General features: G+C 35.3%; 2 protein-coding genes and 1 non-coding gene across 3 annotated transcripts; all 3 read right to left on the reverse strand.

Moving 5' to 3' along the window:
- Window positions 1–26,041: 26,041 nt before the first annotated feature.
- LOC139897736 (serine/arginine-rich SC35-like splicing factor SCL30A) lies at window positions 26,042–28,984 on the reverse strand. The gene is made up of 6 exons (XM_071880428.1): window positions 28,881–28,984; window positions 28,227–28,416; window positions 28,041–28,118; window positions 26,927–27,088; window positions 26,643–26,777; window positions 26,042–26,534 (listed from the first exon to the last, which is right to left on the reverse strand). The coding sequence occupies exons 2-6, from the start codon at window positions 28,406–28,408 to the stop codon at window positions 26,243–26,245; spliced, it is 849 nt and encodes a 282-aa protein (XP_071736529.1). The 5' UTR covers window positions 28,409–28,416; window positions 28,881–28,984; the 3' UTR covers window positions 26,042–26,242.
- Window positions 28,985–31,476: 2,492 nt separating this feature from the next.
- Window positions 31,477–35,228, reverse strand: LOC139897737 (probable U3 small nucleolar RNA-associated protein 11). The gene is made up of 9 exons (XM_071880429.1): window positions 35,101–35,228; window positions 34,313–34,395; window positions 34,105–34,195; window positions 33,890–33,981; window positions 33,604–33,697; window positions 33,446–33,525; window positions 32,629–32,712; window positions 31,933–32,032; window positions 31,477–31,825 (listed from the first exon to the last, which is right to left on the reverse strand). The coding sequence occupies exons 2-9, from the start codon at window positions 34,366–34,368 to the stop codon at window positions 31,733–31,735; spliced, it is 690 nt and encodes a 229-aa protein (XP_071736530.1). The 5' UTR covers window positions 34,369–34,395; window positions 35,101–35,228; the 3' UTR covers window positions 31,477–31,732.
- Window positions 35,229–49,453: 14,225 nt separating this feature from the next.
- LOC139903072 (small nucleolar RNA R71) lies at window positions 49,454–49,560 on the reverse strand. The gene has a single exon (XR_011777919.1). It is a non-coding gene; the product is annotated as a small nucleolar RNA R71 (small nucleolar RNA).
- Between the last annotated feature and the right edge of the window lie 22,529 nt (window positions 49,561–72,089).

Here is a 72,089-nt window from a genome sequence, read left to right on the forward strand (position 1 = left end):
ATGTGTTAATATATATATAAATGATATAGGTTCGTGAATCCGAGGCCAACCCTACACTTGTTGAATGCCGTCATATGTATTTTTACTACGAAATACAGTATTGTGAGTTTCATTTGCTCCCTTTTTAAATGCTTTTGCAATATATATTTTTGGGACTGAGAATACATGCGCTGCTTTTATAAATGTTTTACGAAATAGACACAAGTAATCGAAACTACATTCTATGGTTGGATTATCGAATCAAATATGCCCTTTTTTAGCTTGGTAGCCTAAGAATTCGGGAAATGGCCCCTAATTGACGCAAATCCTAAAGATAGATCTATGGACCTTGACACGTCCCATTCGAGTTATGAATGCTTTAGTACTTCGATTATCATATCTGATGAGAGTCCCGGAATGATGGGGATATTCAATATGCATCTTGTTAGTTCGATTATCAAGCGTTCACCATATGAATGATTTTTAATTCGCGGGTTACGCGTATTATTTTGTACTCGGGTTACGTGTACAATTAAATATCTGAAAATCTTGTGGTCTATTAAAATGATGAAAATGAATGATTATGATAAACTAATGAACTCACCAACCTTTTGGTTGACACTTGAAAGCATGTTTATTCTCAGGTATTAAAGAAATCTTTCACTGTGCATTTGCTAATTTTAAAGATATTACTTGGAGTCATTCATGGTATCTTTCAAAAGACGTTGCATTCAAGTCGTTGAGTTCAATAAAGATTATTATTAAGTAAATGACCGATTAGGTCATTTATAGTTTGGATATTATGAAATGGTATGCATGCCTGTCAACTTTTGATGAAATGAAAGATTTTCTTTTAAAAATGAATGCAATGTCTTTAAAATGTATCATATAGAGGTCAAATGCCTCACAATGAGACCAAATGTAATGTATTCGTCCAGGTGGATTAGGACGGGTCGTTATAGGTGTATGGCTAAATTTAGTGGTGTACGAATCAGCCCCCCTTTGCAATACATGGTGGCTATTTATAGCCATCTTAATTCGGTTAATGATCAAGCTAGAATCTTCTAGCTAATCTAGTGATTTATACATATTATCACTTATTAAATATCTATACTTAAATATCTACTATCAATAATTAATCTAGATAATTCTATAAAAACATTACATTTTAACATAAAGGTATACAATTATTATTATTATTGAGCCATATGAATAGAACTATGTATGATTTTATGAACCAACAATATGAGTAATTTCATAAAGTTACTCAACCCACAAAAGATAAACGAAGACAATAATGAAAAATTAAGAACACGATAATTTAAATGTGGTTATATGTAAGCAAAGGTTGATTACTTTAATTCACGGACCACACTAGAGAGATTTTATTGATAAAATTCGTGCATACATGTATGGATTACAATAGGGTCCTTTTATAGAATAAACTAAACAAAGAAACGACTTAACAAACAAGTTTCATGAATCCGGAAACTTCTGGCCGCCCAGCGCCTTTCTCGCAATCATGAGTTGCCTCCCAGCATACATCTCGCGTTCACGAGTTATTGTTCGAGGCCAAAATCCAGTCGCGACTTTTATTCGCCCATACACGAACCTGATCAATACCACCTCGTGATCGCGAGTTTGTCCTTCGCGGTTGTGAGTTGCAGCTATTTCTTTGTTGTTGTTTAAACTCCTTCACTCCAACACTATGTTCCAAAACACAGGAGTGGTGAAACGTCAAACTTGATGTTTAGTTTAGTGTTCTTTGAAAGCTTTGAAGGTAAAAAGTGTAATGGTTCAATGTTTGTTCAATGTTTGTTCAATGTTCGTAATATATGTAGACGAATAGAAAAAAAAAGGAAACAAATTGAAAAAAAAAACATAGTTTAAATCTTTGAAAACCCAAAGTTCATTTTGAGACTTTGAGAGGGAACACCATACTGGAGTAGTGGCACGCCAGATTCCTGCGTACCTGAAATGGAACATCGGAGAAACTTTGTTGGAACTTCCTGCTCCTAAAGATCTAATGACTAATGCTTAAAGTCCTTAAAGATCTAATGACTAATGCTTAAAGTCCTTCAAGATCTTATGACTAAGCCTTAAAATCCTTCTGGAAGTAATCTCCAGTACTCATACCTTGCATCGAAGGATTGCATCGGAGGATTGCGTAATGTTGTTATTGTTGCTTAAAAAACTCTAAATTAGTAATATTAATCCAATAACCCAACTCAAATACCAACCAGAGGCGGAGGTACCTATTAGGTACTGTGGGCAAGTGACCCCACTCAACTTGTCATTTAATTCACAACCTAGTAGCCTTTCTAGTGTAAAAAATTATATTTTGTGTACGTGACACCATCCAAAATCTTATGTGCACCTATCCCCAGCTCAATTTTTGTTAGCAGCTCATATATTCTTTTCAGTCCACAACCCAATTTTTAATTTAGCACCCTATATATCCAAAATCTTATGTGCACGTACCGATGGCTTTTACGAATCTCCTTTAACATTTTTCACTAGTAGTAGTAGTAGCCATCTAGTATGTTAGAGTTAATTAACTTTTAGATTTTATGCCTAATCTAGTTCAACAAATTTAATTTATATCATGAGTAGTTCATTCTATTTAGACATGTCTTCTATTTGTTTGTATATTTTAAAAAATGAAGCTTGTAAAACTATATCTGCGTAGCTTAATAATGAATTTTTATAGGATTGCCATGTTGGTTCCATAGAAAGACACTTTCTGGTATTCGAATGAAGCACTCATGGGTCGTTTTCAACGAATGAAAAATTAAAATGTAACTTGATTATTTTGTTTGTAGTTAATAATAGTTTGATAATCAAATATTTAAAAGTCGATATATTTCGTTATAATTTTGTGACCTCAACCTTTCAAAATCCTGCCTCCGCCCCTGATACCAACCACAGTTCTAACGGTTATCTAATTTATTAAATTTCCAAACTACCGCTTGGAGATTAAGTCACATGTGGTAACAATTTCAACCTTGACTTGAACTCCTATGATTATACTTAATGATATATAACTTTTATAACCAACCACTGAAAGCCCCATATTGCAGTTGTCTTCAATGACAGTTGCTACCGAACCTTTGGGCTTTAGTTTAGGACAATTGCTCTTCCAGTTACCCCTTTTTGCAATAGTTACATATCTCTCAGGGACTATGACCTCAAAGACATCCCATCGGTTTACCTTTTCTCAAACGTTATTGACCCCTATCACGGCTTGTATCACAATTTATAGCCAATAAGCCAACGAGTTGTGATCATGGGCGGACTTAAGTGGGGGCAGGGTGGGGCACCTGCCCCCAGTCTGTTTTGAAATTTTAGTAGAAAATTTTGGATTTTTCGACTTTGCCCCGGGTGAATTGTTTGTTTGCCCCAAAACCTATATATTTTGCCCCGAAACCTTCAAATTTTTCCCAAAAATCTCTAAATTTTGCCAAAACCTTCAAATTTAGCCCACAAAACTTCAAATTTTGCTCAAAAACCTCTATCTTTTTCTCAAAAACCTCCATCTTTCGTCTAAAAACCTCGATTTTTTGCCCCAAAACATCCATATTTTGCCCAAAAAAGTTGTTACGGTTTTCAAAAAATTTTCGCCCCCGGTAAAAACGAATCCTGGTTCCGCCACTAGTTGTGATAGTACACCAAGATTGAATTAATCGATGACAAATGGTGTACTATCAAGCTCTCGGGGATTCAAACTAATTTCCATTGACAAACTACAACTAAATAGGTGGGATAACACGTGCGTGTCTCTGAAACTTTGGTTGCAAATCAAAGTCACACATCCAATATCAAAAAAAACAAACGTATGCTAATAAGGGGACCTCCTCTACTACCAATTTGTTTTACACCATTAAGGAACTCATTGATTCATATGTAGAACATGTTGTTTGCCGTCAGTCGGCGTCACCATCAGACACCTCACCGCCACCCGAGCTGGTGACGCTACGCTAAACATGGTCTTACGGTATTCTGGGTACTGCAACCCACTTTTATTCACACCAAAAGCCAAAGTATATTTGCTGGTGAACTGACAGTAATCTTAGATCCTACCAAGTTTCAGTAACTTAATCTAACCAGTTTCTGGTCTCAAAATAGATAGAGATATAAAAAACATAACAATCATTTGTGTTTTTTATTGTTAATCTCAAGCCTAGAAACTGAGTAGTTGTCTCTATATTATCCAAGGTTGTAAAAGTCGCGAGTCGGGGACGCATCGGTCGAGACCTAAAAAGGACGCATCGGCTGAGTCGGTGACGCGTCGGGGATGCATCGGTCGTTGACCAACGTTGACTTTATTAATAATTTCTTAAATATATATTTATATATGTATAAAATAGTTGATTATGTACCATAAATTTCTTAAATAAGAACTTGAATTTAAATACAAACAAACTTCAAACTCAATTAATGTTACCGAGTACATAATCAGTAAGGACACAGAAAAAAGAGCGGCGCAAAAAATAAAAACAAACCGTAATTTTAAAACATATCACATCTTGACGAAAATTTGACTGATTTTGACCGTTTTTAACCAACTTTGACAGTCTTTGACAGACTTTGACCAAACTTTTAGCTTTGACCGTCTTTTGAGTCGTTTTCAGAAAAAACGGGACGGAGAACCCAAAAAACGACGCATCGGCCGGCGCGTCGGCCAAATCGGCCGACTTTTACAACACTGATATTATCTATATACTAATATCGTATACCCAAACACGTTCCGAATCAATTATATTGATTATCAGAAACCCGTGCAGCCGATCACAATTCTACATGATGAGGCTAATCAACATAAACACAGCTTATTTTGCAACTTGTTATCTTAGTTGAACAAGGGTCTCCATAAAACTAAATTTCAAAATTCTAAACTTCATGACCTAAACAAGTGATCACTAGTAGACAATTTTATATCTTATTAGAAGTAAAGTTTTTTTTTTTTTTTTTTTTTTTTTTTCTTTTCACAAGAAACATAGATAGATAGATCATAGATGGACCCTCGGTAGAAGTTAAAACCCATAATTAAATAACAGTAATAATATTCATTAATGAACTAACAGAAATATTAAAGATACATACTCCATACTACTTCCTCTGTCCCGCAATAAGTGTCCTATATTTTTTTTGACATCAGTTTGAGATCATCTAGGGGACTTAACCACACACGCGTTCATCTCCCGTAGTTACATAACTCGCCACCAACTATTGCCCTGGAGGAACCCCCCCCCCCCCCCCCTCCTGATCCCGCAATAAGGGAAAGGCGACCTAGGTGGATACTTCAGGTCAGGGATAACATTTAGTGCAATGTTGTAGCCCGACGGAGTCGAACTCCTGACCTCTCGCTAAGAGAGGCAGGCCACTACAAGCTGAACTACAACTCAATGTTGACTTTTCAAAGTTTTTTTTCGCAACTTTGATCTCAAATAATTTTACTTGTGTTATATAATAGTTGATAAAACTCATACCAATAAAAAGTGCATTTAAAACTCAATTAACTCATATAATTTTTATCAAATATTATATAACAAAAATAATATATTTAAACTTAAAAAGTCAAAACTGAAAGAAACTTCAAATATATATACACATATTCACGTATTAATGTAGCATGTATGGAAGCTAATCAAGTTAAACCCTAATTATGAATTGTAGAAAAATTTACCTTTTTAATTACTAGTTGAGTTGAGAAGCGACCATACCTGGGGATCGATAATGAGAAACGTAAAGCAGTAATTGTTGTGTATATTGAAATTACTATTACGTGTATCGTATTGTTTTTTAAAAAGTTAGGTGTTAGGTATTTTGGATAGCCCAATGTCACAATCCAACAATTTTATGGCTCAACCCACTAAGTTTATGGCCCAATATGTGAAAATCAAAGAAGGCTCAAGAACCTCATGGAAGTTCACTAGAACTTTCCTATGAGTTCTTCCATGGAATGGTATAGAATGTCCATGGAAATATCTAGATACATGAAGCTTCTAGTTCTTAGATCTTAGTCATCCATTGTATTTAATCCTAGCCATCCATTTTGTGATATGAGTAGTATAAATAGGGGTGGCCTCATTTGGCACACCACACCTCAAAACTCAAGTATTCTCTCTTGTAAAGCTTTCATAATCAATATAAGCATTTTCTTTAAATTCTCACTTGTTCTCTATTTTGTTCTCTTTTAGTAACTTGAATCATTGGAAGGTCCGAGCTAGGCTGACTTAGTAGAGACTAAGTGCCGCATGGTGAGCTTATCGAGATAAGTCCGTGACATTTGGTATCAAGAGCCATGTCGATTCAAGGAGATGGCAACCGAGACCGAGAAGAATATGAGCGCAACAAGTGGTGTGATGGGTGATGAGACTCGTGGCAGAGTAGAGACTCGGCAAGGAGCCATGAAGAACCGAGGTACGTCCAAAGACTTTGTCGCAAACTTGGACAAAAGGATCATGGATGTAGAGACATCCATGGACGACGTGAAAGCAAAGGTCGAAGACGTCCACCAACGTTTGGATGGTTTGGACGGGGGCTTTGACGAATTGAAAAATGATTGCAAGAGTGCAATCAACGTGCTAGACGTTGACATGAGACGTGAGATCCATGACTTAAGGGGTATGCTCATGGGTGAGATTACGAAGTTGCGAGGCGAAATGGAGGGGGAGGTCTCCACTATTCATCAACGCCTCGTGAATTTGCAAACCAACTTGAACTCATGTTTGAGATTCATGGCTAGTGGGGGTGGAAACACTGGATGCAATGCTTTGAAGTTGGACGTTCCCAAGCCATCATCATTCGTGGGGAAGCGGGAAGCCCGAGCGGTTGATGATTTTATATGGGAGGTGGAACAATACTTGGAGGGAGTCAACATAGTGAATGATGCAATGAAGATCAAGACGGCAACCCGTTACCTGAAGGATACCGCAGCATTATGGTGGCGTCGTCGATATGGAGATATCGAGAAAGGTACGGTTACTATTGATACTTGGGATGATTTCCTTACTGAACTTAAGAATCAATTCTACCCCAAGAATGCTTAAAAGGATGCGATGAGTCGTCTACGTAAATTACATCATTCTGGGACAATTCGGGAGTATATTAAAGAATTCACGAACCTTAGCCTGGAGGTCCCAGATATTCCCGATGATATTCTTCTCTTCTATTTTCTCGCTGGTTTGCAACCTTGGGCTAAAATGGAGCTGGAGAGACGAGGAGTCCAAGACCTTGCCACCGCAATTGCTCAAGCGGAGGCACTAATCGACCATGCTAATAGGAAAGATTCGTTTAAGTCAAAAGATAAAAAGGTGAGCCATGAGAAAGGTGGGGGAGATAAGCCCGCCCAATCAAGGAATGATAATACACTTAAGCCACCAACCGAGAATAACAAGATCATAAAAACTTCTTACAAGAATGATGGATGTTTCATATGTGATGGACCGCATAGAGCCTGAGATTGTCCGAAGAAAGCTAGCCTTCATGCTATGGAAGCTCAAAAGGCGGGTTGTCAGGATGAGGATGTGTGCATGGGATCGATGCAAATACTCAACGCTATCAAGGCCAAGGTGGAGGTACCCAAGGTAATGGCTAAAGGACTCCAATTCGTGGAAGTTTATGTTCGAGGAAACAGGGTACGAGCTTTGGTAGATACGGGAGCTACTCATAACTTTGTCTTCACCTAGGAAGCAAAGAGATTGGGGATTAAAGAGATAAAGGAGGGCGGAATGATGAAGACGGTGAACGCGAATGCTAAACCGATTAGTGGGGTGGCTAAAGATATGCAAGTGAAGATTGGAGAATGGGAAGGAACGATTGATCTATCGGTCGTTCCTATAGACGACTTCAAGTTAGTACTTGGGATGGAGTTCCTAGATAAGGTACGCGGTTTCCCTATGCCGTTCGCTAACTTACTGTGTGTGATGACCCAGAAATTTCTGACCAAATTTAAACTTTATCTTTAAATGATTTAATGTTTTCGACACGATAAGCAAAGTCTGTTAGATTGAGTCTCAAAATTTTAGAACTGTTTCATATATACAATTACCTTTGACTACTCTTGACGATTCATGAACAATTATATGTATGTATATATATATATATATATGTACAAGTAAAAACGATTTTCCCACAGTAAAACATTATTTGCTACAGTAAAAATGACTTTGCTACAGTAAAACACTATTTGCTACAGTGACACACTATTTGATGTCGACGAACTAGCAAACAAAAACGGATAAGGCGGCCATGCGATCGCATGTCAAAAACACTGAAAACTCATGCGATCGCATGGGGTCTGAAATCTGGCCACATCTATAAATTCGAACGTTTTTTGATTTCTGATTCACTTTTCATTCTTCATTCCTCCGTATTATTATTTATATTTATATTATTAATATTAATATTATTATTATTATTATTATTATTATTATTATTATTATTATTATTATTATTATTATTATTATTAAGATTAATATTATTATTAATCTTATTATTATTAATATTATTAATTAGTATTATACATAAAAAACAACGACGAGGTTATGAGCGTGTCACTTTCAAAATGGTTTTCAAGCGGGATAGAGCTAAGGAAATTATGGGTTATTGCCAAGGAGTTTATGGGTAATGTTCGGGGGTATATTTGTGAATCAAATCTAGTGTTTATCATCTCCGTTACGTCTACGTACTTTCCTACAATATTGAATCTCAATATTGATACGTAAGCACTCATATTTTATCTTTTATATATTAATTGTGTATCCATGTCTAGTGCTCGAGTATATATATTTATACATGCTTGTATGCTAAATTTCGTCATTAAACAGTTTATGATGAATCCCGAATTAAATACGTATGTTACTGGTAAAAGGTATATGATATGCATGTTTTTGGAAAGCTGGCAAAAAATCATTGACTTTTCATTTAGATATCGAATAGTTTCGATGAACGGATTAAGAGATATGATCAACTGAATTATGATTGACGTTAATTGAAATTGCTTTTGAATCTGCAATTAAGATTTAAACAACTTGTTTACGAGATTGATAAAATGGATTTTTGAATATTACCAACCGAGTAAATGACTCCTTATATAAGGTATGTCTCGTTTTATTGAACTAATGTCAACATTGACTTTTTGAAACGACTTTGGATAACTTTTGTATGTCGATCTCGAGCATTAGGATTGTGATACACTATGACCTGACCTAGCTTGATAGACATTTATTGACCAACATATGTTCTCTAGGTTGAGATCTACGATTATTTGGTAATCCGAGTTTCGATCACATTTTGGTGAACGACTTTATATGCTGCTAAGGTGAGTTTCATTTGCTCCCTTTTTAATTGCTTTTGCAATCTATATTTTTGGGCTGAGAATACATGCACTTTATTTTAAACGCAATGGATACAAGTACATACTAAATTCTACACCGAGTTTGAACCGAAAATCCCTTAGCTTTGGTAACTAGTAGCTGCCGGTTATAAGAACTGGTGGGCGCGAATAGTTGTATATGGATCCATAGGGATTGATATCCCCGTCCGAGCTAGAGCACTAGCCTTTTAACGGATGTATGCTATTTGAGAAGCGTACACGTTGGTTTGCGTGTATTACTAAGATGATTATACAAAGGGTACAAATTATATATACGTTAAATTTTAGTTACCAGGGTGCTCAATTTCATAGAATATTTTGATAAACGTTTCTGGATGAAACAACTGAAATCTTGTGATCCACCTTTATATACAGATTATACGAAACATTAAAACTATGAACTCACCAACCTTTGTGTTGACACTTGTTAGCATGTTTATTCTCAGGTTCCCTAGAAGTCTTCCGCTGTTTGATTATATGTTAGACAAGCTATGTGCATGGAGTCTTACATGACATATTTTTTCAAGGAAACGTTGTATTCACCAAATCATCACCATGTATCTTATTTTGACTGCATTGTCAACGGAAGTACTATTGTAAACTATTATTTATGGTGATTGTCTATATGTAGAAATCATCAGATGTCGAAAACCTTTGATTTAAATATTCATTTATGGTGTGCCTTTTCAAAAGAATGCAATGTTTACAAAACGTATCATATAGAGGTCAAATACCTCGCAATGAAATCGATGAATGACGTCTTCATCCATATGGATTTGGAACGATCGTCACAGTTGGTATCAGAGCAGGTTGTTGTAGAGAACCAGGATTGCATTTTATGTGTGCCTTATACAATTAGGTACCTTAGCAATGTAGGACTACAACTTCCTTTGACTATAGTGCCTTTAATTGTTGCCTTTAACTGTTAAATGCTACATTATACTTTAGAAACTTTACTTATCTTAGAATGCCGAGCCAATCTAAGAACTCTGCTCATTTTCCTAAGTACTATTCAATTCCGCCACCACATTTAAATGCGACACCGTTCTCGACATTCCTATGTCATCTATCATAGTTTTGTGTATTACATATGTATTACATGAAATGTTATCCATGATTTTTGAAACTCCTATATTTGTTACTATTCATACTCAAACGTATATAACCTCCTTGTGATATCACGTACCTATATGCTTTATGCCTTTATGCATCGGTTTGCGAACCGAAAAATGTCATTGAGTTATCGAGAATCTCAAAGACATTATAATGTCATCACTACTCATATTCATTACTTTTAATTCTTTGATTTCTCGTTATTTTTTTATCATTGAATTTTCTTGACGGATGGCGTCTACGAAACTCTAGAATGGAAGGGTTTGGATTATCGATTTAAAGGATCCTATAGGTCAAGCCCCTAGACCTGAATAGGCCATTACGAATTGAAAGTCTTTAATCGAAAGATTATCAGATTACATACTTATCATTTTATGATCTCGACACGTCATACTGCTATTATTGGAGTATAGACACATCATATCTTATTATATCTTATCATATCTATATTAATAGACTTTGTCTAACACTTTTCCTAAATTTTCTCCGTAAATTACAGAAATATTTTTGCTATATATACGTATATCAAGAAGACAAATATATCATTCAATATTCAACACTCATCTTATAACAAAAACCCTTATTCCGATCAGATAATATGGATTTCTCACTTGATTCCTCGAACTCCTCAAGCTCTAATGGCAGCGTAACCGGAATGAACCAACCAATTAGTCTCACCTTTTCTAGATGAATTGGGGGTGGGTTCGTAGTCTACTTAATCAATGGAGAAGTGAAGAAGGTGATCCTTTTCACCCACCACATTGCCCTATTGGCGAAGAACCTGAAGCACTTACTGGCGAACCCGTTCGGAACACTATTTTCACCCTCATTTCCAGGATATCCCGTCACGAATATATAATATCTAGAATTTCAGATCTTATTCATCCCCTTGTCCGAACCGCCAATCTTCCCGGAATAATAGAAGAAGTCAACGAGCTTCGAGATCGAGTAGTGGCTTTGGAAAATATGGTGCAAAACCTACGAGCACCAGCAGCATAACCAGCACCACCAGTACCATCAGCATCACCACCAACAACATCAGCTTCACCAACAACAACATCTGCATTCCACGCTTCAACATCACACTCAGTACCTTAAACATTAACATCATACGCCCCATAGATACCAAGGAATATTAGTAATAATGAGTTAAGATGTATTGACTCATTCTTCCTGAAGAATTATATATGTATACTTTATATATATGGTTTGGAACAATAATAAATCTTTTCGTACTAAGCTATTACGTGTGAATCTTAACTAGTAAATACTACTCGGTTAATTCATATCACTAATATGCAATGATGTACATCCTTTCTTAACAACTTAACCATTGTTAACTACAATCTCTGTTTTAACTTAATGAATTCCATTTCATAATAAACCAAGTGTATTATTCAATTACATAATTGATTTTACATTTTCATTTTTGATGTACTCGAAACTTTTCAGAAAACATCATCTGTGCCTTGTAAGGTTCACAAAAATTCCACGAACACCAACATCCTTCACTGAGGAATATCAATAAGAATAAATAATGAAGTGTTGATTTAATTAGTGAAATACTCCGCAAAGACTATGTAATCTTTAATGTTTTAGAGATTAATCATTTTTAAGTCAAAAATCAAATGAGCTTAATATGATATTAACTCATTAAATCCGTATTACATCTGAAGAAATATACATACATATATTTTCATAAAGAATGTAATGAAAATTCTTTTGTTCAAAATATTACTTGTGAAATCTTTAACGGGTAGGTAATTCCCGGGAAATATATAAGTTCACAATTAATATGTTATATTGTACATTCTTCAACTTTAATTCAAAAATTATTAACTATGCTCACAGCGATATATAATCGTTTCCATACAAATTCAAATACATATTCTGATATTGACGGATCATAATCCAAGTCATAACTCTGAACCGGTGATATCATTCTTAGATCTCTACATCTTTCAAATCTATACTTTGACTTCAAAACTGTGCAAGATCCTTTAGCGTTGTTTTTACCGAAAATAACCTTGCAATTTCTTTTTCAAAGTATCCAGTTTTACCCCACTTTCAACCAGTCAATTTCGACTTTTCAGATTAGTCTTATTATAACCTTGACATATACATTTTTGTTACTGGAGAACCTTTTATGTTCCACCACATTAGCAGTAAATTTACCAACAACTTCATTGATCCTTGACCTTCCGAAAAGTCATTATACTCATTGAAACCCTATCATGTACTCATCCACATCTTGTAACGGTAATTGCCATACCAACTACCGGGAATTAGCAATCAGTATTTTGAATCTCGCAGCATTTTCTACGACAACAGTTATATATAGATAACATCTATCTTCTAGACTTACATACTTCGAATGTGAAGTTTCTGAAAAACATCCCAAACTATGAAATAGTTCTCTGAAATTGGAACAATGCTGATGAAGCAGCAAAAATTGTAAACGACCTTAACAGTCAAAAGTTTGATGATAAAGAATAGTATGGTGGTAAAGCTGAGAAAAAGAGAAGGTTTGGAACTAAAAACGGATTGAGCAGACCATGAAGGAGGCTGTGGACAAATCACAAAGACTAAATCTACCTTCAAAGAATCCAAATGATTCAGTGTCTGCTGAAATCATTAACGAATACCTTGCTCCTTACTCTAAAACCTTTACGTATAATATTCTTTATCATCATCTTATCTTAAATATTATAAGATATCATCGTATCTTCCGTTATAAATATCCTCCATATTTCTGAAGATATTTTCATAACTATTCTTATCTGAAATCATTCATCTCTTCGCGCTATCTGTGTTATATCATAAAAGAAACTATTTCAGTTTCTAAATTCTGAAAATTTCGAAAAATGGATATCTTTGAAGTAGTGTTGGGAACTGAAGCATGAGTTAGTATAATATAATGACATTTGATCAACGTGATTATATTACAGTAAGTCATGCTGAGTTTCTAATAGAACGTGATAAAGGTTCACAGATCATACCCTCATCATGAACCATGTTACATAACTCTTTCATTCTATATAATCTCTAAAAATATCAAGAAAATATTTTCTTAATGATTCGGTCTTTTTCGAGGTATTCTGGTAATTTGACAAGTCAGATTGTACTATTACCATTTCTTTCTTAGAACATTAGTTATGTTCATCTGAAACTTCATACCTACGAATTCTGGACCATTATTCGCTTGACTTAAGGTCGGGAAGAGAAAACGAAAACATGAAGCTCCGAAATATAATGGAGAATATAAAGCCCGATAACAACCCCGAAATTACAAACCGTGTATATCAATGCGTATAGCAATATAAAGACACGGGAGAATGAAAAACACTATAACCCCAAGGTAATAGTAGAAGAAAATAACTTCCTCTGGTGGCAGATGAAAAAGAAGAATGAAGGATACGATAGCCAGGAAAATATCAAGAATCAGAACTGGATTAAGCATTTTCACAATCTATTGGGATGTATGAAATAAGAAAGAAGATTATAGGAGTGGTGAAAATAAATGAAACGGAAGAGGTCAATTTATAGCAAAATATCAGACATAGCAATCGAGGCAGATTACGCATTTAATCAAAGAAAATCCTAATTTTCGCAAATTCTAAAGAATCAAATCTTATTTAGATTATGAAGATTTTCTATTCCTTAAATTCCGGAAATCAATCGTAACTACGTCAAAAGTTAAGACGAATCTCTATTCTTTCATTTCACTCTTTTACGATAACTTCTCTCATACGCTTCGAGAAATCGGATTGTTTTATCCATATAATTCAACGGTGATAAAATTCTATTTATCAACTCATATCCATCATGAAAATATTTTTATTGTTAGCCATGACGACCTCACTTAAATTTCGGGACGAAATTTATTTAACGGGTAGGTACTGTGATGACCCGGAAATTTCTGACCAAATTTAAACTTTATCTTTAAATGATTTAATGTTTTCGACACGATAAGCAAAGTCTGTTAGATTGAGTCTCAAAATTTTAGAATTGTTTCATATATACAATTACCTTTGACTACTATCGACGATTCATGAACAATTATATGTATGTATATATATATATATATATATATATATATATATATATATATATATATATATATATATATATATATATATATGTACAAGTAAAAACGACTTTCCTACAATAAAACATTATTTGCTACAGTAAAAATGACTTTGCTACAGTAAAACACTATTTGCAACAGTAAAACACTATTTGCTATAGTGAAACCGTACTTTGCTACAGTGCTACAGTGAAAACGACTTTTCGACAATAAAACACTATTTGCTACAGTAAAACACTATTTACTACAGTACGCTATTTGCTACAGTAAACACACTATTTGCTACAGTACACACTATTTGATGTCGAAGAACTAGCAAACAAAAACGGATAAGGCGGCCATGCGATCGCATGGCAAAAACACTGAAAACTCATGCAATCGCATGGGGTCTGAAATCTGGCCACATCTATAAATTCGAACGTTTTCTGATTTCTGATTCACTTTTCATTCTTCATTCCTCCGTATTATTATTTATATTTATATTATTAATATTATTATTATTATTATTATTATTATTATTATTATTATTATTATTATTATTATTATTATTATTATTAAGATTAATATTATTATTAATCTTATTATTATTAATATTATTAATTAGTATTATACATAAAAAACTACGACGAGGTTATGAGCGTGTCACTTTCAAAATGGTTTTCAAGCGGGATAGAGCTAAGGAAATTATGGGTTATTGCCAAGGAGTTTATGGGTAATGTTCGGGGGTATATTTGTGAATCAAATCTAGTGTTTATCATCTCCGTTACGTCTACGTACTTTCCTACAATATTGAATCTCAATATTGATACGTAAGCACTCATATTTTATCTTTTATATATTAATTGTGTATCCATGTCTAGTGCTCGAGTATATATATTTATACATGCTTGTATGCTAAATTTCGTCGTTAAACAGTTTATGATGAATCCCGAATTAAATACGTATGTTACTGGTAAAAGGTATATGATATGCATGTTTTTGGAAAGCTGGCGAAAAATCAATGACTTTTCATTTAGATATCGAATAGTTTCGATGAACGGATTAAGAGATATGATCAACTGAATTATGATTGACGTTAATTGAAATTGGTTTTGAATCTGCAATTAAGATTTAAACAACTTGTTTACGAGATTGACAAAATGGATTTTTGAATATTACCAACCGAGTAAATGACTCCTTATATAAGGTATGTCTCGTTTTATTGAACTAATGTCAACATTGACTTTTTGAAACGACTTTGGATAACTTTTGTATGTCGATCTCGAGCATTAGGATTGTGATACACTATGACCTGACCTAGCTTGATAGACATTTATTGACCAACATATGTTCTCTAGGTTGAGATCTACGATTATTTGGTAATCCGAGTTTCGATCACATTTTGGTGAACGACTTTATATGCTGCTAAGGTGAGTTTCATTTGCTCCCTTTTTAATTGCTTTTGCAATCTATATTTTTGGGCTGAGAATACATGCACTTTATTTTAAACGCAATGGATACAAGTACATACTAAATTCTACACCGAGTTTGAACCGAAAATCCCTTAGCTTTGGTAACTAGTAACTGCCGGTCTTAAGAACTGGTGGGCGCGAATAGTTGTATATGGATCCATAGGGATTGATATCCCCGTCCGAGCTAGAGCACTAGCCTTTTAACGGATGTATGCTATTTGAGAAGCGTACACGTTGGTTTGCGTGTATTATTAAGATGATTATACAAAGGGTACAAATTATATATACGTTAAAGTTTAGTTACCAGGGTGCTCAATTTCGTAGAATATTTTGATAAACGTTTCTGGATGAAACAACTGAAATCTTGTGATCCACCTTTATATACAGATTATACGAAACATTAAAACTATGAACTCACCAACCTTTGTGTTGACACTTGTTAGCATGTTTATTCTCAGGTTCCCTAGAAGTCTTCCGCTGTTTGATTATATGTTAGACAAGCTATGTGCATGGAGTCTTACATGGCATATTTTTTCAAGGAAACGTTGTATTCACCAAATCATCACCATGTATCTTATTTTGACTGCATTGTCAACGGAAGTACTATTGTAAACTATTATTTATGGTGATTGTCTATATGTAGAAATCATCAGATGTCGAAAACCTTTGATTTAAATATTCATTTATGGTGTGCCTTTTCAAAAGAATGCAATGTTTACAAAACGTATCATATAGAGGTCAAATACCTGGCAATGAAATCGATGAATGACGTGTTCGTCCATATGGATTTGGAGCGATCGTCACACTGTGTATCTTGGATGGTGGGAAAACTTGTATGGTGTCAACCGAACGTGGAAGCAAGAGTGCATCCAATTCACTTTCGGCCATGCAATTCAAGAAGGGATACAATAAGAACGAGACTTGCTATTTAGCGGTAGCAAGGCAAGAGACGGCCGAAGAAAAGAGAAAACTAGAGGTACCCAAGGAGATTGAGAAAGTCCTTGATGAGTTCAAGGATGTCATGCCCAAGGAGTTACCAAGGAAGCTACCACCTAGGAGGGAGATAGACCATGCGATCGAGTTAGAGCCGGGATCAAAACCACCTTCCAAAGCCCCTTACCGAATGCCCCCACCCGAGTTGGAGGAGTTACGGAGACAACTCAAGGAGTTATTGGATGCGGGATATATTTGTCCCTCAAAAGCCCCTTATGGTGCACCGGTGCTATTTCAAAGAAAGAAGGATGGGTCATTGCGGATGTGTATAGATTACCGGGCACTCAACAAGGTAACTATCAAGAACAAATACCCAATCCCACTTATTGCTGATTTGTTCGATCAACTTGGAAAGGCGAGATACTTCTCGAAGTTAGACTTGAGATCGGGATATTATCAAGTCCGAATTGCCGAAGGAGATGAGGCTAAGACCACATGCGTGATGAGGTATGGCGCTTATGAATTCCTAGTCATGCCCTTTGGTTTAACCAATGCCCCTGCCACATTTTGTACTTTGATGAACAAATTATTCCACCCGTTCCTCGACAAGTTTGTCGTGGTCTACTTGGATGACATAGTCGTGTATAGCGACACCATGGAAGATCATGTGAGGCACTTGAAGCAAGTATTCCAAGTACTAAGGGACAACGAGTTGTATGTGAAGCTAGAGAAATGTTCATTCGGATTAGAGGAGGTGGATTTTCTTAGACATAGAATTAAAAATGGGAAGTTACGCATGGACGGGGCTAAGGTCAAGGCAATTCAAGAGTGGGAGGCACCAACGAAGGTGACTGATTTACGATCTTTCCATGGTTTAGTAAACTACTATCGTCGTTTTATTAAGGGATACTCGGCGAAAGCAGCTCCATTGACAGAGTTGTTAAAGAAGAACAAAGCTTGGTTGTGGGATGAGAAATGTCAAACAGCATTCGAGGAGTTGAAAGGAGCTGTCATGGAAGAACCGGTGTTGAGACTTCCGGATGTGACCATTCCGTTCGAGTTACACACAGACGCATCGGACTTTGCTATTGGAGGAGTTCTAATGCAAGAAGGTCACCCAATCGCGTTCGAAAGTCGAAAACTTAACGAGGCGGAAAGGAAGTACATTGTGCAAGAGAAAGAGATGACAGCGATTATTCATTGTTTGAGGACATGGAGGCATTATCTTTTGGGATCAAGGTTCGTGATCAAGACGGATAATGTGGCAACGAGTTATTTTCAAACCCAAAAGAAGTTGAGTCCCAAACAAGCTCGTTGGCAAGACTTCTTAGCCGAATTTGACTATATGTTGGAGTATAAGCCTGGAAAAGCCAATGTGGTAGCTGATGCCCTAAGTCGTAAGGTGGAGTTTGCAGCGATCACAAAACCACAATTCTTCCTTCAAGATCGTATAAAGGAGGGATTAGAGCATGATCCTATAGCCAAAAACCTTGTTGGATTGGCTCGAGATGGGAAAACGCGAAGGTTTTGGCTCAAGGGTGATCTATTATTCACCAAAGGAGACCGGTTATATGTGCCTAAGTGGGGTGATCTTAGACGGACAATCTTGAAGGAGTGTCATGATTCAAAGTGGGCTGGTCATCCAGGTATCAAGAGGACGCTGGCATTAGTAGAAGGCACTTATTATTGGCCAAGGAAGGAAGACGACGTAGAGACGTAAGTGCGGACATGCCTAATATGCCAACAAGATAAGATAGAGCAACGCCAACCAGGAGGACTATTACAGCCGCTACCTACACCGAAAGGACCATGGGAGAGTGTTTCCATAGACTTCATTACTTGCTTACCCAAGTCGGAAGGGTGTGGGAGTATTATAGTCGTGGTAGACCGGTTTTCTAAGTATGGTACCTTCATAGCCGCATCATCCGAAGTTACCGCGGATGAAACCGCAAAACTATTTTTCAAGAATGTGGTGAAGTATTGGGGGATACCGCATGTGATAGTAAGTGACCGAGATCCAAGGTTCACAGGGCGTTTTTGGATGGAGTTGTTCAAGATCATGGGGACAGACTTGAATTTTTCCACGAGTTTTCATCCCCAAACGGACGGACAGACGGAAAGGGTGAATGCACTATTGGAGCTCTATCTTCGACACTATGTAAGTGCAAATCAACATGATTGGGCTAAGCTTCTTGATATTGCTCAGTTCTCTTATAACATGCAGAGGAGTGAGCCCACGGAGAAAAGTCCTTTTGAGTTGGTAACAGGGCGTCAACCATTGACCCCGAATGCCTTGGCCGCTTCATATGATGGAAGCAGCCCAGCCGCTTATAGGACGATGAAGGAGTGGCACGAACAGGCCGACTTGGCACGAGCATCACTAGATAAGGCGGCTAAGAAAATGAAGAAATGGGCGGATGAGAAAAGACGACATGTTGAGTTCAAAGTTGGGGACCAAGTAATGGTGAAACTTCTACCTCAACAATTCAAAACATTTAGGAAGGTGCATAAAGGATTGATTCGGAGATATGAAGGCCCATTCCCGGTGATTGGACGTGTTGGGAATGTATCTTATCGAGTTTAACTACCGCCCAAATTAAAGATTCATCCAGTCTTCCACGTAAGTTTTCTAAAACCTTATCATGGAGACGACGAAAACCCAGAACGAGGAGTTTCCAAACGTGCACCAATGGCAGTTGCGACTTCGTTTGATCGTGAGGTAGAAGATATCTTGTTGCATCGAACGATACGAAGACGAGGTGTGCCGAGCTATAGAGAATACCTAGTTAAGTGGCGTAACTTACCCGATAGTGAAGCAAGCTGGGAGGCCGAAGACTTATTGTGGCAGTTCACAGACAAAATCAAGAAGTATCACGAGGATCACACGACGAGGACGTCGTGAGCTTAGGTGGGGGAGAATGTCACAATCCAACAATTTTATGGCTCAAACCACTAAGTTTATGGCCCAATATGTGAAAATCAAAGAAGGCCCAAGAACCTCATGGAAGTTCACTAGAACTTTCCCATGAGTTCTTCCATGGAGTGGTATAGAATGTCCATAGAAATATCTAGATACATGAAGCTTCTAGTTCTTAGATCTTAGCCATCCATTGTATTTAATCCTAGCCATCCATTTTGTGATATGAGTAGTATAAATAGGGGTGGCCTCATTTGGCACACCACACCTCAAAACTCAAGTATTCTCTCATGTAAAGCTTTCATAATCAATATAAGCATTTTCTTTAAATTCCCACTTGTTCTCTATTTTGTTCTCTTTTAGTCACTTGAATCATTGGAAGGTCCGAGCTAGGCTGACTTAGTAGAGACTAAGTGCCGCATGGTGAGCTTATCGAGATAAGTCCGTGACACCAAGCCCATGACAAAGAAATGGTTGTTAAACGAGTGTTTTTTCCTAACAAAAATAACGGATACTATTTTTTTTATCAGAAGATGAAAAAACTGAAGAAAAATACAATCAAAACGAAGGGACTAGGCTCGAAACCAGAAAACACAACTCTAAACACTAACGAGCACTCTCTATCTACTAACGAGCCAAACCGAGACTAACGAAATAACAATCTAGCAAACAAAACTAAACAAAAAGACATAACCCCACGGGCTCCTAGCCATACAACAAGCGGACAAAACAAAAACGATCGTGGAAGAAAAAAATGATCATTGAATCACGGCTTGACCATCTTATCATTAACGGTATCACACCTAATCTCTTTCTCGACTTGACCATGGTATAAGAGTTTATGTTACTCAGTCCGTTCCTATAATATTTCCTAAGATATTATAAGCAGAGTCTGAATTTTATAGATGAGTGAACCAGGTATAGCTATGTAAAATTTGTGAATACAAACCAATAATCGAATTACACTTTAACCAGCAGCGCGATCCTACTAATTAAAATTTGCTTACAACCCGAAACAATGAACCAAAGAACCTTACCCACATCCTTCGAACTAGACATAAAAAAAAATTGCCGAAAAAAACTTTACTTGTATAACCATTGACTTTCATCAACCGGTGAAAGAAACAAACAGAACAACACGGAACAAATCCCCGGCAGGCCTCACTTATAGAAAGCTAACGTACTAACTACTAACAAAACAACAAAACTATCTTTTTTTAGAACGGCAATTTTGACATCAAATCCTCTCATTTGCTACTCACACACCGTTATGAAGAAACTCCTCGTATCTATCGCTCAAAGCGTACCTAGAATGTTTTAGGTTAACTGCTTGGCCCGCAAAGAGTAAAGTGATGGATACCAGTATAGATGGGCAAAAAAACCGGATCCAGATCCGATCCGGTGACCCGATCCGGAACCGGACAGCAGCAAAACCGGACATAGCAAAAACCGGATCCGGATCCGAGATCCGATCCGGTACGACCCGGATCCAGATTTTCAAAAAAACCGGATTTTTTCCGGATATAAATCGGATTTTATCCGATCCGGTTTGGATCCAGATCCGGATCCGATCCGGTTTTTCAAAAACTAGCCGTTTTTTTTTTCTTTTCAGTTTCAGCTTTTTTTGAGTTTTTTTTTACCATTTTAACCCCACAAAGTCCATTATAAATACATGGTAATGCTTTGGTTGAAAATGCACCAACAAACATTCTCATATTTATTTCTAAATCACTAAATATTCTCTAATCTCTAGTCTACTTATCCCATAATGGATAATTCATAAGCTTCCGTTTCCGGTTCCGCTTCCGTTGGAACATCTTCACAAGGCTACACTACGGCCGATATTGATTACAAAAAAGAAACAAAGCGAAAAGGGGACGTTTGGTCCAAATTCGAGTTGTGTGTAATGAAGGATGGTGCGAAAAAAGCTCGTTGTACACAATGTATGAAGTTCATGGGTGTTTCGGGTAATACAACGTTAAGAAAACATCTTGACAAAAGTTGTAGTGCAAGGCAAGACCCGAGACAACAAACAATACGGGCCGATGGTTCGATTTTTGAATACGATGCCGAAGCTCTTTGGCAAGATTTGTCAAGGTTTGTCATTCAACAAGCGCTTCCTTTCAACCACTTCGACAATCCAAGGCTTACAGAGCTAATTCGGAATCGACTACAACCGCGATATAGCAATGTAAGTCGTTCTACCTTAAGACGTGACGCCTTTAAATTATGGAAAAAAGCTAAAACTGAAATAATTGAAGGTTTTTGAACATATAAACATAGGGTTTCTATAACTTGTGATGTTTGGAGCGCACCACATGGAACGGCAAATTCTTATTTAGCCGTTACCGCTCATTGGTTTAATCCCGATTCGTGGCTTTTAATGAAACGTGTTATCGATTTTAAAATATTTGGTTATCCAAATAACGGTAATAATATAAAAAAAGCGTTACAAGACACTTTAGAAGAATATAATCTAATCGATAAAGTTTTTACAATTTCGCTAGATAATGCATCTAATAATGATGCGGCCATGAGTGAGTTAAAAATTGCACTTAGGCCGATTTTAAATGGTGCATTTATTCATACACGTTGTGTTGCTCATATTATAAACTTGGGAGTTTAAGATTATTTAACTTTTTGTTCTTCATTAAAAGAAAAATTTAGAAGATTATTAGTAACGATTTATCGTACGAGCAACGCACGACATCATAACTATAAGGCTTTTGTTAAAGATTGTCATGGCACTTGGTTAGGTCCTTATTTTGATAATAATACAAGATGGAATTCTACTTGTTTAATGTTCGAAAATATTTTACGTCAAAAAGAAACGTTAATCGCTTTTAATAGAAAACTACTTAGAAAGGGATTTTCCGAACCAATTAGTGACGACGAATGGGATGACTTGGAATCATTAACAAGTTTTTTACAAGTTTTTAAAGAGGCATCAACAATGTTATCGGGTGTTTATTACCCAACTAGCGTACTAGTTTTAGAACAATTTTATATAATGACGGAAAAAATATGCGAATTTGCGAACTCAAATAATGTTATTTTTAGACAAGCGATTTTTCATATAAGAAAAAAACTAAAAAAATATTTTGGAGAGATACCGAAGATATTTTTATGTGCGGCCGCACTTGACCCACGATTTAATTTTAATGGGGTTGAACGATTGATGACAACAATATATACCAACTTTGATTGTGTGCATGGTGTTTTTGATGCCGAACCCAACTACCTTTTGAACCAAGTACACGCTTTTAATGATGTTTTTGAGAATATGTTTGGTATTTATGCAACAAAATATGGTCGACAATCAAACCCAATTGTTGACCAACCCGGATCATCTTCTCGAAGGAGCCGAGACCTCAAAATAAGTCTTTTTAACTTGGTACGTGAAGACGCTTCCAAACGCGCACGAACATCGGCACCCACAAGCGAGTTGGGAAATTATAAGATGGCAAACTTTGCACTAAACATGAGTGAAGAACAATTTAACAACCTTGACATTTTAAAATGGTGGGAAACAAAACAAGACACATATCCAATATTAAGCATTATGGCTCGTGACTTATTTACCGTTCAAGCTTCAACCGTAGCTTCCGAATCGGCCTTTTCTTTGAGTGGTCGAATTATATCGGAAAGAAGGTCAAGACTTACCCCCCAAGCTGTGAAAGTATGTGTATGTTTGAAAGATTATTTGGATGAGGTAGATAGGATACAAGATCAAACTTCATTAGAAGGTCCGTTATATAACGACATTGAAGAATGTATAGAGTTTGAAGAAAATTTAGCGGAATTATCACCTACAACAACCGAAGAGAATTCCGACAATGAACTAAACGAAGTGGATGAAGGTGACTATGAACCGTTTGATATGGACCAAACCGAAATGAATGTATCGGGTTACCAACAAGCTTACCTTTCTCTAGTTGATGACCCCGCTTTTGAAGACTACGATCGAAGGCACCATCCTCAACGCGCTCAACAAGATAACACATTTGGGTCATTTGACGACTAAAGTATAACGGGTGATGGCCATGCCGAAGCTCGATATACTTTAGTCTTAATACATTATTGGGTGATGGCCATGCCGAAGCTCGAAATGTATTAATTATAATTGTATTGTTCGAATAAAAGTGTTTTTATTTTTATTATTGTATCGTTCGAATAAAAGTGTTATTTATATAATTATATTGTTCGAATATTGTTATTTATATTATCTATTGTGTTAAGCAGTTGAGCATTATAACTTTTCTTATACCGATTATATTATTGTTGTCAAACGTTAAAAAAAATAGAACCGGTAAAAATATAATTCGCAAAATCGAATCCTAGTCCAAGAAAAATCCGATCGAGATCCGAAAAAGAACCGGTTCCGGAAAAAAAATCCGAAAAAAATCCGACGCTGAGAACCGGAACCGGATCCGGAACCGGTTCCGAAAAATCCGGACAAAAAAATCCGGTTTTTTTGTTGTCCGAATCCGGTTTTTTATCCGGTTTGTGCATCTATAGATACCAGAGGCACAACCTTGGAGAAAACTCTCACCCCGGGATTTGAATCTGCACCTATTTTTTCAAGGATACGAGTCCAGAACTAATTGAAGCTTTTTACCACTCAACCAATAACTCGGTGGTAAAACAAGTTATTACCTCCGTCTCATTCCAATAGGGCAGTATTCCATTTTAGGATGTCCCATTCTGATAGTCCACTTCCATAAATAGAAAGGAAAGAAGATATTTCATTGGTGGATCTGGAGAGAGAAAATATTTCATTGGTAGAGAAATGAAATTAGTGGGATTTCCTAAAACTGCGTGTTTTTTGTCTGTGGACTATTGGAATGAGACGAAGGGAGTACTATCTAGTAGCGAGTCGTGCCTAACCAGTATAGATGGGCAAAAAAACCGGATCCAGATCCGATCCGGTGACCCGATCCGGAACCGGATCCAAGCAAAACCGGACACAGCAAAAACCGGATCCGGATCCGAGATCCGATCCGGTTCCACCCGGATCCAGTTTTTCAAGAAAACCGGATTTTTTCCGGATATAAACCGGATTTTATCCGATCCGGTTTGGATCCGGATCCGGATCCGATCCGGTTTTTCAAAAAACTAGCCGTTTTTTTTTTTTACCATTTTAACCCCACAAAGTCCATTATAAATAAATGGTAATGCCTTGGTTGAAAATGCACCAACAAACATTCTCATATTTATTTCTAAATCACTAAATATTCTCTAATCTCTAGTCTAATTATCCCATAATGGATAATTCACAAGCTTCCGTTTTCGGTTCCGCTTCCGTTGGAACATCTTCACAAGGCTACACTACGGCCGATATTGATTACAAAAAAGAAACAAAGCGAAAAGGGGACGTTTGGTCCAAATTCGAGTTGTGTGTAATGAAGGATGGTGCGGAAAAAGCTCGTTGTACACAATGTATGAAGTTCATGGGTGTTTCGGGTAATACAACGTTAAGAAAACATCTTGACAAAAGTTGTAGTGCAAGGCAAGACCCGAGACAACAAACAATGCGGGCCGAAAAAGAAAAATCCGATCGAGATCCGAAAAAGAACCGGTTCCGGGAAAAAATCCGACGCCGAGAACCGGAACCGGATCCGGAACCGGTTCCGAAAAATCCGGACAAAAAAATCCGGTTTTTTTGTTGTCCGAATCCGGTTTTTTATCCGGTTTGTGCATCTATACTAACCAGACAGAAAAGAAACAGGGCAAACAACACGAACACAATCACGGGGACAACACAATAAGGCACCAAATAGACACTTCACTATTAAAATTTTGTTTAATATCACTCAGTCACACGATATACAACAGGATAACTCAATTGAATTTCATAACGTTGTTGAAATAAAATTGAGAAAACAAACAAACATCCCATCTACTAATTTTCTTTAGGTCCTATTAATGCCAATCTCACTAAACTATTCTTAATCAGTTGATTTTTAGCTAAATAAGCTCTCTATCATCCCTTGCCTACATCAACTCGTAGTTGCTTAACTAACCACAATAAGTTATTACACAAATCAACTGAATTATAACTTATAAACTCCACTGAGATGTAATAATATTACTTATATATATATATCTTATATAAAACGATTCTTTTGGATATATATGCAATCAAAAAAGCAAACTGCATGCTAAACTCTAGACACAAAAGCTTAAGCTTCAAGGGATGCAATTCTTAGAATTTAGTCAAGTACAGCAGGCAACTAACAGCACAATGATATGAAAAACATTCATAGAGAGTACACATCAAAAAGTATAAACGTCCGACTCTACCAACATGAGTTTTAAAAAACGATCTTAACATGCCATAACCAAGCTACTAGTAACCTTCAACAAAACATTACGCGCTCGGCTCAAGGGCTAACAGAACGGTCCCTGTCAGCTCCACCACCCCTAGGGTAATCACGTTCATCAGGGCTACGACTACGGCTAGGTTCCCTTGGTGCTCGCCGCTCCCTTACAGGACTACGGTCCCTTGGTGGAGGGCTTCGGCTTGGGCTCCTAGACCCAGAGCCATCGTAGGGTGGAGACCTGTCAGCAACAGGACTTCGACTGCGGCTCCTGGCGGGACCGTCATAAGGCGGAGACCGCTCTCTAACAGGAGATTGTGAGTACGACCGCCTTTTATCTCTAGGTGAAATAGACCTACAAACAATAATCAGCAATTAACATAATAAGCTCCCTTTATAACACGTGCAAGAAAAATGTCCCAATTACATTAACTTATGTTAAATTGAATTAATAGAAGTGTACCTCGCGTGCTTATTTCTCTTTGGAGGAGGAGAGTACTCCCGGCTATGGGATCGTGATCGAGCATAGCGAGGAGGAGGTGACCGAGAGTAACGTGGTGGTGGTGACCGCCTACGATCATTAAACCGACCACCGCCTCTGCAATGATAGATGAATCAAAATTTTAGCTAATGCAACAAGAAATAACCCATGTTTTAAAACAACTAAAAACATTCATATATTTACCAAGTTAAAAAAAGTCAATTATTATATTATTATCAGTAAGATAACAACCGAGTGTAGCTTACCTGCGTTCCCGAAATCGCATGTCGGTTGGCTTCTTGCGGTTCTCTTCAGCAAAAACAACAGTTAGCTGCCGCCCTTGAAAAGTCTGACCATCCATCTGGTACTTAGCTTCTGCAGCATCAGCAGGTTCTAAAAATTGAACAAACCCAAACCCTCGCGGTTCCCTGCACAAAAATAGAAGAAAAAAATAGAAATAGAAATAAACTCGATAGTTGCTACAACATCTGACCACGTAAGTTTTGGGCTGTTTGAGTAATTTGATAGCAAAGAGTTCCGATCATCAATTAACATAATTCAGAAACAAACTTTCAAACCGATCATCAATTAACATAATTCAGAAACAAACTTTCAAACAGCCCCGTGTCAGTAAAATATTTGAACAACAATAATACTAATACAATAATAACAATATTCCATTAATTAATTTAATATGTCATCATCAACATAAGCAGCAGATAAAGCAAGCACATGGCTGCTGACCTGGCAAATGTGAATATTAATATGACTTGAAATTCTTCAAGACTTGAGAAATCTTCCAAATGAAAGTGTACCAAACTCTAATTGCTTGTCATCTTCATTAACATTAACACCATCTTGTAAAAACTCTTAATACTTGATTGGGGTGTCATGAAACCTTTACAACTTGTATATATCAAGAGAATCTTTAATACTTGACTGGTGTCTTCAAAACATTTACCTCTATTCACTGTTTAATCTTAAAAATCCCATTTGAGACATAAGATGGAATATGATACTATATTATTATTCATTAAGAGTCAATTTAAGTTATGTCTAATTTCTAATGATCAAAACTAAAGGATAAAAAAAGAATGTCAAAAATGAAAAAAACAGATTGGAGGTCGCCTACACTGTATTTTTACTTTAGAAACCATCCTAAACCTAAAATTTTGATTGAAAACACAATGAAATTGAAATAGTCTAATGTTTGTAGTCCAACTTAACAAACAAATAACCACTGAAAAATTTGACAAATAACCATCCAAAACCTAATTTGATTAAAATGCACCAAAACAGAAATAATTTAATGTTAATACCATAATGAGATTAACTCGATAACAGAAACGTATGAATGTGTATTATGCTACCAAAGCTCACCCGCTGTAATAATCCCTTGGCAAATAGATATCCTTCAGCGGACCAAATTGTCCAAATGGCCTCTTTAAATCTTCAGGCCTAAAAACATCATAATGCAAATCACACATCAACAAGTCACAACATTAATCACCCGACACAATGAAATAATCATGAAAAACATTAGCAGAATGACAAGATAGAACAAACCGGCAATCATGACGAAGATTACGAACTAGAAGACTGGTCGGAAGATCAGCATCACGACCACGTCTGCTGCCACCACCGCCGCCGCCACCATAGCGGCCCCTCGGACTAGGGCTCCTTCCTCTCCTCCCATGACCACCACCACCTCTAGGAGGAGGTGACGGAGAGTAGCTCCTTCCACCCATTTATAACCCTAATTCAACAGAATCAATTGGAACAAGCAACCAGATGGTTTTTAATCAAATTAATATATAAAAATTAGAGAATAAGACCCGCACAAGCAAATAACGAAAAAACATTTGATTATTAGTCGAAGAACAGAGAATTAAAAAAAAAAAAAGAATAAATCGTAGATAATTTACCAATTAATTTAGGGTTCTTGTTTGTACAACCTATAACCTACTAGTATCAAAGTCGTCACTAAAAGCTTAACTTCACGCACATAGATAAATCAGGCTTATCTTCTATCTCAAATATAACACCACAACTGAAATATCATGCTAAAACGACAAATATAATTTCTGTTCACATCTAATTGTAAACTTAAAGACCAAACCCAAATAACATCAATGTACAATATGTAAAACTCAAAAGCAGTAAACGGTACGGATAGAAAAAGTAATTAAATTTGAAAAGAAAATAATAAATAGAAAAAACCTGTAGATTTTGCAGAAGTCGGATCTAGACGATTAGGATACAGGCCGAGAGAGACGAACAATGTGACGGCTGTGGTTGTTTATTTATTTACAGTATTTATTTATTTATTTCTAGGGCAACGTTTTTCGTATAGAATTAAAGGATTTTACATTAATAGCCCTTCACTATTTCGTATATATTTACTTATAACCTTCAAAACGCTTAATTTGCAACGTTTTGTCCATTTTAGTTATTGAATTGCAACTAGTGATGGCAATGGCCCAATCCAGCAGACATCCACACGATTAATAATGATAAACAAGTGTATTTTTGATATTGAGTGCAGTGTAGGTATTAGCCTCTCAAATTTTTGCATCAAAAGAAACCTTTTATTTAAGCACAATCGAGTAATTTTAAAATGATATTCAAACACTTTATGCATACATTCACCTTTTTCTTGATTGAATTTTCTGCAAGATATAACCTATATCTTGTGTTTTGATCAACAAGAGTTGTTCTGTAGTGTATTTGTTTGCTTCACCCCTGCAGCAACATTTATATGACATTATTAGTCTTTTGCTACTTCCTTATTAAATACTCTGTATATAGGCCACTGGGAAAAAAAAAAAAAAAAAAAAAAAGGTTCATTAATTTATTAAGCCTGTTTAGGTTCTCCATCCACAGTTTTTGAGGTGATCATATAAAAATAGAATTATATCGTATTTCTAAATGTTGCCTTTCCTTGAGCTTCTATTATTGTGACGCAATCAACCGACTTGTACCCCTCATCATCCTCATCTTTTCACTTTCGACTTCATAGCTGTCATCGACCATTTCAAAAATACCTACCATTTCATGTTGGTGGATGTCATCTCCAATGTTCTTATTGTGGTTGTACTTACATTTTGGTAACGGTTTAGTAGCAAAGAAAGCCAACTCTGGAGCATAACTAGCTTCTCTTTTATCTACTATAACCAACTCTTTGTTGTGGGTATACCATTAAGCAAAGCAATGTATGGTCAAGAATTCGTTGACCTTGTAGTACAAGGATCAGTGTTCCAAGCGATCGTTTGACTCACTGCTCTCCAATATATCTTGGAATGTAGAAGAGCAGCAGCCAAACGAACGATAGTCTGGAACAATGACCCTTGTATTACAAGGTCAAAGAATTCTTGAGTATACATCGTCCTGATTAAATGTATACCCGCGACATAGTTAGTTAAAGTAGATAAAAAGAAGTATGCTATTCTCCAACAATAGCTTCATTTGCTGCTAAATCTAGACCGCAACAAGTACAATAACAATAATAACTTTATAGATAACATCATCACTAATGAAATGATAGTTTATTCAATTATTTATAGCATTACATTTTGTAATCAAACTTGAGACACAGATTTGCATACAACCTAATGTAAACGAGAAAAGGCATACATGTAATGTGAACTTGTGGTTCTTGTCATCAATGACTAATTTCGAAGTCGTCCTCCGATGATTTCGTTCAATTGTCGCTGTTTTGTCATTTAAACTTTTCTTTTTGGGATACTCGTTTCTATTTTGTGCCGAGTAACGCATCTTCAACTTCTATTTTGTGTCGAGTAACGCATTTTCAGCTTCGTCTCATCCCGCCATAGTGATTTAGCTACGTCGTGTCGCTGCTGAGTTTTAATGCCGCACTCCTCTTCTAGTTGTTCCCAATGTCGTAGCTGTCACTTCACTTCTCTTGCGGTTAATTTTGGTGGGTTGCTTCCAACAAAGTCACCCTCAATGGTCAACTTCTGGCATGACCCGAGCCGGGAGAAGTTTACTGATTGATTTGATTTGTTGCGGTTGTGGTCGTGTACGAAGGTTTTGGTGCGGTTTTGAGTGACTTTGCAAGTGGTTTGCGGTTGTAATTGTTGACGGCTTTCTGTTTCGTTGAAACCCGAAATCAACTCAAAGAAACAGAAAGTCATCGACATTTTGGCCTCTATTATTTTATTTTTGCGAAAAAAAAACAATGATATTAGAACGGATCTGAATATCAAAAAGTACAACTAATACAAAAAAAAAAAAAAAAAAAAAAAAAAAAAAAACCTAACAAACGAGCCCTGACCAAACTAAATAAACCAAACCAAGTGATTACACCAACAGGGTGAAAACCCCGTTAATGTAGTAAACAAAGTAAATCTAAGGCTATAACAAACGGGAACTTAGAAATCGAATACACTAACAATATATAAAAAGCTAACAAACCCCTAAACGAAACCATCAAATGCCCACCAAATACCTGCCAGAATAGACAACCGGAAATTACACCGTCCACTAATGAGAAACGCACCACAGCCACCACCAAATGCGGGAGCAGGTAGCAAGTAGTGCAAGAAATGTGAACATAAAAATCACCGCAGCCACAACAGGCAAAGAAACAAGGTGGGATAAGGATGTAAAGAATAGGGTAATGAGTAACTTGAGTTAATTGATACAAAGTCCATTTATTGAAAGATATGGCAAGGTTAAAAGATAGATAGGCTTTTGTTGAGTTTGAAGCCAAATTTGTCAAATAAATGCTGCTCTAACTTAGTAACTTTAGGCCAGTACTCTAGTCTCAATATATTATCCAATCATACAAATCGTCTAACACTAATCAATTTATCAGTCTCACGTTTTATTAAATGTCAAACATCAAACATCAAACATACATATAAAATAACAATTGCAAAACGTTGCTCATATATCCTGGTAGGTACTTTTATCACCAAAAATGCAAGTTCTTATATTACATTGACAAGATGGCAGGCACGAAACACATGAGAATTCACTAGCGCCTGAAGGATCTCTGATAATACTTGCTAGAAAACTTCACTTTTCATTTGAGAATATGATACCTCGTTTTATCGTTTGCGTTCCGTTCTCCACTTGTATACCGGTCTAGAAGTTGGGCACACAATTTCATCTTCACGAAGCTTTCGCTTTTTACCTTTTTTCTGATCCAAAAGTGCATTTTAGTTTGATAATAACTAATATACGAGCTTATTGAATAAAATAAAATAAAAAAAACTTAAAAAGTAAGGACATATATAATAATATATACCTGTAATTCTTGTTTTAATGCCATTTCATAATAAACTTTCTCCAAGTCTTGGACTCTACTTTTCTTGGCCTCAAGCTCTCTGTATGAAGACGCTATCCTCCTGCACATTATGTACTACCAGATTCAAAACGCCAATCTTTCATTAAAGAAACGTTAGAATTAAAAACATAAATTAAATAATGCTAAACCAATTGATCAACATAAACATCAGTGGCTGACAAAACTATCTTCGTGAAATTAACAAGGCAAAGCTAAAAGACAGAGCAGATTTCATTTGGATACACATTAAGACAACATCTCATGATGCACACAACTTAAGGGTCTATAAAAAAAAAAGATTAAAGCACTGTGTACTTCCATAAGTAACAACCTTGGAGGCTAAAAATTCCAGTAATTACAAAAAAAAAAAAAAGAAAAAAAAAAAAGAAAAGACTTCAAATATCTGACCCAAATGCATGTTAGTAATAGATCCAGTCACTATAAAACACATCACAGTGATTATATGACTTTCTTTGTCAGCAGATTGGAGAAAAACTCATGCCTTAATTGCTTGTGAACTTAAAGAGTAACATCAAATACACTATTTAGCTTGAACTTCGAATTGATGCAAATGCAAATAAAATAAAAATAAAAAATATTTTCTTAACTTAGCATTGCATCCATTAAAAGTACATATATGTGAACACGTTACTATACCTTTTAATTTTACCAGGCAAATCATTAGAAGTAGGCAACCCACCAACACTCTTTGTTTCTGATATAATTCTCTCCGCATCCTCCCTACACAAATAAAAAAAACTAGTGAAATGACCCGTGGAACCACGGGTTTGTTTAAACGAAACAGTTTAATGATATGTTTTAGGTATTAAGTGAACGTAAATGCTAAAGTTATTTAGTTTAATGACCCGTGGAACTACAGAGTCCGACTAAGAAACTCGTCAGCTGAACATTTCATCAAACACCTAAAATGATACTATTAAATAACCCACATCTAATTATAAGAGATAATATTGATTGTCATTTTATTTTAAAAATGTAAATTAAAATATAAATTTAGAAGTTGTTTCTTTCTGCCTAACTTTTATACCTTCTCGTACTCAATTCAAAAAAATTAATTAAAATAATTCAAAATTATTTAATTTTAATAATTAAAATAATTATTAATAAAATTTAATAATAATAATTAATTAATAAGATTTAATAATAATAATTAATAAATAAGATTTAATTTTAATTCAAAATTATTTAAATTAATGACATGATCCACCATGCTTAGATTTTTTTCTTTTTATTTTTGATTTTTTCTTAACAAAGGAATTAGCCTAATAATGACATCATCATTTTAGGATTTTAATAGAAACTATAGATAGATGCATTTTTACTAACAGTATGTGGCACATACCAGACACTAACTAATTATCATAACTAGAGTTAGTTACAATAGAACTCGAACATACTTTTTAGTGCAATAACAAATAAATAAAAAAACAACAAAAAGAAAGAAAGTAATGACCTGTCTTCAGCATAGTATACATGTTTGTTTGACGGCTGAGAATCAAGTGAGTGCAGCGTAGCAGTTAGCCTTTCGACTTTCTGCATCATAAGAATACTTTAGCTTAAGCAAAATCAAGTAATCCAAAATTAATATAAACGATTACTGCATAAATCCACCTTTTTCTCTGATTGAATTTTCTGCAATATATAACCAATATCTTGTGTTTTCATCAACAAGAGTTCTTCTGCAGTGTATTTGTTACCTTCACCCCTGCAGCAGCAGCATATATATATATATATATATATATATATATATATATATATATATATATATATATATATATATATATATATATATATATATATATATATATATATATAACATTATTAATACTCTTTTGCTACTTCCTTGTTAAATATATATGCCACTGGATAATTAAAAAAAGGTTAATTAAAACATTACGCCTGTTTATGTACTCCGTCCACAGTTTTGGAGTTGATCATCTTAAAATAGAATTCATCTGGATTTCTATCTGCTGCCTTTTCCTTGAGTTTCTGTTATGCAAAGTCACATGAATAATAGTTTTAGCCGTGTCCAGTAACTCGTAATACCAACAACGCAATCACCAACCCAAATATAGGCGCACACACACACACACACACACATATATATTATACCTGCAAGTAATCCTCCTTTTTATGGTAAGCCTTTGCACGCACAACATAGTCCTTGTGCTTCTCGAGAAACCCAAATCTTTTCCTTTCTTTTCTGAAGGCAAGTAACCATTATAGCAATGTGAGAAACTAATACTCCAATAATGAACTGAGAGAATTTTTTGAAGGAGAGAAATTGAAAAATAGCATGTCAAGTATCATAGCCACTCACGGTTGAGCTCGTTCTTTGTGGGCCCGTCGATGAACTGCATTCCTTAGGGATGACATTTTGAAGAATTGGGAAACAGTCGGCTGCTGATAAAAAACAAGAACAAACTTGCATTAATTGAAGAAGGGAAGCTAAAAGCTTACATTTATGTAGTCTTTTATCAGTGTACTCACTTATACAAGTTACTAAGCTAGCTTACAATATTGATAGACGTCATATGGAATGAACTAGGCTCATACCTATTGCTCAATTCAATTAACCTGAACAGATTTAGGAACACTAATGGGACACACTAACACAAGTACATGTAACTAAAACATATAGTACTAATACGGCTATACACAAGCCGCAAGCGCCTGTGCGGGTACACACACTTTACAATTTTTTATACTTTGATATGCATAATAATAAGTTTATTATTTAATAAATGCATATTATATGATCAAACCAGCACATAACAAGCTCAGTACATTAGTATAATAATTAATAAACAAACACAGAGTTAATTGACTGAAAAATTGAGCAGTACAACTATATGTTACTACAATTGTACTCTGTAATGTATAAATAAAAATGATAAGTTCACCGTGAGAAACAAAAATTCAGGCTAAATGAAATACCAACGACAAATTAACACAAACAAATTAATTACTGTTATTATCGTCGTATAGGAAAAATATAAAATAAAAATAAAATAAATAAAAAACTAGAAGAAAACAGGTTCTTCTTCAGATGTAAGTGGTCCTATCTGTAGTTCTAGTAGCGAAAGCTATGAAAATAATAAATCTAACCTTGTGGAGATTAAGAGATGAACGGCGGCAGATACGAGTAGCAGCACCACCACAAACACCACTAGCGACTTGGTTTCGGAGAAAACGTGATATCGTTGAGTTAGGGTTTCACACGTTTTTGATAAATATTTTCATTTATTACCTTATAGATTTTTTGTTTTGATTTTATAACACAAAAATTTGGAATTACTCTTTTTTTTAGCTTGTTACTAGTCATTAACATAAAGTTTGTAATCAAAAACTTTAATATTTCTTTAACTAATCTCACTCTCTAATTCAAACTTTAATCTATTTTAAATTATTATTTAAATATAATATATAACCTAAAATAAAATAATACTTATCTAGACAAAAATAACATTACATTAATTTAAACATTACATAAATAAGATAAAAAACATTATATAAATGAAGAAAATTACGTGAATAAATAAAAAAATATTACATAAATAATACGAAACTTATTATTTGTAATAAATAAAACTAGTCGAGAGGCGTCAGTTCTTCTTCTTCGTATTCGTCTTCGTCTTCGTCCTGTGTCAATATTAATTTCATACTCACGATATTTTTTAAGGAATTTTTTGTCTTTTTTAGGCAAGATCGGGTTGATAGTTGTGTTGAAATTTTCAAAGGCGCAACTCATTCGTTGCTTACACTTGACGTTTTTCTTGTTGGGTTAGAACAATTTTTGTTGCACTATCATGATTTTAGAACGAACCTCATCGGATAAACGAACCTCATCGGATAAGGTAGATGAGGATGTGGAGTCGGACGAACCCGAACTTTTAGACTTTTTCGACTAACTAGTCGACCAGGTGGATGACGGATCGGGTCATCCGCGAATAAATCTGCGTGATTCGAGTTCGGATCAACCATTAAAGGTTCATCGTCTCGCAAAGTGATCGATGGCTCCGGTAGTGGACGTCTGCAATTGCTCATTTCGCCTTCTAAGCAACAAAATTTGAACACTCACGAAGTACTTTCCAAGCTTCTTCGTGCATAGACACCCTGACGTTCTCGATATTGTGCACGTGCAGCTTCAATTATATTCGCGTCACTAGCTCCACTTCGCTATCTTTTATGAATTCGTTGTAAATAGCAATAAAATGTAACGATCCAACCCGTTATCCAACCGAATACGCAGCAATTTTTTTTTTTTTTTTTAAATTTAGAGTTAGGGTGCGCGGCGCGCAGCCCTTGATGTGTGCGGCGCGCACAAGGCCTGTCAGCCCGCTGTCCAAATTTTCCAATTTTCGTTTAAAGATTACACACTTCCCGACACTTTTAGACGAAACGCTTTGCACAACACATTAAAATAAGTAAAACTATCACGATTCAATAATAAAACAAGTTTTACGACATCGGGCCCACGTTGGTCGTTTTACGAAATACATACAAATACGAGTTTCGATCATACGAGTTTAGTTTCCAAACAAAACTATGAACATGATGTTTGGGGAAAAACTACCCAATCCTAGGTCGAATCCAAAAGTAATCCATGAAAGCATCAAAAGGGGAAATCATCTAAATCGAGCATACACTTGCCAAATCCGCTTCCGTACCTAAAAATGTAAACAACGAGAGGGTAAGCTAATGTTTAGTGAATGCAATACTTATACATATACATATATAGTTTACCTACGCGCATCCACTTACAAATACCAAGCAAATAAACGTATAAACGAGCTAGCATCACCAAACATACAACTAGCAACAACATTAGTATGTAAACCGCCACAATAATATACTAAATCATAACAATGCGTAAACATACCAAACCATTCACCGCTATGGCACTACCGACTAGTAGACGACCAATAACGTCGAGTCTCAATCGTATGATGTCACCGACTTGTGAATCATCATAAGGTGTCACCGACTTGTTAATCACCAAAGGGTGTCACCGACTTGCGAACCACCCACTAATGTGTATGGGTCACCGACTCGTGAACGCCATGTGGCATCACCGACTTGTGAAGCACCACTAAGTGCCACTGACCTGTGAAGCACTATAGAGTGTCACCGACTTGTGAAACTCGCCTCTACAAAAGGGGTCACCGACTTGTGAGCCACCATGAGGTGTCACCGGCTCGTGAATCACCGTAAGGTGTCACCGACTTGTGCAGCACCTATCGAGATACTACCGACCCGTAGTTCTCATCACCTATACTAACAATAAGTCACTGGCCCGTGACATAACACCAATACTCACGATGTGGCATCGAAGATGTGACGCCCCGTACAAAACCATCATATACGGATCATCAACAACAGGTCCATTACACGGTATAATACTACATGCTGTTTTAAAACAAGTTTTGCATTCATGAAAAGGTGACGTCTTTGCCAACGTCAAATGTTTTACAAAGATAACGTGCTTCTATGAATAGAAAGCATTAACATAAGTACGTTACACAAAGGTCATTACAAAGTCATTGTTCAAATGTAACATAAGTTGTGAATGCAAAGTAAAAGTTCCATGATTGAGACATCTCTAAGTAATGCAGCGGAAGTCTAACACAGCGAGTCTGTAACAGCAAGTCTATAACACCAAGACTATAACATCAAGTCTAACAGCGGAAGCAACAACGTCTAAGCACCTGAGAAATACATGCTTAAAAAGTCAACACGAATGTTGGTGAGCTATAGTTTGTTTGTAATCAGTAATATAATGTAGACCACGAGATTTCAGTGATTCAACCAGCATTTCAAATCAGTATGATAAAGTATACGCTTATCCGTGGGCACCCGGTAACTAACTTAACGTAATAATAAATATCACCCCCTAAAAGTACACTTGACGAGTGCGTATGTTCTCGAAGTATCAAACACTCGTTAAATGCTAGCGCGACTAGCCCGAATGGGGATGTCAAACCCTATGGATCCATATCTAAGATTCACGTCTACCGTGTAGTGACCCGAACTTTTCCATGTTATATATTAAATGAAAACTATATTTGTATGATTAAATGTTTCCAACATATTAAGCAATCAAACTTGTTAAGACTTGATTATTTGAAATATGCTTCATATAGACAATTGACCACCCAAGTTGACCGGCGATTCACGAACGTTAAAAATTTGTAAAAACTACATGATGATATATATATGGATATATATATGGTTAACATGAGATTATGATAAGTAAGTATCTCACTAAGTATATTAACAACGAGTGATATACATAAAAATGAGTTTATTGAATTAAGAAACTCGAAACGATATATATAACGATTATCGTTATAACAACGTCTTACTAAATACATATGAATCATATTAAGATATTGATACACTATGTTTAACATGATAAAATGATAATTAAGTATATCATTAAGTGTGTTAACAATGAACTACATATGTAAAACAAGACTACTAACTTAAGAATTTCGAAACGAGGCATATATGTAACGATTATCGTTGTAACGACATTTTAATATATATATATATATATATATATATATATATATATATATATATATATATCATATTAAGATATATTCATACATTATAATATCATGATAATGTAATAATTTAACATCTCATTTAAGTATAATAACAATGGATTAATTACATTTAACAAGAGGTAGTAATGATGTTCATAACATCATTCGATTCATACATATAAAGCTATCTTATTCAAAGGTTTAAACTTGTAATCACTAGAACATAGTTTAGTTAATTCTAAACTTGTTCGCAAACAGAAGTTAATCCTTCTAACTTGACTTTTAAAATCAACTAAACACATATTCTATATCTATATGATATTCTAACTTAATAATTTAAAACCTGGAAACACGATGAACACCGTAAAATAGGACATACGCCGTCGTAGTAACACCGCGGGCTGTTTTGGGTTTGATAATTAAAAACTATGATAAACTTTGATTTAAAAGTTGTTCTTCTGGGAAAATGATTTTCTTATGAACATGAAACTATATCCAAAAATCATGGTTAAACTCAAAATGGAAGTATGTTTTTCAAAATGGTCATCAAGACGTCGTTCTTTCGACTGAAATGACTACTTCTTACAAAAACGACTTGTAACTTATATTTCCGACTATAAACCTATACTTTTTCTGTTTAGATTCATAAAATAGAGTTCAATATGAAGCCATAGCAATTTGATTCACTCAAAACAGATTTAAAACGAAGAAGTTATGGGTAAAACAAGATTGGATATTTTTTGATTGTTGTAGCTACGGGAAATATTGTAACAAATCTATATTAATCATATCCTAGCTAACTTATATTTTATTATACATGTATTCTAATATATTATGTAATCTTGGGATACCATAGACAAGTATGCAAATGTTTTGACATATCATATCGACCCATGTATATATATTATTTGGAACAACCATAGACACTCTATATGCAGTAATGTTGGAGTTAGCTATACATGGTTGAGGTTGATTCCAAAAATATATATACTTTGAGTTGTGATCTAGCCTGAGACGTGTATACACTGGGTCATGGATTGATCCAAGATAATATATATCGATTTATTTCTGTACATCTAACTATGGATAACTAGTTGTAGGTTACTAACGAGGACAGCTGACTTAATAAACTTAAAACATTAAAACATATTAAAAATGTTGTAAATATATTTTGAACATACTTTGATATATATGTACATATTTGTTATAGGTTTGTGAATCGACCAGTGGCCAAGTCTTACTTCCCGACGAAGTAAAAATCTGTGAAAGTGAGTTTCATTTGCCTTTTTACCCTTTATATTTTTGGCCTGAGAATACATGCGCAATTTTTTATAAATGTTTTACGAAATAGACACAAGTAATCGAAACTACATTATATGGTTGAATGATCGAAGCCGAATATGCCCCTTTTTGCTTGGTAACCTAAGAATTAGTAAACCGATCTACTAATTGACGCGAATCCTAAAGATAGATCTATTGGGCCTAACGAACCCCATCCAAAGTACCGGATGCTTTAGTACCTCGATGTTGTTTTTATCATGTCCGAAAGATTTCCCGGAATGATAGGGGATATTCTTATATGCATCTTGTTAATGTCGGTTATCAGGTGTTCAACATATGAATGATTTTTATGCACTTGCGAATGTAATGATATTTATGAAAAATGAGAAATCTTGTGGTCTATTATTATGATTTGATAATATATAGGTTAAACCTATAACTCACCAACATTTTTGTTGACGTTTTAAGCATGTTTATTCTCATGAGATTATTAAAAGCTTCCGCTGTTGCATACTAAAATAAGGACAAGATTTGGAGTCCATGCTTGTATGATATTGTGTAAAAACTGTATTCAAGAAACTTACTTTGATGTAATATATTTTTATTGTAAACCATTATGTAATGGTCGTGTGTAAACGGTATATTTTAGATTATCATTATTTGATAATCTACGTAATGCTTTTTAAACCTTTATCGATAAAATAAAGGTTATGGTTGTTATAAAAATGAATGTAGTCTTTGAAAAACGTCTCATATAGAGGTCAAAACCTCGCGACGAAATCAATTAATATGGAACGTTTATAATCAATATGAACGGGACATTTTAGTTGGTATCAGAGCGTTGGTCTTAGAGAACCAGAAAATTTGCATTAGTGTGTCTTATCGAGTTTGTTAAGATGCATTAGTGAGTCTGGATTTCGACCGTGTTTTCTTTAAAAATGATTGCTTAACATTTTTGTTGGAAACTATATATTATTAACATGTAAATATTATGTGATATATTAATCTCTTAACGTATTTGATATTGTGTGATAGATGTCTACCTCTAGCACGAATCTCATTGACTCACCTAATAATAATGAAGAGTCGAATATATATTGGGAAGATTCACAAATTCCCGAAGAACCGGAAGAAGAAGAACCGGAAGAAGAAGAACCTGAAGAAGTGGAACCGGAAGAAGAGGAACCAGAAGAAGAAGAGGTTCCGTAGGGGGAAATATTAGGAACCACAGAAAAACGGTCAAATAAAAGAAAATCCCCAATCAATGGACCAAAGTTAATAATGGTCAATGGTGTTTCCGCTAAGGAAGCAAAATATTGGGAAGATTACCAATTCTCCGATGAATCGGATCCCGATGAGGATTCTGATGATGTTATAGAAATTACCCCGACCCAATTTAAAGAGGCAAAAGAAAATAATAAGGAAAAAGGTATAAAAATAGAGAAACCTGATTCCAACGTCGATGAACTTTATATGTATCGGCAACATCCGTATTTCTTAAATTGTAACAATAATCCAGGAACCTCTAAACCACCAGGTTTTTCTAAACCATTGAGGAAAATGACAGCTCGTATTAGGGGAGCACCATATATCCCTAGAAAATTAGCAAAACGAACTATGTCCGAAGAAGAAGAAACAAGCGAGTCGGAATAAAGGGTTGTAATCAGTCGGTGTAATATATGTAATATAAGTGTGCTTGTACTTTTATGTTGTATGTAAAAAAAAATTTGCTTGTATTATTTGATAATTATTTTTTACAAATCTAATCCTCGTCTGTTTTACAGTATAAAAACACAATGGACGTTAAGGATAGACAACCAAAAATTTTAGAAGACCTACCCGGGGACATGATTGATGAAATCTTGTCTAAAGTTAGTCAGAATTCGTCGGCACAATTATTTACGGCGAAATTAGTTTGTAGAACATTTGATGAAAATTCCAAGAATGCCTTAGTTTATAAAAGGCTTTCCTTTGAAAGTTGGGGTATATCACATAGGGGAGACCGTAAGCTACACCGTGTTTTCTTTAAAGCATTAAATACGGGAAACCCAAGTGAAATTTTACGCTACGGATTAAGAACCTATTTTGACTCAACTTATCCCAACATAGGACTTCGTGAATTAGAAAGAGCTTCTAACATGCAACATAAAGAAGCATGTTATGCTTATGGGTTAGTGATGTTCGCTTCTCACCAAAGTGAAAAAAAGAACATCGGATTACAACTATTAAATAAAACATTCTCACAAGTAACGGACTCAGTAGTTGGGGTGAGAAACAAGGTTTTTAGATTGTTACGGGGCTGTTGGGCATTACGAAACCCTCGTCCCTTTGACGATGTTACAACATGCTGTCTTATCAACGGCCACAACGGTTATGTTCCACAAAACCAAGGATGGGAAGTAGTCTTAGTAAAACCAGAATGCATGATTTGTTTCTAGACTTATGAACTACGTGTCTTTATTGCCTTTGTTGAACGACTTGCGTATTAACTAGGATTGTCATCGAAACTGCTTTGTATCAATGTTATTGTGAGCTATATTTTATACTGTATAGCGGTATTGTAAGTTTGTAAAATATTGTGTAATAGTTTGAACGCGAAATATTATTATAATCAGTTTTTCATATAGAATTGTAGTGGTTGAATTGTATAGTAGCTACTAAGTATGAACTTAACGGGTAGGTACTACCCATATGGAAAAAAAAAACTATAAAACGCTAATATGAAGAAAAAACTTTTATAAATAAGTTCATATTATGCTACGAAATACTATTGACTACTCTTGATATTCTATATGATTAACTAAATTATTTTGGCTATTTTTGAAGGAAATGGCACCAACTACTCGCACACCCTGAATATGAGCGAGGAAGAATTCCGTGCTTTCCTTGCAGCAAACATAGCCGCAGTACAGGCTGCGATGCAAAATAACAATAACTCTGAATCCAGCAATGGAACTAACACCACGAGAACTCGTGTAGGATGCTCCTACAAAGAATTCACTGCCTGTAAACCTTTAGAATTCGATGGAACCGAGGGTCCAATCGGATTAAAACGGTGGACTGAGAAGGTTGAATCGGTGTTTGCCATAAGTAAGTGCACTGAAGAAGACAAAGTAAAGTACGTTACGCATACCTTCACGGGTACTGCGTTAACATGGTGGAACACTTATCTAGAACAGGTGGGACAAGATGCTGCTTACGCACTACCGTGGTCAGCATTCAAACACTTAATGAACGAGCAGTACCGTCCCAAAAACGAGGTTAATAAGCTCAAGGTAGAGCTTAGAGGGTTACGAACATAAGGGTTTGATATTACCACGTACGAAAGACAATTCACAGAGTTGTACCTATTGTGTCCGGAAGCGTTCGAAGATGAAGAAGAGAAAATCGACGCATTTGTAAAAGGGTTACCGGAAAGGATCCAAGAGGATATAAGTTCACACGAGCCCGCCTCCATACAAAAGGCAAGTCGAATGGCTCATAAACTGAGGAAAGGAATAAAGAACAGGCGGTCGGAGAAGCCAATACGAAACAAGTCAAGAGGAAATGGGAAGAAACCAGTGACAAGGGTCACAATTTCAATAATCAACCCAACAATCACAACTACAATCGCACCAATTTTTGCAACAACAAACGCAACAACAACCACCACCCCAGCAACAACTACAACAACCGTTTCAACAACAATAACAACCGCAACAACAACAATCCCAACAATAACAACAAGAGGCAGAAATTCTGCCAGAGATGTGAAGGATACCATCCAACTGGGCTCTGTACAGCAGTGTATACTAAGTGTAATAGAAAGGGCCATGGTGCGACAAAGTGCGAAATCTACGGATCAATGGCTAAGGGAACAAATAATGCCAGAACAAGTTATGCTGACATTACCTGTTTCGGATGCTGGAAGAAGGGCCATTACAAAAATATGTGTCCAAATCAGGGGGATAATAATGGGCAAGGCCGAGGAAGAGTCTTCAACATTAATGCGTTTGAAGCGCAGGAAGACCCGGAGCTTGTTACGGGTACGTTTCTTATTGACAATACATCTGCTTATGTTTTATTTGATTCGGGTGCGGATAGAAGCTATATGAGTACGGATTTCTGTGCTAAATTAAGTTATCCATTGAAGCCTTTAGATAATAAGTTTATACTAGATTTAGCAAACGGTAAATTAATTGCAGCAGATAATATATGTCGGAATCGAGAAATTAAACTGGGTAGTGAAACGTTTAAGATTGATTTGATACCAGTAGAGTTAGGGAGTTTTGATGTGATAATCGGTATGGACTGGTTGAAAGAGGTGAAAGCAGAGATCGTATGTTACAAAAATGCAATTCGCATTGTACAAGATGAAGGAAAACCCTTAATGGTGTACGGAGAAAAGAGCAACGCAAAGCTAAATCTTATTAGTAATTTGAAGGCGCAAAAGCTAATAAGAAAGGGTTGCTATGCTGTTCTAGCACACGTCGAGAAAGTACAAACTGAAGAAAAGAGCATCAATGATATTCCCGTCGCAAAAGAATTTCCGGATGTATTTCCGAAAGAATTACCGGGATTACCTCCACACCGATCCGTTGAATTTCAAATAGATCTTGTACCGGGAGCTGCACCAATAGCTCGTGCTCCATACAGACTCGCACCCAGCAAAATGAAGGAACTTCAAAACCAATTACAAGAACTTCTAGGGCGTGGTTTCATACGACCAAGTACATCACCATGGGGAGCTCCTGTTTTGTTTGTCAAAAAGAAGGATGGTACATTCAGGTTGTGTATCGACTACCGAGAGTTGAACAAACTTACCATCAAGAACCGTTACCCACTACCGAGAATCGACGACTTATTTGATCAACTACAAGGCTCGTCGGTTTATTCGAAGATCGATTTACGTTCCGGATATCATCAAATGAGGGTAAAGGAGGATGATATTCCGAAGACTGCTTTCAGAACGCGATACGGTCATTACGAGTTTATGGTTATGCCGTTTGGTTTGACTAACGCAGCAGCTGCGTTCATGGACCTCATGAACAGAGTGTGTGGACCATATCTCGACAAGTTTGTCATTGTCTTCATCGATGACATACTTATTTACTCAAAGAATGATCAAGAGCATGAAGAACATTTGAGGAAAGTACTGGAATTATTGAGGAAAGAAAAACTGTACGCTAAGTTTTCAAAGTGTGCATTTTGATTGGAAGAAGTTCAATTCCTCGGTTACATAGTGAACAAAGAAGGTATCCAGGTGGACCCGGCAAAGATCGAAACCGTTGAAAAGTGGGAAACCCCAAAAACTCCGAAGCATATACGTCAATTTTTAGGATTGGCTGGTTACTACAGAAGATTCATCCAAGATTTTTTCAAAATAGCAAAACCCTTGACTGCATTAACGCATAAAGGAAAGAAATTTGAATGGAAGGATGAACAGGAGGAAGCGTTCCAATTGTTGAAGAAAAAGTTAACTACGGCACCAATATTGTCATTGCCTGAAGAGAATGATGATTTTGTGATATATTGTGATGCCTCAAAGCAAGGCCTCGGTTGTGTATTAATGCAACGAACGAAGGTAATTGCTTATGCGTTCAGTAAATTGAAGATTCACGAGCAAAATTATACAACTCACGATTTAGAATTGGGCGCTGTTGTTTTTGCATTAAAGATTTGGAGGCACTACTTATATGGGGTCAAAAGTATCATATATACCGACCACAAAAATCTCCAACATATATTTAATCAGAAACAACTGAACATGAGGCAGCGTAGGTGGATTGAGTTATTGAATGATTACGATTTCGAGATTCGTTACCACCCGGGAAAGGCAAATGTGGTAGCCGACGCTTTGAGTAGAAAGGACAGAGAACCTATGCGGGTAAAAGCTATGAATATAATTATTCATACTAACCTTACTACTCAAATAAAGGAGGCACAACAGGGAGTTGTTGATAATGCTAAAAACGAACACATATTTCATAGCATTATCCCTCAAGAAAGACAAGATTTTAGTTGCAATTGTTCTATTTACAAGTGATATTCGTTTAAATAATAAAAGGTGAAGACAAAAGGCAAATTCGACGATTTGAAGACGCAAACGACCAAAAAGCTAAAAAGTACAAAGTACAATCCAAGTGGTTCAATATATTGATGAGAAACGTCTAAAAATTACAAACGTACAAGCCGCAAAACGCAAAGTACAAGATATTAAATTATACCAAAAGGCGTTCGAAAATCCGGAACCGAGACATGAACCAACTTTCAACGCTCGACGCAACGGAGCTGAAAGTACAAGTCAACTATGCACAAGAATATAATATAATATTTAAATAATTCATAATAAGAATAATAATAAATGATAAAAAGTTGTTAATTGAGCATAGTTAAGGGGTCATAAGTGAAAATTTCAAATCAACATTTGCCTATAAAACGAGACTACGGAGAATGAAGAAAGACACACCTTTTTCCAATCTTCTTTCTCTATATATGTAATTTATATATATTTATAATTATAATTTTAATTTAAGTTTAATAATAATTGAGTTATTGTAAGAAATGTTTTACGGGTTTTAAAGTCGGAACTCTGTCCGTGTAACGCTACGCGATTATTCACCACTGTAAGCTATGTTCTTCCTTTTTAAATTAATGTCTCGTAACTAAGTTATTATTATGCTTATTTGAGCCGAAGTAATCATGATGTTGGACTAAATATTAAAGATTGGGTTATTGGATTTTGTACCATAATTAGGGTATGGACAAAAGACCGATACTTGTGGACATTGGACCATGGACCATTAATAGTTGGGGGGTATTGTCTAATCGAATGACAACTCTTTGGAGTCTGTCGAACCTATCTTCAAATTAGTTAATCTAATAATTATTAAATGATTATGCATGTCCTATTTAGTGACGTTTATACGACATCTTTTACAATCATTTAATTAATCAATTGGGTTGGGTAATTTATTATTCATTCTGGCCAAGTGGGTAAATTAATAATCATGGGCTAATTAAAACAGGGGTGGATTACATACAAGGGTAATTGGTGTAATTGTTTACAAAGTATTAAGACCTTGGATTACACACAGTCGATAACCTGGTGTAATTATTAACAAAGTATTAAGACCTTGTTACAGTTCGAATCCCCAATTAGTTGGAATATTTGACTTCGAGTATAAGGTTAATTTGACGATCATTTTATAATTATGACCAATGAACTATTATGGGCAAAAACCAGATAGGTATCAAATAAATCCAGGACAAAGGATAATTAACCCAGCATAATAAATTAAAATCAAAACGTCAAACATCATGATTACGGAAGTTTAAATAAGCATAATTCTTTTATTGTATTTCTCATCGTACTTTCATTTACTCGCAATTTTATTTATTGTCATTTTAATATTGTTATTTATTTTACGCACTTTAATTATCGTCATTTATCTGTACGCTTAAAATATAAAATTGACAAACCGGTCATTAAACGGTAAATCCCCCCAAAGTTACCTATAATTACTATATCTAGTTTAACTACTTATTTAACTAATTTGACCTAGTAAGACACCTAATAATAGTGTCCACGGATCGACCTCCCGGACTTTACCTTAGCTATATTATTACACGATAGGTATACTTGCCTTTTGTGTTTTAGTTTAATTTAGGTGATTTCCTGTAGTAAATAAATATAAAACTGATAGCCGTTTCATACACACCCTCTAGAACACATCAAGTTTTTGGCGCCGCTACTGGGGACACTTTTTGTATCTTCACGGGGTATTTAAGTTTTTTTTTTTAGTTTTTGATTGATTAAAGATATATTAATTTAAATATAATAATTTAATAAATATAATAATATAATAATATTGAAATAAAATATAATAATATAATAATATTGAAATAAAATATAATAATATAATAATAATTTTGAATCAAATTTGAATCGTAAAATTTTAAAAAGTCGTATTTATTAAATACTTCAGGGATATATTATGTAACTTATAATTAATAATTTCTATCATGTCGCTTTCATGTGAATAGTAAATTATTTAATTTCGTTTCATTTACTATTCATGAATAGTAAATGAGTTAAAAAAAAGTTTTTAAAAAAAAATAATAAAAAAATTATTATTTTTGTAAAAAAAATTAAAAAAAATTTTAAAATCCTTAAAAAAGAATTATTAAAATCGTTAAAAAAATATAAAAAATATAAAAATAAAATTTTTTTTTTAAAAACAAAAAATTTTAAAATATATATATATATATATATATATATATATATATATATATATATATATATATATATATATATATATATATATACACACATATATATATATATATTTAAGATTTTTTCTATAAAATTAAAAAAATATATTTATTTTAAGTTTTATTACCTTTAGATTTTTAGACTCTAGTTACAACTTTTAGTATTAAGTTTAGTTTTGCCATAGTTATTTTTATACTTTTAGATTTTTAGGTTTTGCCGTAAAATTCCTTAAGTGCTTTTTCTTTAGACTAAGATTTAGGTGGCTTAAAATTTTGCGACACCGTGTTAAAATTTTAGTATCATTTTAAGTAATTGCCGTTTTTCGTTTAGAATCCCTTTTAAGTTTCGACGCGCTACTTTCTTATTTTTATTTTTCGACCTTTTATTTTTTTGACGTTTTTCGACGCAATCTTTTTCTTTCTTATTTCTCGACGCTCTAGTTTTAGGACATAGAATTTTCTATTTCTTCTCTAAAATTTCAAACGAAAAATTATTTTAAGCGGTTAAATTGATAGACATCCAAATTTTCTGGTTCGTAGTAATAGTTGGATTTGTTAGTGGCGAGTTGTGGGCTTCCGATTTAAAGGGTCCTGGCTACCTGCTGCATCTATTGGCTATTCGAAACGTGGGCAAAATCAGAAAAGTCTATTAATTTGATAACTTATATAATTTTTATTTTTATAACTAATAGGATATTCAGTGAATGCACCGAGCAAAACTTTCACCACCTTTCATACGTTCACCACCTGTAACTCGATCAAGGCATCTAGCCAATATTGTTGCCATTGATTTTTCTTTAGAATCATCATCTAGTCGAACAAGTTCTCCAACTCGAATTTTCGATAATCCATTTTTTGAACCCGACTTCACAACTGAGAATCCGGAGGATATTCAAGGACAATTCCAAGATCCTGAACCACTAATCATTCCTCCTGAACCACAAATAGTTAAATCAGAATCTTCTAGTGATTCGGATTCAAAAAATTCAATTATGAAAGTAACGGAACCTCAAAGTATGGAAGACCGAATGAGAGCCACACGCACGGGCCAAGGTCACGCCATTAATCAGCCAGATGTTAGAGCATCAGATTTTAAAATCAAAGGATAAATCCTACACATGATCACTAATCAGTGCCAATTTGGTGGTACAATAAAAGAAGATCCAAACGAACATCTTCAAACTTTTAATAGGATTTGTAATCTATTTAAAATTCGAGAAGTTGAGGATGAAACTATTCATCTTATGTTGTTCCCATGGACTTTAAAAGCAGAAGCCAAAGATTGGTTAGAATCGTTACCTGAAGGAACGATTGACTCATGGGATATTTTAGTTAAGAAATTTCTTCAAAGATTCTTTCCGGCATCTAAAGCCGTGAGACTTCAAGGAGAAATTGCCACGTTCGTGCAAAAGCCAAATGAAACGTTATATGAGGCATGGACAAGATTCGAAAGGATGTTGAGAGGATGTCCTCAACACGGTCTAGATACTTTTTAAATAGTGCAAATTTTCTATAAAGGCGTCGACATCGCCACACGAAAAGACATCGACACAGCAGCTAGTGGTTCTATTATGAAGAAAACTGCAACAAAAGCTCACAAAATCATTGATAACACAGCATCCCACTCTCATGAGTGGCATCAGGAAAAAGATATTTTTCATTCATCTAAAGCGGCTAGAGCCGATTCTAGCCATAACTTTGATTCTATTTTGTAACATCCCGTTTTTCCCGTACGTATCGAAAGGTACATACTTAATCATTTGTACGTTTATAACTCGTTAGCTTATGCTTAAATGTATGAATATATGTGTAGATATATATATATATATATATATATATATATATATATATACACATATACATATATGTATACTTGATAATGTGTGCATATATAAGTTTAAACATGGGTTTTGTTAGCATTAAGTCTTGTGAGACTATTGTTGAAGGCTAGGTGAAAATAGGAAGCGGGTTTGGATTGTACAAATTAAATAACATTGAAAATTGTTTAAGGTGGTCGAGCTGTTCAGATACAGCCTTAGGCAGAGCCGCATAAAATGGGTCCGCACCGCGGCATATCGAGCGAACCAGGATCAGAGAGTGGGTTAAGAAGGGTCGAATTTCCCTTTATGTGTCGCGCCGCGACGAATGGAGCCGCGCCGCGACAATCCTGCTGGATTGAATCCGGACTTAGCTCATTTAAGGGGTTTTAAGGGGTAAAATGGTAATTTGACATGTAGATCTGATGGGAGCATTAAATCTCCACCACTTATCCATTTAATTCAATTTCTTTTTCTCTTTTCTTTCCATTTTCTCTCCCAAAACACAAAACCCATTTAGATTAAATTTAAGATTTGGAGTTGGAGAATTGTGAATCAAACCTTGGAGCAAGAATTAAAGTTGTTCCTTGTGTCTCAAACTACGCGTTGATAGTCTCGGTAAGTTCTAACTCTAAGTTTGAGTTTTAATTGGTTAATGGCTAGGGTTTTGGTTACTAGAGACTTGTATGACCCTTTTGGGGGTAAAATGGGCGAATTTGGGTTATGTTGCGGTAATGAAACCCTAATGGCCACAAACTAGGGTTTTGGTCTTGTGATTTGAGGTTGTAAGTGTCAAATGGTATTGCTAGTCACTAATACACTTTTGGATTTATGAAAGAAGTGTTAATGGGTAAGTTTGACTTGATTGTGTGGCTAAATATTTAAAATGAGTCAAATGGGTACTAGTTGACCTAATTGGGTGAAATGGGTATGAATTACCCTAAGTTATGTTAATTAATGTTAGTAGACTTTAAATCACTAGCCCTAGTGATTTAATATGAGTCTTGGCCATTTATGGGCGGTTGTGGTGTAGTTGAGTCATTTAATGCAAATTGGGTCATTAAATGCTCAAGTGTAAGCATTGTGGTTAATTACACTAGTTGTGTGATTGAATGTGTACTTAATGAATTAGGTACATTGCCTTGAAGTTCGGACGTGCATAATCATCATCCTTGTGTCAAGGTGAGTGGAATAAGTATACATGTACGTATATGATGTGTTTACTTGTAGAAATGGATATGTGTTGTCCAAGTTAGTGATATATGAGTTGTACGCTAACGGTTTTAAGAACGGATATATGTTGTCCGATTTAGTGTTTTATGTGTTGTACAATAATGATTTATGAATGGATATGTGTTGTCCGATTTAGTGTTATATGTGTTGTACACTAACGATTTTATAAACGGATATGTGTTGTCCAAGAGTTAGTGATATATGTGTTGTGCACTGACGGTTGTTATGAACACCAATGGGAAATTAGAGTACCATTCCTCTTACGATTGGTTAACCATGGTTGTATGAATTGTGCATTAGCATACTTAAATATGAACTATATGCTTTTGTTATTGCTAGCTCAATGTGAATTGCGGTTATTGGTATATGCATAATGTTTTGCATGGTTGTCGAATTGCTAGCTTGCGTACGGTGTTGTGTAAGTGTTTGCAAGTAGATATATTATATATGTGTATGTATAATTATTGCATTCACTAAGCATTAGCTTACCCCTCTCGTTGTTTATCTTTTTAGATGCAGGTGTGGATAAGGGCAAAGGGATTATCGGGCATTAGGTGTCCTTTGATGGTGTTTTGTTGGAGCTTTTGGAAGTTGGCCTAGCGTTTTGGGTAGTTAGTCCCAAACCATGCTCGATGTGTTGTTTGGTTTAAAACTATCATTTTTGTATTGGTCAAACTTGCATCTCATTCGTTAATGGCCTTTGTGCATTTTGTAAACACTAAAACTTGTTGTATGTTCCAACGAACGTGTGGAATGGTTACATATTTAATTGGAGCGTAAATGTGTATTATTTTAAAAAAAATTTATCGTATGGAATACGGGTTGGGTTGTTTCAAGTGGTATCAGAGCATGGTCTAAGGGATTTAGGCGACTTGAGATAGGTACCTAGACTTAGACTTTTATGTGTATGCGCTTTAAGTGGGACTTGTAGGACTACGGGTCGGATCGGGAATTGTTAGTGCTTAGGTTTATGTGATTTAACCTTGCACCAATTGTTTTGTGTGTAGTTGAAATCATCAAGCGAGATGGACGTTGTACTAGCAAGTTAATGCGACGTGCTCGCGTAACAATGATTAGCTACCATTGTTACGGGTGCAAATCGTGTCAAACAAGTAATGTACGATGATTGTTGAGTAAGATGGACTAGTGTGGTGTATACGTATATGCATGCGTGTTATGTTCTTTTTTTTTCGTCGTTTAATCCATTTCGTTTTATAGAATGAAGACGAGAAATAGAACCGATAATGGTAACGGGGATACAAGTGAGGACACCGAGTTGACGGCCAAGATTGAGGCCATCCTTAAAGCTCAAAAGGCGGAGTATCTCGTAGATATCAAGAAGATGTTCCTAGATTCAATTGACGAACAATTAGTCAATGTAGTAAGGGAACAAGTTAAGGCCGTCCTACATGAAGATAATGTGGGAAGACGCGACTTTTTCTATAAGAACTTCAAGGATTCTCAACCTCCCACTTTTGATGGCGAAAGAGATCCTCTTAAAAGTGCCCGTTAGATCTCCGATATGGAGGGGGCTTTCCGTACTTGCGAATGTCCTCTTGATAAGAAGACAAGGTACGGGAGTAGTATGTTAAGGGGCGATGCTAAGTTATGGTGGGACGCGAAGATCCAAGTATATGGCGAAGAACAATGTATGGAGTTCACATGGGATGAATTCAAGGCAGAGTTTTTCGATGAGTACCGAACTTCGGCCGATCTTACTAGGCTTAAGGATGAACTACGTTCCTTGAGGCAAGGGTCGATGGACTTGAACACTCTCAAATCCGTGTTTTTGTCCAAGACCCAATTTTGCCCGGAGTATGTCGGGAATGATAAAATGTTGAAAGAAGATTTCTATCGAATCTTGAATGATAACTATCAAGAGAAAATTAGTGTGAACGTGGTGAAGAGCTTTGATGAATTGTTCAATATGACGAAGGGTTTTGAAGCGCTTGTGTTGAGAAAGAGTAGTTTTACTTTTGGTAAGAGGAAGTTCGAGAATTCGAATCAATCGAGCTTTTCCAACAAAAAGAACAAGAAGGGCTCCGAAAGTGTTAATAGTGTGAAGAAAGGTGGCTCCGGTGGTCATGTACCCACTTGCTATACTTGTGGGCAAAACGGTCACATCTCTCGTGATTGCCCCAACTCACCTTCCACACCCAAATTTACTTGTTTCAATTGTGGTAAAGAAGGGCACAAAAGGCCCGAGTGTCCCGAGTTGCGCAATGATAATGTTAAACGGTTAGATAAGGCAGCGGGTACGACGAGGGGTCGCAACTATTTTATGACCAATGATGAAGCCAAACAATCGAACGAAGTTGTCTCAGGTACTTTCATGGTCAATTCTAATCCGGCAAGGATTCTTTTCGATAGCGGTGCAAATTTTTCGTTTGTGTCTCCTAAATTTGTGCCTAAACTTAATAGACCGTTAGCTAAGTTAAGTCGTCCGGTAGAAGTCGAAATAGCGGACGGCAAGACGGTGCTAGTGGTCGACGTGTGTAAAAATTGTGATGTTGTGTTTGGTGCCGAAAACTTTAAGATAGATCTTATTCCGATGACCTTGGGCGATTTCGATATTGTTGTGGGTATGGATTGGCTCGATCATAATAGAGCCGATATTGCATGCCATGAAAAATTTATTCGTGTAAAACCCCAAGTGGGGGAGAGTTAATTATTCATGGCGATAAGCGAAGAAGACTTGTGCCGATATGTTCTTTTGCATGGGCACGTCGTTTCCTTGTTAGTGGTGGCATGGCCTTTCTTGCCCATGTTGTTGATACTCGTGATGAGTTACCACCCATTCGTGAAATTACGGTGGTTAGTGAATTTGAAGACGTTTTTTCGGATGAGTTACCGGGTGTTTTGGCGGAAAGACAAGTCGAATTTCGCATTGAGTTGGTTCCGGGGGCTACTCCCATTGCTAAAACTCCTTATCGTTTAGCACCAACGAAAATGCAAGAGTTGTTAAATCAAACCCAAGAGTTGCTTGAAAAGGGTTTTATTCGACCTAGTGCTTCGCCATGGGGCGCTCCGGTTCTATTCGTGAAAAAGAAGGATGGCAGTATGTGGATGTGCATCGATTACCAGGAATTGAATAAAGTGACGATCAAGAATCGTTATCCTTTGCCCAGGATTGATGATTTGTTTGACCAACTCCAAAGTGCAACGTATTTTTCTAAGATTGACTTACGGTCCGGCTATCATCAAGTGCGGGTCCGTGAGGAAGACATAGAGAAAACGGCTTTTCGAACGCGTTATGGGCATTTTGAGTTTGTAGTTATGCCTTTTGGTCTTACGAATGCACCGGCGGCATTCATGGATGTTATGAACCTAGTGTGCCAACCTATGTTGGACAAGTCGGTAATTGTGTTCATTGACGACATACTTGTTTATTCTAAGAGTATGAAGGAACATGAACACCATTTGCGTGAAGTATTGAAGACATTGCGAAAGGAGAAATTGTATGCTAAGTTCTCCAAATGTGAATTTTGGCTAAGGGAAGTTCAATTCCTTGGCCATATTGTGAACCAAGAAGGTATTCAAGTAGATCCGGGGAAGATAGAAACGGTGAAGAGTTGGGGGCGACCGACTACGCCTACGGTAATCCGAAGTTTTCTCGGACTGGTCGGCTATTATCGTCGGTTTATCCAAGACTTTTCTAAGATTGCTTCTCCTTTGACGAAGTTGACGAGGAAGAACGTAAGGTTCAATTGGGAGAACGAGCAAGAAATTGCTTTTCAATTGTTAAAAGAGAAGTTGTGTCAAGCTCCGGTGTTGGTATTGCCAGAAGGGGTAGAAGACATGACGGTTTACTGTGATGCTTCTCTAAATGGGCTCGGGTGTGTTCTTATGCAAAGGGGTAAAGTCATCGCTTATGCCTCTCGACAATTAAAGGAACACGAGACAAGATATCCGACTCATGATCTTGAGTTGGCGGCGGTTGTACATGCGTTGAAAATTTGGCGCCATTACTTGTATGGTGTCAAAAGTACGATTTATTCAGATCATAAGAGTTTGAAACATCTCTTTAATCAATGAGATTTGAATTATTGTCAACGTAGGTGGATGGATGTGGTAAAAGACTATGATTGTGAGATACTTTATCATTCGGGCAAGGTGAATGTGGTCGCGGATGCGTTAAGTCGAAAGAGTCATCACCCGGCGTTACGATTAGGATTGTTACGTATGATTATTACTAACGATTTTCTTGAAAAATTTGGTGTGATTCAAATAGAGGCTTATGTTCACAACAAGCATGCGGAACGAATTGTGGGACAATCGGAATTCATTACTATGGGTTTGCGTGGGTTGTTGTCTTTTCAAGGAAGAGTGTGGGTGCCTAAGATGGGTGATTATCGACAAGTGCTACTTGATGAAGCACATAAGTCAAAGTATTCCATTCATCCGGGCGCGACGAAAATGTATCATGATTTAAGGAAAGATTATTGGTGGCCGGGCATGAAACGTGATGTTGTGAAGTATGTGGAGCAATGTGTCACGTGTTTGCAAGTTAAGGCCGAGCACCAAAAGCCGTATGGTAAGTTACAACCGTTAGAAATCTCGAAATGGAAATGGGAGCACATTACCATGGATTTCATTACAAAGTTACCTAAAATGGCGAGAACCCAATTTGATTCGATTTGGGTTATTGTTGATCGATTAACTAAAAGTGCTTTGTTTCTTCCCATTCGGGAAGCGATATCGTCGGAGACCTTGGCTAAGTTGTTTATCAAGGAAGTCATCTCTCGACATGGTGTTCCTATATCTATTATTTCGGATCGAGATACCCGTTTTACATCTCGATTTTGGGAAAAGTTTCACGAAGATATGGGTACACAATTGAAACTGAGCACGGCGTACCATCCTCAAACGGACGGTCAAACCGAATGTACGAATCAAACTTTGGAAGATATGTTATGAGCGTGCATTATTAATTTCGGGGGTAGTTAGGATGAGCATTTGCCTTTAGTGGAATTCTCGTACAATAATAGTTATCATGCTAGTATCGGGATGCCGCCATATGAGATGCTTTATGGGCGTAGGTGTCGAACCCCGATTTGTTGGGGTGAAGTGGGACAAAAGGAAATCGGGAGTACCGATTTGGTCTTAGAGACGAATAGCAAAATTGATATTATTCGAGAGCATTTGAAAAAGGCTCAAGATAGGCAAAAGTCGTATGCCGACAAGCGTAGACGAATGATCGAATTTCAAGAAGGTGACATGGTGATGCTTAAGGTTTCGCCATAGAAGGGTATTATTCGATTTCGAAAACGAGGAAAGTTAGCTCCTCGGTTTATTGGACCATTTAAGGTTTTAGCTCGTGTTGGTGAAGTCGCGTATCATTTGGAATTACCCGAAGAGCTTGAGGGGATCCATAATACGTTTCATGTTTCCCATCTCTGTAAGTGTCTTGCGGATGATTCATCTTGGGTGCCTTTAGACGAGATTGAGCTAAACAATAAGTTAGAGTATATTGAGGAGCCGATCGCTATACTCGATGAGAAGGTCAAGAGGTTCAGACATAAAGAGGTAAGGACCTTTAAAGTCCAATGGCGTCGAAGTAAAGGTTCCGAATTTACTTGGGAGCCCGAAGAGTTCTTATTGGTTTATCTTACAGCTTGTCATGCGGCTTGGATCGCGAGGACGCGCTCTGATTCAAGTGGGGGAGAGTTGTAACATCCCGTTTTTCCCGTACGTATCGAAAGGTACATACTTAATCATTTGTACGTTTATAACTCGTTAGCTTATGCGTAAATGTATGAATATATGTGTAGATATATATATATATATATATATATATATATATATATATATATATATATATATATATATACATACATATATGTATACTTGATAATGTGTGCATATATAAGTTTAAACATGGGTTTTGTTAGCATTAAATCTTGTGAGACTATTATTGAAGGCTAGGTGAAAATAGGAAGCGGGTTTGGATTGTACAAATTAAATAACATCGAAAATTGTTTAAGGTGGTAGAGCTGTTCAGATACAGCCTTAGGCCGCGCCACAGAAAATGGGTCCGCGCCGCGACATATCGAGCGAACCAGGATCAGAGAGTGGGTTAAGAAGGGTCGAATTTCCCTTTATGTGTCGCGTCGCGACGAATGGAGCCGCACCGCGGCAATCCTGCTGGATTGAATCTGGACTTAGCTCATTTAAGGGGTTTTAAGGGGCAAAATGGTAATTTGACATGTAGATCTGATGGGAGCATTAAATCTCCACCACTTATCCATTTAATTCAATTTCTTTTTCTCTTTTCTTTCCATTTTCTCTCCCAAAACACAAAACCCATTTAGATTAAATTTAAGATTTGGAGTTGGAGAATTGTGAATCAAACCTTGGAGCAAGAATTAAAGTTGTTCCTTGTGTCTCAAACTACGCGTTGATAGTCTCGGTAAGTTCTAACTCTAAGTTTGAGTTTTAATTGGTTAATAGCTGGGGTTTTGGTTACTAGAGACTTGTATGACCCTTTTGGGGGTAAAATGGGCGAATTTGGGTTATGTTGTGGTAATGAAACCCTAATGGCCACAAACTAGGGTTTTGGTCTTGTGATTTGAGGTTGTAAGTGTTAAATGGTATTGCTAGTCACTAATACACTTTTGGATTTATGAAAGAAGTGTTAATGGGTAAGTTTGACTTGATTGTGTGGCTAAGTATTTAAAATGGGTCAAATGGGTACTAGTTGACCTAATTGGGTGAAATGGGTATGAATTACCCTAAGTTATGTTAATTAATGTTAGTAGACTTTAAATCACTAGCCCTAGTGATTTAATATGAGTCTTGGCCATTTATGGGCGGTTGTGGTGTAGTTGAGTCATTTAATGCAAATTGGGGCATTAAATGCTCAAGTGTAAGTATTGTGATTAATTCTACTAGTTGTGTGATTGAATGTGTACTTAATGAATTAGGTACATTGCCTTGAAGTTCGGACGTGCATAATCATCATCCTTGTGTCAAGGTGAGTGGAATAAGTATACATGTACGTATATGATGTGTTTACTTGTAGAAATAAATATGTGTTGTCCAAGTTAGTGATATATGAGTTGTACGCTAACGGTTTTAAGAACGGATATATGTTGTCCGATTTAGTGTGATATGTGTTGTACACTAATGATTTATGAATGGATATGTGTTGTCCGATTTAGTGTTATATGTGTTGTACACTAACGATTTTATAAACGGATATGTGTTGTCCAAGGGTTAGTGATATATGTGTTGTGCACTGACGGTTGTTATGAACACCAATGGGAAATTAGAGTACCATTCCTCCTACGATTGGTTAACCATGGTTGTATGAATTGTGCATTAGCATACTTAAATATGAACTATATGCTTTTGTTATTGCTAGCTCAATGTGAATTGCGGTTATTGGTATATGCATAATGTTTTGCATGGTTGTCGAATTGCTAGCTTGTGTACGGTGTTGTGTAAGTGTTTGCAAGTAGATATATTATATATGTGTATGTATAATTATTGCATTCACTAAGCATTAGCTTACCCCTCTCGTTGTTTATCTTTTTAGATGCAGGTGTGGATAAGGGCAAAGGGGTTATCGGGCATTAGGTGTCCTTTGATGGTGTTTTGTTGGAGCTTTTGGAAGTTGGCCTAGCGTTTTGGGTAGTTTAGTCCCAAACCATGCTCGATGTGTTGTTTGGTTTAAAACTATCATTTTTGTATTGGTCAAACTTGCATCTCATTCGTTAATGGCCTTTGTGCCTTTTGTAAACACTAAAACTTGTTGCATGTTCCAACGAACGTGTGGAATGGTTACATATTTAATTGGCGCGTAAATGTGTATTATTTTAAAAAAAAATTTATCGTATGGAATATGGGTTGGGTTGTTTTATGTTTCCGCAAAAATAGATGCTTTCAAGAGACGAATGGAAAAGATATTCACGAAATACGAATCAGTTGTGAGCAATGCGGTGGACCACACTTAACGAAAGATTGTAATGTTGAGCAAACGATGGAACAACGAGAGAATGTTTCCTACATAAACCAAAGGCCGGGAAATAATTATCAAAATAATTATCAACCGCCAAGGCCAAACGTTAATCGAAATCAAAACATTCTTTACAATCCAAATGGACCCAATAATAACTCATACAACCAACAAGGTCCGAATAACCAACCAACTCAAAATAACACTTTCAATCAACAAAGACCTGGCTTGTATAAACCACCACAACAAATTGAAGAGAAAAAGTCAAATCTGGAAGAAGTGGTATTTAAGCTAGTTGAATCTCAAACACAATTTATTGAAACTCAAACCCAAACGAATGATAGGTTTGATCAGTCATTTAGAACTCAACAAGCTTCCATTTTGAATCTAGAAAAACAAGTAGGTACTCTTGTTAAATTGATGAGTGAAAGGGAACAAGGAAAGCTACTGAGTAATAATGAAGTAAATCCTCGGAATGAAAATGTTAACATGGTATCAACAAATTCTGAAAAACCAACACCAGAAGATGGGAAAGTTTTAGATGTGAGTAACAATGAAGTAGTTACAACACCACCACCACCCGAGTATGTAAAGCCAGTGGTGGCACCATACAAAACACCCATCCCGTTTCCAAGAAAAGGAGTTGAGTATGAGCAAGTGATAGGTAATAAAGTTTGTGATACTTTTGGAAAAAAGAAGAAGAAGAAGAATAAGAAAGTGCAAGAAACAAAAACTGTAGAAGTAACCCCGGTGAAGACAGTTCCACCAAAACCTCCACCTAGGGTAGATGATCCGGGTGAATTTATTATTCCTTGTCTACTAAGTGACTGTGTCATGTATGATGCACTAGCAGATTTAGGTGCAAGTGTGAGTGTTATGACTCTTTCATTATATAAGAGATTAGGAGTAGGTGAGTTAAGTCCAACGGATATGAGTGTTCGACTCCTTGATCAAACCATTAAGCACCTAGTTGGAATTGCTGACAACCTACCCGTTCAAGTAGGTAATTTAACCTTTCTAGTCGAATTCATTGTCATTGATATAGAAGAGGACCCAAACATTCCTCTAATTTTAGGTCGACCATTCTTAGCGTCCACCGGGGCGTTATTTGATGTAAGAAAGGGTAGAATGACACTTAGTAATGATGAGAAATCGATCACCTTTATGATTCGAAAGTCTAAATCTCCACCAACCAAAACCGTTGAACCAGCAAAAACGATTGGTAAGAACCATGTTGTTTTACCAACTCCAATGGTAGTGCTCAACAATAATAAAACGCCTAAGTGTGGGAAAAATGAAGTAACACCTAATGATGAACTGATAACAAAGAACCCCATTGTTGATACGAAATTAAATGATCCCGTTATTAATAGTTCAATGAAGAAACTTATTAAACGAATTCCCGATGCTAGAACCAAGGGGAACTTTAAGTTATGTAACCGGTTAGTATCCAATCTGTCGCCTAAAGAAAAGGCGAAATTAGTTGAATTTGTGGATATTACACAAGAATCCGACCAATGGCTTAAAGCAAAAGTCACAGATATGCAAGTTGATTATGGTCCAAGAAAAATTGACGATGAAGTTAATCACAATTTTGACACCACAGCTACCTAAGTGTGGGGAGATTCAAAATGTTCTAAAAAGAAAATGCTGTCTAGAGTTAGTTGTTCTGTTCTCGTGTAGTTCTGAGAATGGAATCCGATTGGTCTTTTCCACTAGCAAACACTAAAGAACTAGTTTTCTCCCCCCATTCTGAATTTTTTTTTGTAGGTTTTATATGAAATTAATATGCTTTTTAAATTTAAGTTTTGTGTGATTTTAAAAACAAAAATTTACTTTATTTAATTAAGTTTAAAAAAAATGATTTCTAAAATTCATCGTGAGTTAAACACTAGGTCATTGAACCGAAATTGCTTTACCCAAGGGCGGGACGACAAATTTTGTTATCATTATTTTTAATTTAAAGTATGCCAAAAAAAAAAAAAATTAGATTTTATAAATTTTTGAATGTGGGGTAATATACCAAACTTCAAAAATATGTATATATGTTTGTAGTTTATCTTATGTACAAAACAGAGTAAAACAATGCACTTTCAAAGACTGTCATTAAGTTCAGCAAAAGCTACTAATTTTGACGACAAGACGCAAAATATCAAATGTGAAATAACAACAATATGTTTGCAAACTCGGTAATTTTAATCATTTTTCTACACTAATCACCCTCATGAATTTAAATTTTTACTGATTTCTTGCAAATGAGGGCATTGCAAGATCTCAAGTGTTGGGAAGGGTTATAAATTCTCTCGGGTTTACACATGGTTTAATTGCCAAAATTTTGTGAAAATTTGAAAAAATTTCAACTAAATGAATTCAAAATCATGTTTATACATATTTATGAACGATAAAACTAGGTGATACTACCGAAATTATTGTTACCTTGGAAAGGACATAAATTGAGAAACAACCCAAAATGCTCGAATTCATTTAAAATGGAATAGAGGGGAATAAAAAGGCAAAGAAAGAAATAAATAAAAGCTGAGTGTGGGAAGAATTCACCAAGTTCTTTAAAACATATATCACATATCTGTACAAGCTTATTGCAGGTACTTTTGTTTTGGACTAAACTAATCAGTTTTACCCGATTTATTGTAATACTTTTGAAAGAAAGATGGATCTACACGATGAATCAATTCCATCATTAAAAGGAAGTAAAGTCTTCCGAAAAAGACACGCGCTTCTTGATTTAGGTCAAGAAGTTGTCGTCCAGACCAGCTGTAGGTTGACGAAAAATCTAGAAAAGTCATCTCTAAAATCAGCAGGAAATCCACGGACCTCAGCATCAAACAGGGTCGCCATGTGGTCAGACTTATCCTAACCATGAGAGGATCTGTCTCATAAAATGGGGAGGGCGCCGTGCAAATTAGCTTGATAAGACTAATGAATCAGACCCCCAGTAAGGATAATCTCCTTAAAGATTAAAAATTAGCTTTTAAGCCTGATATTACTCAATCCTTGAGATAGACTTTAAAGACTGAGAATTACAAACTCATGGAATTCGATGATATCTAAACTCGAACTTGAACGAGAAAATATTTTGATCAAATTACAAACCGATTTGTTTTCTGAAAACCTATTTTCAATGCGTTCATTACCATTGAACGTAAAATCCTGAGAATTCATCAGAATTCATTAGATCACCTGAACCAAATCGGGTGTCAACCGTAAGAACGGTGGTTGCATAGCATGGTCGAAGACAGGACCTTGTGCCAGACCAGAAAAATTATAGGATGATCTTTACTATTGCTCCTACAAAGGATAGTAATAGCATCCGACACATTTTAGACCATGAACAAATGCATGTCATTAGACATTGCCTTAACAGTTTCTTGTTCATCGCTTTCCTTTACAACCGGACGGTAGTTTACCGAAAGGTAATATACGGGACAAGTAAACTGGACGTGTTGCTTTCCTAATACAAGGTTAGCAAGTGGGTGACACAAAACTGTAAAGTTTTGAGCTAAAATTTTAAAATCCGAAACCCACAAAACCCACAATAACATTTTGCAACACCGGTGAAGGGTTATTCCGGAAAACTTATCTAGGATAAAAACTAGATTGAATTTTCAAAAGATCAAATGTTTTCATAAAGATCCAATTTCCTAACGGATCTAAATTTTTATAGTCATGTGAGACTGTAAACCACATCGTTACTATCATTGTTCATAACCGCCGTATTGAAATCACTGATGTACAAAGTGTGAAGAATAAAGAAGTGATTCAAGTATGTTTTTATTTCAAGACTATATTGTTTGAGGACAAGCAACGCTTAAGTGTGGGAATATTGATAATGCTAAAAACGAACACATATTTCATAGCATTATCCCTCAAGAAAGACAAGATTTTAGTTGCAATTGTTCTATTTACAAGTGATATTCGTTTAAATAATAAAAGGTGAAGACAAAAGGCAGATTCGACGATTTGAAGACGCAAACGACCAAAAAGCTAAAAAGTACAAAGTACAATCCAAGTGGTTCAATATATTGATGAGAAACGTCTAAAAATTACAAACGTACAAGCCGCAAAACGCAAAGTACAAGATATTAAATTATACGAAAAGGCGTTCGAAAATCCGGAACCGAGACATGAACCAACTTTCAATGCTCGACGCAACGGAGCTAAAAGTACAAGTCAACTATGCACAAGAATATAATATAATATTTAAATAATTCATAATAAGAATAATAATAAATAATAAAAAGTTGTTAATTGAGCATAGTTAAGGGGTCATAAGTGAAAATTTCAAATCAACATTTGCCTATAAAACGAGACTACGGAGAATGAAGAAAGACACACCTTTTTCCAATCTTCTTTCTCTATATATGTAATTTATATATATTTATAATTATAATTTTAATTTAAGTTTAATAATAATTGAGTTATTGTAAGAAATGTTTTACGGGTTTTAAAGTCGGAACTCTGTCCGTGTAACGCTACGCGATTATTCACCACTGTAAGCTATGTTCTTCCTTTTTAAATTAATGTCTCGTAACTAAGTTATTATTATGCTTATTTGAGCCGAAGTAATTATGATGTTGGACTAAATATTAAAGATTGGGTTATTGGATTTTGTACCATAATTAGGGTATGGACAAAAGACCGACACTTGTGGACATTAGACCATGGACCATTAATAGATGGGGGGTATTGTCTAATCGAATGACAACTCTTTGGAGTCTGTCGAACCTATCTTCAAATTAGTTAATCTAATAATTATTAAATGATTATGCATGTCCTATTTAGTGACGTTTATACGACATCTTTTACAATCATTTAATTAATCAATTGGGTTGGGTAATTTATTATTCATTCTGGCCAAGTGGGTAAATTAATAATCATGGGCTAATTAAAACAGGGGTGGATTACATACAAGGGTAATTGATGTAATTGTTTACAAAGTATTAAGACCTTGGATTACACACAGTCGATAACCTAGTGTAATTATTAACAAAGTATTAAGACCTTGTTACAGTTCGAATCCCCAATTAGTTGGAATATTTGACTTCGGGTATAAGGTTAATTTGACGATCATTTTATAATTATGACCAATGAACTATTATGGGCAAAAACCAGATAGGTATCAAATAAATCCAGGACAAAGGACAATTAACCCAGCATAATAAATTAAAATCAAAACGTCAAACATCATGATTACGGAAGTTTAAATAAGCATAATTCTTTTATTGTATTTCTCATCGTACTTTCATTTACTCGCAATTTTATTTATTGTCATTTTAATATTGTTATTTATTTTACACACTTTAATTATCGTCATTTATCTGTACGCTTAAAATATAAAATCGACAAACCAGTCATTAAACGGTAAATCCCCCCAAAGTTACCTATAATTACTATATCTAGTTTAACTACTTAATTAACTAATTTGACCTAGTAAGACACCCAATAATAGTGTCCACGGATCGACCTCCCGGACTTTACCTTAGCTATATTATTACACGATAGGTATACTTGCCTTTTGTGTTTTAGTTTAATTTAGGTGATTTCCTGTAGTAAATAAATATAAAACTGATAGCCGTTTCATACATACCCTCTAGAACACATCAGTTGTAAAAGAAGGAAAGTTGAAGAATGAAATACCCAAAGGATCTGAGAAACATCTTAATATTCGGGTAGACAGAACCCGGTGTAGGGCTGAAAGAATTTGGGTACCAAAGTTTGGAGATGTGAGAGAAATGGTACTTAAGGAAGCACATAAAACCAGATACTCAATACATCCCGGAGCAGGAAAAATGTACAAAGATCTCAAGAAGCACCTTTTGGTGGCCGGGTATGAAAGCCGATATTGCTAAATATGTAGGAGAATGTTTGACGTGTTCAAAGGTCAAAGCTGAACATCAAAAACCATCAGGTCTACTCCAATAACCTGAAATCCCAGAATGGAAATGGGAAAACATTACCATGGATTTCATTACTAAATTGCCAAGGACTGCAAGTGGTTATGATACTATTTGGGTAATAGTCGATCGTCTCACCAAGTCAGGACACTTTCTGCCAATGAGAGAAGATGATAAAATGGAGAAGTTGGCCAGATTATACTTGAAGGAAGTTGTCTCCAGACATGGAATACCAGTCTCTATAATCTCTAATAGGGATGGCAGATTTGTTTCAAGGTTTTGGCAGACATTACAACAAGCATTGGGAACTCGTCTAGACATGAGTACTGCCTATCATCCACAAACTGATGGGCAGAGCGAAAGGACGATACAGACTCTTGAAGACATGCTACGAGCATGTGTTATTGATTTTAGAAACGGTTGGGATCGACATCTACCATTAGCAGAATTTTCCTACAACAACAGTTATCACTCGAGTATCGAAATGGCACCGTTCGAAGCACTTTATGGTAGAAAGTGCAGATCTCCAATTTGTTGGAATGAATTGGGGGATAGATAGATTACGGGTCCGGAGATAATCCAAGAAACTACAGAGAAAATCATCCAAATTCAACAACGATTGAAAACCGCCCATAGTCGACAAAAGAGCTATGTGGATAGTAAAAGAAAAGATATAGAATATGAGATTGGAGAGATGGTCATGCTTACGGTTTCACCTTGGAAAGGCGTTGTTCGATTTGGTAAACGGGGGAAACTAAATCCAATATACATTGGACCATTCAAGATTATAGATCGTGTCGGACCAGTAGCTTACCAACTGGAGTTACCTCAACAACTTACGGCTGTACATAACACTTTTCATGTCTCGAATCTGAAGAAGTGTTTTGCTAAAGAAGATCTCACTATTCCGTTAGACGAAATCCAAATCAACGAAAAACTTCAATTTATTGAAGAACCCGTCGAAATAATGGATCGTAAGGTTAAAAGACTTAAGCAAAACAAGATACCAATTGTTAAGGTTCGATGGAATGCCCGTAGAGGACCCGAGTTTACCTGGGAGCATGAAGATCAGATGAAGAAGAAATACCCGCACCTATTTCCAGAAGATGCGTCAACACCTCCAACTACTTAAAATTTCGAGACGAAATTTAATTAACGGGTAGGTACTGTTGTGACCCGAACTTTTCCATGTTATATATTAAATGAAAACTATATTTGTATGATTAAATGTTTCCAACATATTAAGCAATCAAACTTGTTAAGACTTGATTATTTGAAATACGCTTCATATAGACAATTGACCACCCAAGTTGATCGGCGATTCACGAACGTTAAAAATTTGTAAAAACTACATGATGATATATATATATATATGGATATATATATGGTTAACATGAGATTATGATAAGTAAGTATCTCACTAAGTATATTAACAATGAGTGATATACATAAAAATGAGTTTATTGAATTAAGAAACTCGAAACGATATATATAACGATTATCGTTATAACAACGTCTTACTAAATACATATGAATCATATTAAGATATTGATACACTATATTTAACATGATAAAATGATAATTAAGTATATCATTAAGTGTGTTAACAATGAACTACATATGTAAAACAAGACTACTAACTTAAGAATTTCGAAACGAGGCATATATGTAACGATTATCGTTGTAACGACATTTTAATATATATATATATATATATATATATATATATATATATATATATATATATATATATCATATTAAGATATATTCATACATTATAATATCATGATAATGTAATAATTTAACATCTCATTTAAGTATAATAACAATGGATTAATTACATTTAATAAGATCGTTAACTTAAAGGTCTTAAAACAACACTTACATGTAATGACTAACGGTGACTTAACGACTCAGTTAAAATATATATACATGTAGTGTATTAAGATGTATTAATACACTTTTGAAAGACTTCAAGACATATATCAAAGTATTTCTACTTAGCAAAAATGCTCAAAATTACATTCTCATTCGTTTCCATCAACAATTCTACTCGTGTACACCCGTATTTGTACTCGTACAATACACAACTTCTAGATGTATTTACTATTGGTATATACACTTTTAATCATTCATTCTTAGCAGCCATCTTAGAGTCAAAAACATGTGGAACCATTATTTAACAACTTGTATGACTAATGAGATAAAAACAAACTTAAGGATTTTTTTTTCTTTATAACAAGTAATTTCATTTTTATGATTTCACCCCATTTTTCCATTTCATTTTCTCATACTTACACTCCAAATTCTCTCTCAAAATACTCCTAACATCATACTTGATCATCTCCAAGCATTTTCACCATCTTTTAGCTTCAATTACAAGCTTTAATCATCATAAAAACAACCATTCAAGAACACTTAAAGAAATCTTGCTAGCTTACTTCCAAACTTGCAAATCCATTTCAAGTGATCATCCAATCTCAAGAAATCTTTCTTATTTATAGTAAGATATCTTTCTAATTCAAGTTAATACTCATATTCAAACTTTGATTCAATTTCTATAACTATAACAATCTTATTTAAAGTGGAAACCTTACTTGAACTTGTTTTCGTATCATGATTCTGCTTCAAGAACTTTCAAGCCATCCAAGGATCCTTTGAAGCTAGATCCATTTTTCTTTTTTCCAGTAGGTTTATCTAAAAAACTTGAGGTAGTAATGATGTTCATAACATCATTCGATTCATACATATAAAGCTATCTTATTCAAAGGTTTAAACTTGTAATCACTAGAACATAGTTTAGTTAATTCTAAACTTGTTCGCAAACAGAAGTTAATCCTTCTAACTTGACTTTTAAAATCAACTAAACACATGTTCTATATCTATATGATATGCTAACTTAATGATTTAAAACCTGGAAACACGATGAACACCGTAAAACTGGACATACGCCGTCGTAGTAACACCGCGGGCTGTTTTGGGTTTGATAATTAAAAACTATGATAAACTTTGATTTAAAAGTTGTTCTTCTGGGAAAATGATTTTTCTTATGAACATGAAACTATATCCAAAAATCATGGTTAAACTCAAAATGGAAGTATGTTTTTCAAAATGGTCATCAAGACGTCGTTCTTTCGACTGAAATGACTACCTCTTACAAAAATGACTTGTAACTTATATTTCTAACTATAAACCTATACTTGTTCTATTTAGATTCATAAAACAGAGTTCAATATGAAACCATAGCAATTTGATTCACTCAAAACGGATTTAAAACGAAGAAGTTATGGGTAAAACAAGATTGGATATTTTTTGATTATTGTAGCTACGGGAAATATTGTAACAAATCTATATTAATCATATCCTAGCTAACTTATATTTTATTATGCATGTATTCTAATATATTATGTAATCTTGGGATACCATAGACATGTATGCAAATGTTTTGACATATCATATTGACCCATGTATATATATTATTTGGAACAACCATAGACACTCTATATGCAGTAATGTTGGAGTTAGCTATACAGGGTTCAGGTTGATTCCAAAAATATATATACTTTGAGTTGTGATCTAGCCTGAGACGTGTATACACTGGGTCGTGGATTGATCTAAGATAATATATATCGATTTATTTCTGTACATCTAACTATGGACAACTAGTTATAGGTTACTAACGAGGACAACTGACTTAATAAACTTAAAACATTAAAACGTATTAAAAATGTTGTAAATATATTTTGAACATACTTTGATCTATATGTACATATTTGTTATAGGTTCATGAATCGACCAGTGGCCAAGTCTTACTTCCCGACGAAGTAAAAATCTGTGAAAGTGAGTTTCATTTGCCTTTTTACCCTTTATATTTTTGGGCTGAGAATACATGCGCAATTTTTTATAAATGTTTTATGAAATAGACACAAGTAATCGAAACTACATTATATGGTTGAATGATCGAAGCCGAATATGCCCCTTTTTGCTTGGTAACTTAAGAATTAGTAAACCGATCTACTAATTGACACGAATCCTAAAGATAGATCTATTGGGCCTAACGAACCCCATCCAAAGTACCGAATGCTTTAGTACTTCGATGTTGTTTTTATCATGTCCGTAGGATTTCCCGGAATGATAGGGGATATTCTTATATGCATTTTGTTAATGTCGGTTGCCAGGTGTTCAACATATGAATGATTTTTATGCACTTGCGAGTGTAATGATATTTATGAAAAATGAGAAATCTTGTGGTCTATTATTATGATTTGATAATATATAGGTTAAACCTATAACTCACCAACATTTTTGTTGACGTTTTAAGCATGTTTATTCTTAGGAGATTATTAAAAGCTTCTGCTGTTGTATACTAAAATAAGGACAAGATTTGGAGTCCATGCTTGTATGATATTGTGTAAAAACTGCATTCAAGAAACTTACTTTGATGTAATATATTTTTATTGTAAACCATTATGTATTAGTCATGTGTAAACGGTATATTTTAGATTATCATTATTTGATAATCTACGTAATGCTTTTTAAACCTTTATCGATAAAATAAAGGTTATGGTTGTTATAAAAATGAATGCAGTCTTTGAAAAACGTCTCATATAGAGGTCAAAACCTCGTGACGAAATCAATTAATATGGAACGTTTATAATTAATATGAACGGGACATTTCATACCGATTCATAAACCAATAGTTAAACGTTACCGAGCTAAGGGGAATCTTTGTGCCGTTATGTCACCCACACATATATAAAGTTTAAGTACTCGTGTCTAGTATGTAAAACATAAAAAGCGCATGTATTCTCAGTTCCAAAAATATTAAAGTAGAAAGAGAGCTATAACTCACAGTGAATATACAGTAAAATCGATACGACAATGTAAGCAAGTAGTAAGTCGGTCCAAACAAGTAAGTTGGTCAATCCAAAATGTCCTCAACCTAAGTCAATGGTTACTAAGTCAGTGAATTGTCCCCAAAAGTTTAAAAGTGAATAAATTAAGTCTTAAGTATCATCATCATCATTCGCAAAAGATAAGGTAAGTTTTCAACAAGAATAGAGATCGAAACAAAAGGCTGAATTCGGACAGCTACTACGACCTCTATACAAACCGAAAAGACGCGTGGTTAATGGCCAAGGCTCTGTATGTGAGTCCTCGTACTGCTGTCCAATTTTCAAATCCTAACTCGATGTCCTTTGACCGTGGCGATGGTTCAAGCGCAAGTAGGTCAGAATTTTTCAGCACGTTTTTACAAAGGCGTAGTGATTTTCGGAAGGCTATAAATCCTAAACCGTATATCGGATTTAGGCGAGTCCTACACGAAAAGTCATCTACTCGAATTGAACTATCTGAAAATCAGTTTTCCAGAAGTCATACGATTCTGATCAGACCCAAAAACAGTAAACAAGTGCTCCGGTGGGTTTCTTGGTGTTTGATGCTCATCACGGTTCTCATCCTTGATGCGTGTAAGCTTCAAGTGTACAACTCTTTGATGTTTTAGCATCACTTTGACTAAGTTTCAACCATAAACACACAACTAAGAGTAAAAGCTAACATTCTACAAGTTTTAAACATCAAGGTTGCCTCTTTATTGCATAACACAATAAAGCTTCAACCTTTGTCCTTTCGACACAAGTTTATGCGTTTTCATCATATGAGATGATGAAGACTTGATCTCTATCATCACAAAAATCAAAAAAAGGTTCCAAGTAAGTGAGATCTACAATAATAACTTAGATCTCAAGTATTAAGAAAACCCTAAGCTAGAAAGTTTGAATCTTTACAAGATTAATGAGACCATAAGCTAGAAAGCTAAGATCTAGTAAAAGTAATGAGACCATAAGCTAAAAAGCTAAGATCTAAACAAAATAATGAAACCTAAGCTAGAAAGCTTGGATCTTTGATGTTCTTGAAGATCCTTAAAGCAAAAGGCTAGATCTACAAGTTACATGAAGATCATAAACACAAGTTTTGATCTTTTTAACAAAATAAAGAGATCATAAGCTAGAAACTTAGATCCAACAAAGTAAATGAAGATTCCAAGCTAGAAAGCTTGAATCTTCCATGTTCTTGAAGAATTCAAATCAAAGTTTGAATCTACAAGATGTAATAAGATCAAGAAGCTAAAAAGCTTGATCTTATGATGATGATGATGATGATGTCGTGTATAAGAAGAAGAGAAGAAGAAGAATAAAATTTAAAACTTACAATTTTTAGAGTGAGAAAGACTAGAGAGAAAATTAGAGAGTAAGTGTGTGTAAAATGTAAATGAGATCAAGTGTAAAATGGATGATCAAGGCTTGTATTTATAGTGTGGTGGTGGTGGTGGTTGTAGTGACCCAAACTTTTCCATGATTATATATTAATTGAAAACTATATTTGAATGGTTAAATGTTTCCAACATATTAAGCAATCAAACTTATTAAGACTTGATTATTTGAAATGAGTTTCATGTAGACAATTGACCACCCAAGTTGACCGGCGATTCACGAACGTTAAAACTTGTAAAAACGACATGACAATATATATATGGATATACATATAGTTAACATGAGATTATGATAAGTAAGTATCTCCATATGTATATTAACAATGAGTTATATACATAAAAATGAGACTACTAAGTTAAGAAACTCGAAACGATATATATAACGATTATCGTTATTACAACGTCTTACTAAATACATATGTATCATATTAATATATTGTTACACTATATTTAACATGATAAAATGATAATTATATATATCATTAAGTATGTTAACAATTAACTACATATGTAAAACAAGACTACTAACTTAAGAATTTTGAATCGAGGCATATATGTAACGATTATCGTTGTAACGACATTTTAGTGTATATATATCATATTAAGATATATTCATACATCATAATATCATTATAATGTAATAATTTAACATCTCATTAGATATAGTAAACAATGGGTTAACAACATTAAATGAGATCGTTAACTTAAAGGTTTCAAAACAACACTTACATGTAACGACTAACGATGACTTAACGACTCAGTTAAAATGTATATACATGTAGTGTATTTAGATGTATTAGTACACTTTTTAAAGACTTGAAG

This window comes from Rutidosis leptorrhynchoides, chromosome 3 (genome assembly GCF_046630445.1).
Source record: "Rutidosis leptorrhynchoides isolate AG116_Rl617_1_P2 chromosome 3, CSIRO_AGI_Rlap_v1, whole genome shotgun sequence".
NCBI classification, from domain to species: Eukaryota; Viridiplantae; Streptophyta; class Magnoliopsida; order Asterales; family Asteraceae; genus Rutidosis; species Rutidosis leptorrhynchoides.

Coding starts and splice junctions, on each gene's coding strand:
- LOC139897736 (XM_071880428.1), bottom strand. CDS start 28,408: ATGGGTGGAAGGAGCTACTCTCCGTCACCTCCTCCTAGAGGTGGTGGT. Junction 27,089..28,040: donor CCAAGGGATTATTACAGCGG/GTGAGCTTTGGT, acceptor ATTTTTGTGCAG/GGAACCGCGAGGGTTTGGGT. Junction 26,778..26,926: donor ATGCGATTTCGGGAACGCAG/GTAAGCTACACT, acceptor CTATCATTGCAG/AGGCGGTGGTCGGTTTAATG.
- LOC139897737 (XM_071880429.1), bottom strand. CDS start 34,368: ATGTCATCCCTAAGGAATGCAGTTCATCGACGGGCCCACAAAGAACGA. Junction 33,698..33,889: donor GACGGAGTACATAAACAGGC/GTAATGTTTTAA, acceptor CTGCTGCTGCAG/GGGTGAAGGTAACAAATACA. Junction 32,033..32,628: donor TTGCCTGGTAAAATTAAAAG/GTATAGTAACGT, acceptor CATAATGTGCAG/GAGGATAGCGTCTTCATACA.